This window comes from Pseudorca crassidens, chromosome 4, assembly GCF_039906515.1.
Source record: "Pseudorca crassidens isolate mPseCra1 chromosome 4, mPseCra1.hap1, whole genome shotgun sequence".
Classification (NCBI taxonomy): Eukaryota; Metazoa; Chordata; class Mammalia; order Artiodactyla; family Delphinidae; genus Pseudorca; species Pseudorca crassidens.
Genome location: NC_090299.1, coordinates 31056145 through 31128233, shown reverse-complemented (window position 1 = coordinate 31128233; position 72089 = coordinate 31056145). Strand labels below are relative to the sequence as shown.

At 39.2% G+C, this 72089-nt stretch overlaps 1 protein-coding gene across 1 annotated transcript; it reads left to right on the top strand.

Annotated features, from left to right (window-relative positions):
- The first annotated feature begins 47332 nt into the window (after positions 1-47332).
- On the top strand, positions 47333-51862 carry RPL34 (ribosomal protein L34). The gene is made up of 5 exons (XM_067735367.1): positions 47333-47563; positions 49215-49288; positions 49370-49469; positions 49782-49885; positions 51735-51862. Exons 2-5 carry the CDS (start codon positions 49224-49226, stop codon positions 51817-51819), a joined length of 354 nt encoding a protein of 117 aa, XP_067591468.1. The 5' UTR covers positions 47333-47563; positions 49215-49223; the 3' UTR covers positions 51820-51862.
- The last annotated feature ends 20227 nt before the right edge of the window (positions 51863-72089 follow it).

Genomic DNA, 72089 nt, shown 5'->3' with positions numbered 1-72089 from the left:
AAATACAAGGTGCCTATTATATATACAGAGTATCACTGAAAGGCTATAAATGTATAATAAAATTTTAATATACATGACATTTTTCATGAGGAAATGTTTGGCAAAAGTTTCTGTATTCTGGATTTAGTTTCCTTCAAGAAAAAAAATAAATCGAGATATTCACAGGTATCATGCCCAGTCAGACCACGGCCTATGTGAAGGCTGATTCAGACCAGCCAAAGTGCAAGAGCAGACTTAAAATTGGATTTTCTTAAAGTTCTTCAATAAAAAAGGGATATTAGGACAACTTTACATCCTATAGTGCTTCTTTTTTTTTTTTTCTGAATTTCCTGGTTTTTTTTGTTTGGAAACTATTTTAATGTTAATATAGTGAAATTACCTAATCCCATAGGCTTTGGAGTCTTAAAGACCCAGGGTCAAATACAACTGAACTTTGGCACGTGATTCAACATCTCGAAGCCCCAGTTTCCTTATTTGTGGAATAGAATGCCTATCTTACAGAGTCGTGAGAATTCAGTGAGATCACATACAGCTATCACTTAACACATTTCCTATTAGATGAGAAGCACTCAATAATTGTCAGGTAGGAATATAATCATAGCTGTTCTATTCCAGCTGCTTCCACTCCAGCCCATGTTCCTAGGACTGTCTTCTAACTCCTGACGTGTGCGTTGTATGGGCAGCAGACTGAAGGGTCAGGGCATGGACTCTGAAGTCCCACTGCCCGGGCTCCATTCCTGTCTCCTCTATTTACCGGCCCTTTGACTTAGGGCAAGTGACATCATCTCCCTGTGCTTTGGTCTCCTCACCTTTAAAATAGGGATAATGGTACCTAATTCCTGAACGTATTGTGAAATAACTCAAATCCTTCCTAACTGGCAACCCAGCCAGCTCTTTCCCAATCTTGTCCTACCTGTCTGTTCCATCTGATCTCCCACTGTTTCCCTAAACATAATCTCCAGCAAACACTGCTGATTTCCTCTACCAGCCATGAATTACAGGGAGGTGGCCTCAACGCCAGCCACAGGGTGTAAGTCATTGCTCCTTTAGCCCAGTCATGGTGTACTCGTTCCTCTTGTCATTGACTGAGGTGTGGACATACAATCGAAGTTTGACCAAATAGATGTGAGAGCAAGCCTTTAGGGAGGAGAGAAGTAACTGAGAAAGATTTTCTTCAATGATAACAATAGACAGGAAGAAACAGTCTCTCTGCTCCCTCGGGATATTGTGGCATTTGCACGTGAGGTGTGGAGTTGCTGCAGCCATCTTACATCCATGAGGGGAAGTAAGCCAAAGCTCTGAGGATGACTGAGATGTGCTAACGTACTGGATTAACCAACCTGTACCATGCTAGCTATAGAATCCTTGTTATATAAGAGAATACATATGCTTGGGCTGTTCTGTTACTTGCAGCCATAAGTAGCCTAACACAGCAGTCCCCAACCTTTTTGGCACCAGGGACCAGTTTCGTGGAAGACAATATTTCCAAGGATGGGGGTGGGGGTGGTGTTCAGGTGGTATTGCAAGTGACGGGAAGCCATGGGGAGCGGCAGATGAAGCTTTGCTCGCTCGCCCGCCGCTCACCTCCTGCTGTGCGGCCTGGTGCCTAACAGGCCACGGACCGGTACCGGTCCATGGCCCAGGGGTTGGGGACCCTGGCCTAACAGATACACAAGAAATCCTCCACCACAAAACAGGCCAAGATATAATACTTAACCCCCAAAAGTGCACATATCATAAATATACTGCTCATTGAATTTTCACAAACTATGTAACCAGCATTGAAATAAAAATTCAACTTCATTAATATTTTAATGAAGAAATAAAATTAAAACTTTTTTACCTAACAAATTGGCAAAGATGAACGATTGATATTCTTTCTCTTGATTTGCATGTAGAGAAGTGTAGTCTCATTTCACCGTTGGCGAGTGTATAATTTGGCAACATGTATCAAAATTTTAAACATTTACTTTTTGACCCAGCAATTTAACTTCTAGGAATTTATCCTAAGGAAATAATCAAACAAATGTGCAAAGGGACATAAAAATCTTCATTGCTGGTGTTTCACAGAAAATATTTGCAAAGAATCCAGGTAGCCATCAATAGAGAATTGGTTGAATAAATTTTTGTCTATCTTTAAAAAGATGAGATCTTTATGAAGTGATGCAGAAAGCTCCCATGATACACTGTTTAATAAAGTCAGCATGTTGTCAAATACTAAGTGCACTAGGAGCCCATTTACAGTATGTAAGGAAAACAGTGGTTATCTCTGCGGGATGAAAGCACTGACAACATCTACTTGGTACACCGTTGTACTATTCCACTTTTTGAATCAATAAGCACACGTTACCATTTTCATCAGAAGTCACGCTGGAATTGCTGAGAACAAACACTCTGCAGGGCACTGGAAGGACCACCCCAATATACCAGTCCTCTCCTTCTGAATACTGCCTGCCTGTAAGGCAGTGGTTCTCACTGGGTTGTCCCTGTACCACTGACTAGATACAGATGTGGTTTAGGCAAGATGTTGGGTTTTCACAGCAACCACAAAGAATTTACTGTAATGGGAGCTTCTATATTCTTATAACTGTGAGAGGAATAATTTTTAAATTTCTATAAGAATTCCAAATATGTGACATCTGGAAAAGGCAAAACTATGGAGATCATTGGTTGCTGGGGGGTTAGGGTCGGGGGTGGGGAATTAATAGGTGGAGCACAGAAGTTTTTTTTTTTTTGCACTAATCCCATTCATTTTATTTTATTTATTTTTGGCTGCATTGGGTCTTCGTTGTTGGGTCTTCGTTGCTACACGTGGGCTTTCTCTAGTCGCGGCGAGCGGGGGCTACTCTTCATTGTGGTGCGCAGGCTTCTCATTGTCGTGGCTTCTCTTGTTGCAGGGCTCGGGCTCTAGGCATGTGGGTTTCAGTAGTTGTGGCACACGGGCTCAATAGTTGTGGCTCGTGGGCTCTAGAGCTCAGGCTCAGTAGTTGTGGCACACGGGCTTAGTTGCTCCGTGGCATGTGGGATCTTCCCGGACCAGGGTTCAAACCCATGTCCCCTGCATTGGCAGGCAGATTCTCAACCACTGTGCCATGAGGGAAGTCCCCAGCACAGAAGATTTTTAGGGCAGTGAAAATACTCTGGATAATGCTATGATGATGCAAACATGTCGTTATACATTTGTCCAAACCTATAGAGTGCACAACACCAAGAGCAAACCCTAATGTAAAGCGTAGACTTTGGGTGATAATGATGGTTCACTGTAGGTTCGTTGATAGTAACAAATAGACCATTCTGGTGGGGGATGTGTGGGAGCAGGAGGTTTATAGGAACTCTGCTTTACACTCAATTTTTCTGTGAACCTAAAACTGCTCTAAAATTTAAGTCTATTTTTTAAAATTCCATATATGTATATATTTCAAAATGATCACAATAAGTCGAATTAACATCCATCACCAGACAGTGACAGTTTGTTTCCTTGTGATGAGGATATCTCTCTTGGCCACTTTCAAATATGCAATACAGTATGATTAACTGTAGTCACCATGCTGTACGTTACATCCCCATGACTTATTTATTTTATAACTGAAGTTGTACCTTTTGACCCCCTTCACTCACTGCCCACCCTACCCCCACCCCCACCCCCACCTCTGGCAACCACCAATCTGTTCTCTGTCACTGAATTTGTTTTGTTTTGTTTAGATTCCACATATAAATGAGATCATATGGTATCTGTCTTTGTCTGACTTATTTCATTCAGCATAATGTCTTCAAGGTCCATCCATGCTGTCCCAAATGGCAGGAGTTCCTTCTTTCATGGCTGAATAATATTCCACACATACCACATTTTCTTCATCCATTCATCCATCAGTGGACACTAAGGTCTTTTCCATGTCTTGGCTATTGTAAATAATGCTGCAGTGAACATGGGGGTGCAGATGTCTTTTTGAGTTAGTGTCTTCCTTTCCTTTGGATATATTCCCAGAAGTAGAATTGCTGGATTATATGTTAGTTCTATTTTTAATTTTTTGAGCAACCTCCATACTGTTTTCCACAGTGGCTGCACCAATTTATATTCCCACCAACAGTGCACAAGGGTTCTCTTTTCCCCACAGCTTCACCAGTACTTGTTATTTGTTGTCATTTTGATAATAGCCTTTCTAACAGATATCTCACTGTGGGCTTGATTTGCATTTTCCTGATGATTAGTGACGATGAGTACCTCTTCATGTACCTGTTGGCCATCTGTATGTCTTCTTTAGAACAATGTCTATTCAGATCCTCTGGTTAATTTTTAATCGAATTTTTTTTTTTTTTTTTTTGCTAAAGCCTAAAGCCTATTTTTTTTAAAAATCCTATAAGCATAAAAATATTCTTGGGAAATGGGGTCATTTATTTCTCTCATTGTGAGAAAAATTGACTGGTGTGAGCTAAAATTGGAAAGGTTCAAAACGGCTGGCTTATTAGAGCCTGTTTCTGAATGCCCACTGACCAAGGCAGCCTAAGCAACGCCTTGTTCTTCTCACACTTAGAACATTTATCTGCCCAGGGGTGTTTCATATTTAGAGGTAAGTTTTCACCCAAAGCATTGCAGGCATAGATGAAATCCAATAGAGATGGTTTCAATCACTTGCAGTGCTTAAAATATTTATAATCCTTTCTATAGCCAGAGGCAGCAGGCTAATTATTTACCAAGCAAGTGGAAATGATGTCCCCAGGGACATGTCAGAACTGATACATCAATTGGGAGAAAGATCGGTAGTTGGAATTCAGGGAGTCTCAAAAGCATCTTGGAGTGACTCTATTTTAGCCTCACATAAGAACTGGACCAATCGCGCTACAAATGACACATTTGCTACTGAAAAGATCAAACGGTGATGAGAGGGCTTCTGTAGCTAGTCCTCACGTTGATTTTCTGAGCATCTCTAATGAGGTACAGTGAGAAAAATCTATGCTCTCTGGGGCTAGAAGGTCCCAAAATGGAAAGGCTCTCTAGATTCCAGCAGAGAGATTTAGTGGAGGTGGGAGATTCCTGGGGCTCCACAGAAGGCTTTCAATTTCCCAGCCGAAAAGCTTTTTATTGCTAACGATGGTGATTTCATGGGTTCTGCTAATTAGAAGACCAATTAAAGCTTACTTTAAAATTTTTCAGACAACCCAATAACATCTAGACTTGAAAATGAAGCTCCCTCTCATCTCACCCCTCCAAAAATAACAACAGTAACAACATGTTTATATTCTTCCAGAATCTTTTCTATGCATGTCATGAGCATATATTAGTATTGGCTATGTATTTAGATATCACATTACAATGTTGTTGTTCATTCCCAGCTCTTCTTGAAATGTTCACTTAATGTCAGAGAGGTTTGGAGACGTGATGCAAAGACCAACAGCCTGGACTGAGACTGCCCAGTGCTGGAAGTTCTAATTTCCACCTCACGTCAGTAATGATAACACTTCCTCAACACTGCCATCTGTGCTTTCTAAGTTTGTGAAATCTAACCTGTGAGCATTCTTCAAGCCTGAAACCTAGAAGTTATCCTTAACAATATCCTCTCCCTCACCACCATGTTCCACCCTCGACTACATCCAGCCAATTTGCTCTCCTTCCCTGCTCACGTCTCTCCATTTTCAACATCAGTACTTTGGTCCAAGTCATCAAAATCTCCCATCTGAACTGCTGCAGTAGCCTCCTTGTGACCTTGCCCTCTTTGAATCCATTTTCCACAAAACAGCTAGAGTGATCTTTTTAAAAACATAAATCTAATCCACTTAAACATCCATTTATCAAGGGCTTTGCATCGCACATGCAACAAAATTCTTGCACAATGTTGCCATCAGTCGTTGCACGACGGAACTCTGCCTCCCTGCCCAGCCTCGGCCACTCTCCTCTCACCTCCCAGGCTCCAGCCACTCTGATTTTCAGTTCCGGGAGTGTCTGTGCCCTCCTGGCTCAGATACACAGACGCTGCTGTTCTCTCTGCCTGGAATCTTCTTCCTCAAACCTCCCTACTTCACCTAGTTAACTCCTATTCAGTCTTAAGATCCCTGCTCTAACACCACTTTGTCAAGATAAGTTTTTACTGTATGTCTGTGTGATTGTTTGGTTAATGTCTCTGTTGCCCACTAGACTGTAAGCTGCGTGCAGGCAGGTCTGTTTTAGTACCTCTTTTCCCCAAAAACTAACAAAGTGCCCGCAGCATGGCAGGAGCTGAAATATTTGCCGAGTCAATTTACTTCCCTGTGAAAGATCTTAATTTGCTAACAATTAAAGAACCAGTGCAAGTGAAGCTGCTGGACAGAGTCCCAGATGGGGAGACGTTGACCATGTCCTCCGGTAAAAGAGCCAGAAAGTGGGATTTTCTCTCCACTTCCAACACTACCCGGGCGCCAAACCCCGGCTTCAGGGTGCTCTATTCAGCTTGGCCATGCCTGGATCTGCAGACATGAGATTACACATATGGACAACAGTACTGATTCCTCCTTTTTCAAGATTACTTTTCAAAGGTTTTTTAAATTAATTAATTAATTTTTAATAACTAATGGACCTGGGGAAATAAAACAAATCCACCGACAATTACTTTTCCATCCTTTGGCGCCCTCTATTGACGGTAAACTCAATTGCAGAGAAATTATACCAAGTTCTTTCCTAGGTGGGAGAGTTAGGAGGAGGGTATTTGCAGGTCTTTCTACAAATACAGATTCTGGGTGAATTTACAGTCTTTGGGAAAATCCGACTACTCTTTCATCAAAAGTGGTGTTTCTGGGTTCATGCATCTGAACATCTTTGGGCATCTGCCTCCAGTTAACATTAGAACTCTGAGCAAAGTTGTGATAGAATTTCTAAGTCTCAAACAGCAGTAAGAAAGAAAGAAGCATCTTTACTTGTGCAGAAAATATGATCTACACAGAGATGGAAGATTATCTTTTTGTTTTTTCTGCCTGGGCAAAAATCAGACTTATACTGGAAACAAGGACAAAGCAAATATTAAAATATGACATTTATTTTAAAATTTATTTTAATTATTTTAGGTTTTAAATTAAATAGTTATTTAACTTTAATTTTGATAAACTTTAATTTTCTCCAGGTAATGTTAGCTCCAAACTCATGTTAGTTCTTTTCCAAACATATGACCCACTTCTCATAGAAAAGTGGATGAATCAGTAAAAAAAAAAAAGATACATCAATTTCATATATGATTTTAATCAGAAGCATAACTGTTGAGTTAGGAACTTATTTTTCTTTAAGTATTAAAATAGAAGCAAACAAAACTATAAGAAAACACCCTAAGATGAATTAATTATATGTGCTTATTTGTTTTCACAGTTTTTAGAAGGAGACCCATGTGGAGCAGAACCCAAGAACCTGAAGGTCAGTCACTTAAAATGTTTCAACGGTCAGCCAAGAGAACTGTCCTATTTTTTTCCTATGAAGCGGTCAGTGAAAATAAACAAAAGAATGATGAATCTCTATATTAGAATCTACAGTTCAGTTTTGTATATCTGAAGTACATTTGGATACTGAGGCAGTACCTGGAAAGCTGGGGCCAAAACAGTCCCTAAAAAGAGTATAGGCTGCCAGGTCAGCCAGACCTGGTATCATCTTGTCTTCCATTTCCTTGTGACTTGACTTTCTGCAAATACTTTAACTCCTCTCATTCTTAGTTTCTTCATCTATCAACTGGAGAGAGTAACATGGAGATAGCTGTTGTGAGGATTAAATAAAATAATGTATGTCAAGTGTCTAGCACAAAGCGATCCAATAGAAATATAATGCAAGCTACATGTGTCACTTAAAATTTTCCAGAGCTATGCTAAAGACAGTAAAAAGAAACAAATGAGTGTCATTTTAATTTTATTTAACCCAATGTAACCCAGTTGAAATATTATCATTTGGGGTCTTCCCTGGCAGTCCAGTGGTTAAGACTCCATGCTTCCACTTCAGGGGGCACGTGTTCCACTCCCAGTAGGGGAACTAAGATCCCACATGCCCCACGGCATGGCCAAAAAATAAATTTAAAAATAAAGAAAGAAATATTATCCTTTCAACATGTAAGCAACATAAAAAATTATTAGCAATTTATTTTGCACGCTTAAAAGAAGAAACCAACAATTTATTTTACACTCTTTTTATCATGATAGGTCTTCAAAATCCAGTGTTTATCTTATACTGACAGCACATCTCAATTCAGACACAAAATTTTCAATGATTATTGTGACGTGGTTCTACCAAAGCAGTGACGTTGTCTTTAATGGAAGGATACTTTACACTGTTTCCGTTTTCAAATTAAATAAAATTAAGAAAACTCTGAAATTCAGTATCTCTATGTCTCTTGCCACATTTCTGGCTCCCACTACCCCTGTGAGGCGAGTAGCTAACTGTGATAGATGATTTCATGTGTCAACTTGGCTGGCCAGTGGGTGGCCCAGATTAAACACTATTTCTGGGTGTGTCTGTGGGAGTGATTCTGGATGACATTAGCATCTGAATCAGCGCACTGGCTAAAGTAGATTGCTCTCACCAGTGTGGGTGGACTCCTCCAATCTGTTGAGGGCCTGAAGAGAACAAAAAGGCAGAGGAAGGAGAAATCCACCTCTTTTTTTTCCTGCCTTACTGCTGAGCTGGGACATCTGATATCTTTTCTTGCCCTTAGACTGGGATTTATACCATTGCCTTCCCTGGTTCTCAGGCCTTTGGACTTGGACTGAATTATGCCACGAGCTTTCCTGGGTCTCCAGCTTGCAGATGACGGATCGTAGGACTTCTTAGTCTCCGTAATGGTGTGAGCCAATTCCTCATAATTTCATAATTAATAGATGAATGAATGAATAAATAACGCAGGCTCTGTTTCTCTAGAGATCCCTGGCTAACACACTACAATAATGGACCACACACATCTAGCACATTCCCAGCCTATAGCAGCTTCTGGTAAATACTAAGTCATCTTTATCCTGGCTCTGCCACCAAGTGACCTTGATCAAATCGCTGACCTCTCTGGACCTCACTTTCCTTATCTGTAAAATAAGGGTGTTGAACTCCATGATCTTTGAGACCCTGTCTAATCTATAATTTTATATTTGTAAATCCTCCCCCGCATGCCCCTTGGGCTCATCCAGTTTCTAGAAAGGAAAGCAGAAACTTCCTGCTTTTCCCTACACTATCAGTTCTGTTCTACAGTCTTTTACGGAGCGTCAACTGTGTGTGAAGAACTGAAGACACACAGACAAGTATGGTACTGGCTCTGACAGTTGAATGATGTAATCCACTGTAACACATCTAGGACAAGCTCTGTTCAAGCTATAAACAACTGCTGTGGTAACACATTGGACAGTGCAATAATCCCACAGAGCTCACAAAATGATTGTTTTAATTTAGCAAACTAAGTGAAAAATCAGTTAAGCCATGTGTTTGGCATCACCCAACAAAATAACTAATATATTGGATTTTCTTCTCTTTTTGAACCTACGCTCTAGGTTTCACTTGGCCGTAGCCTAAATATCTGAGGAGAACACAAATGGTGCTAAAACACATATGTCCTGTTCTGAAATGTGCTTTATTAGGTCTATCTGGTCTAGGAGATGTGTCCTGATCTGCTGCTCCCTGTGGACTCTCCTGTGAACAGCAAGTCTCTTGCCAACATTTGCCAAGCAGATACCAACCTGCAAATTGAAAGTCTGCATAAAGCAATTTCAGGCTGTGGCAAAGCATTCAGGGCCCCCTCCACCGGCTTAGCTGGTAGTATCTCTTTCAACTCACCTGGTCTAAATGCTGTCCATAAAATAATAGTCCATTTCAACCTCAGCAACTGAGACCTACGACTCACCTTTTCTACTTTGAATTTTTGCAAATTAGAACCTGTGCTGGTTCCATTTGCTAATGGTGGCTACAGCCTTGTCCCTCCAAATTCCTGCACTGATGGACAAAGACGTCGCTATAAGTTTCACTGAACCCTGAGATATAAAGTTATTTAGTATTTCTTAGGACTCTGAAGCATTTATTTCTGCCCCACATAGAAGCTATTCTCTGCAATGAAACGGGAAGACCTCAAAAGAAAGCATTTGATGATCTAGCTGGTAAAAACATAGAAATGATTAAAACAGAGGCAAAGAATCCACATGTTGCTATTACCTTAATGACTAAAACATGCAACTCATTAATTTAATCTGACAGTGAGCCCTTTTGTGGGTAGACAACTCATATGTAATGTCTTACTCCAGCTGAAGAGACTTGTCCCATGCCAAGCCTGGCTCCCCATTTCTTTTATTACTGAGAAGCCATCGGTACAATCCAAAATGATTAAAGCCATAGAGATTGAATTGCAGACAAAGAACTTCAGATTGGATCGGGGATGGGAAAATAAAACTCCAACCAAGTACAGGGCTCGAGGGACATATGATCAAAACATTCAAGTTTTTTTTACAAGCTGGAAAATTCAACTTCCTAGTTTATAACATGTGAGAAAAAAATAACTGACATAGTCTATTAATACATTAATACTTTTTTCTGTGAGAGGAGTGCCTCCAGGTTCCCTAAAAAAGGACCCTTAAAATCATAAAAGTATTATACACAAAATGTCAGAAGTCTAAGAAAACTCATGAAACAAAGATTCCTGGGTCCAGTTCTCCTTGTCCAGAGATACTTATGGTATGAACCTGGAGAAATTTTTGAACTTGATTATTGGGATAATGATTAGTAAAATAGCACCTAAAACATTTAACCACAAAACAAAACAGACCAGAAAAATTAACATCCCACAAAAATTACAGAAAAATAAATGAAAAAAAAATCTTCAAATCACCTCCATATAACTAATCCATAAAAAAGAAAATTTTCTCATTATAACTATTCTTTTGCACAAAAATAATTCAAACCTCTGCTATCACTCAAAAAAAGCAAAGAAAGTCTTTTTCTATTGCTAACATTCTGAACCACATTTTTAACATCCATCGTAAACCACTTCTCAGTCACCAGACCTAAGTCTCGTTCTTTTTCTTAAGTTATGACTAACGTATTAAAGCAAAGTGTACCCTTAGGTGATCTTAGGTTCCCTACAAAGGAGATTCCTGTTCCCTCTGATATACATCTTCTTTCACACTCCATCCATTTCCGTGGGCCCTCTTGATCTAGCTCATGAAACAGATCAGCTGAGTGAGGGACACAAGTCTTAGGATACTGTTTGGTGCTTCTTAAAAACAAAAATGTTTCATGTTGAGGTAGATCCTATTTTAACCAAATGGGAACTTTCATTCTGATATTCTGCTGTTAGACAGCCAGTACTTTCAATGCAAAGACAATCATGACAAATGCTATGTGAATTTTCCCACTTGACTGTAGACAGGTTCTTCTTAAATCAAAATAAGTTTATCTTCGGTAATAAAAATACTCAAAGAAAAACTCTTAAATGGACTGTGTCTAAAGCAACCCACTCTGGCTGTATTGCCTATGAAGACAAGGAGAGTGACTAAATGGTGATGCCACAATAATTCATTTTTTATTTGTATACATGGGGTCTATTTCCGGTTGATATTTCCTCTGGCTTGGCAGAATTGGTATTGATGCCTACGAGTAATGTTTAAGGCAAAATCTTGATATATTAGATAAACACTTTCGTTTAAATTCCTCTTTGTGACCTGCTGTTTAACCGGTTTACAATGCATTATATCATGCTCCAATATTAGGACTCTTAGTTTGGGGCTAGCAGAAATAGTTCAGCTAATGGAAATAATAATTTTTTCATGCTGTACTACATAGTAATTTAAAGTATTTCAATTAAACAAACTGTCTCATTAGAGCTCCTTGATGATGCTTTGATATGGTCAGAAATCCCAAGGTTGCTATTGGGATGCACTCTATCATATGCACATGCTAAAGAAGGTTACCATATGCCAAACATTTTAGAGCACTCAAATGACCTACTTTAAAAGCGTTTGAAGCCATTTTCTGGTGTAGACCCAGAACAAATTACCCTTGTCTAATAAGTAGCTTCCAATTTGTGTTCCAAAAGGCATCCAAGTTCTCCCACCGAGATTTATTTTTTAAATTCCATTTCTTTCTCCTATCACAGGTTAGGATTATTTGAAAGCACATTTGTTCATAAAGTATCAATACTTGTCCTGTTACTACTTTGCTTTTCACAGGATAGTCTAATAATGAATGTTATAATAAATAATTGACTGTTTTATATCATATTCACTATCATTTTTCCCTCAGAGATTCTAAACTCCCTTGGACAGTTCTCTAGGAAACAAAAGATTAAGTACAAAAATAAACTAAATTGGTTAAAGTATCCTTGAGATACTCAAGATAAATTAAATGTTGCTACTTTAAGTTGAATATTCAAATGCCTTCAGATAAGCTTAAGGTTTAAACAAATTTTTAAATTCTGTTAATTTTACTGTTGAAAACAGATGAAAAAAATAAAATCATGATGTTCTTAACAGAAGCAAGAAGCTCACTTGTAAACTTTTTATGTCACGTAAACTACTCGCTTCCTGAGTTTAAATACCTGTTAATTTTAATTTAAATATCAGACAGGGCTTCCCTGGTGGTGCAGTGGTTGAGAGTCCGCCTGCCGATGCAGGAGACACAGGTTTGACCCCTGGTCCGGGAAGATCCCACATGCCACGGTGCAACTAAGCCCGCGCGCCGCAGCTACTGAGCCTGCGCTCTAGAGCCCGCGAGCCACAACTACTGAAGCCCGCGTGCCTGGAGCCCATGCTCTGCAACAAGAGAAGCCAACCGCAATTGGAGGCTGGCGCACCGCAACAAAGAGTAGCCCCGCTCGCCGCAGCTAGAGAGGGCCTGCTCACAGCAGCAGAGACCCAGAAAAGACCCAACGCAGCCAAAAATCAATCAATAAATATATTAAATAAATAAATAAATAACAGACAAACCAGTTGTTGGACATGATAACAAATAACATAATGATCAATGTACTGAATTTTCAATTAGTTCTTTTGGTACTGTATGCTAGAGCAACAGGAAAAGTATCGATTTTGAGATCGCAATTCAAATCCAAATTAACTTGTAAAAGTGATGCAGTTTTATTTACTCAGGCCTGCTAATTATAACACTATTTTTAAAATCTAGTTTGCATAAACCATTTCTTTATTAGTTAGGGTAAGTACCGCTAGCTGCCATAACAGACACCAAGGTCTCAGTGGCTTAACAGAATAAAAGTTTCTCTTTCATACACGATGTCCAATGTGGTTGTTTCATCTGTGGCTTCAAAATAACCAGGGTCTCAGAGTCCTCTCTTGGATCATAAAGTCAGAGGACAGACGTCAGAGAAAGTAGGAGTATTGCAGGAGTTTTGGGGGAGGAGAGCCTAGGCCTAGACGTAATGTACCTCATTTCCACCCACATTTCATTGGTCAGAACTCAGTTACATGGTCACAACTAAGTACTAGGGAGGCTGGCAAATGTAGGCTGGCTGTCTGCACAGTAGGTAAGAAGTGGGTTTTGGTGAACACACAGAAATCTTGTAAAAGTCTCTATAGCCTCGGCAAGAACTTGCTAAAAGGAATATAATCACATCATCGTTCTTATAACAAGAGAGATCATCATTTGGTCTTTAAATTGAATAGCAGCTATAAAGCCTATGTAGTAACACTTAAAGTACTATTCTAACTAGAAGGTATTAAGTGACCAGTAACCATTTACAGAACATGATGTTTAATCATCATCGTCTCAGGTGCCTCTTCAAAGCACACGGATTCAGTCTTTCCTTGAAGTTCTCTGAATCTCTGAAGTATTTTTCTTCTCACCAGGCTGGAAAAAATGGCAGACATGGTAACTTTCACTTAACTTTAATCCTGAGAGCTGGAGTAAATCCAAATAATATCACCCGAATATTTTTTCCTGGCCTGCGTGACCCAAATCAATACACCACACGAACCAGTTTGAAGCTGAAGCTGGTGTGGGTTAAGCTATGTATTTCTGAGAGCCTGAACCTAGACAAAGCCTCAACAGAACATCCAGATAGTCTCTCAACTGATATTTCATGCGGTTTAAGCTCCTGCCAGAGGTCGGATTTCACGAGTCCTTGTTAATTACCAAGCTTTCCAAACGTTCTGCACTGACCTCTGATGCAAAAGGAAACCCACCCCTTTGTATAACTGGTCTCTGAAGCAAAAGTTAAGCAGAAAATTGAGGCAAGGACCCAGGAAATTCAGGCAAATCCTCACAGCTTGATATGTGCCTTTTAAATATCACAACCCCAGAGCAAGACAGCAAATAATTGATAGGCAATGCAGGGAAGAGTAACTGACAGGATTGAAACCCTGCAGGGACTGACCTAGAAAGAGAGATAAAAGGCACTGAGAGAGACTGGTTGTTCCATCTTAACACAGTCCTGAGAGGTAGATGTTGCTGAGATCTGGCCCTGGCTAATCCCTTGATGGCTTCAAACATATCGCTCAACATTTTTATTTTAGTAACTCTTACTTTTTCAAATGGGGATAGTAAGAAGTGGGTTCAATTTCATCTCTGGGCTGAGGTGCACTCAGAAGGCATCCATCTGATTTGTTTTTTCTCTAGGAGGCAATCCTCCACCAAAGCCTTCAGGGGAGATTCCTATGGGACTGAATGAAAGTTACTTAACCTCATTGGCCTCAATTTTCTCTTCTGCAAAATGGGAGTTTAAAATACCTTCCTTGTGGGTTTGGATGAGGATAAAATAAATGTATAAAGTCACTGAACAAAGGGCCTCACAAATAAAAAGAACCCAATAAATGATAGCTATTTAGGCTACGTTTTAGAGAATTACACAATGTAGTCTATGTGGCTTAATGAAGTTTCAAGTTTTTTGAAAACTCTGGGGATTCAGGAAAATGGTAAGGTTGAAACAGAAGGTACCACCCAGACCCAAGTTCATCCACACAGAAGCTCAGTAGGAATTTATGGCAAAACAGTTCTTGACTCAGGCCAGCAGGCAAGGCAAATGGGTGGCAGTTGTAAGACCCACAGCTCATCTCCAGAATCTACATCCACATCTACTAATGAACATCTAGATCACGGAACTCTTCTAAAAGAGCCCAGATTATTCCCTAAACTTTTCAAAAATACTTCAGACAGTCCCTGTTGATCTATCAGCCACTGCTAATCTATTTCCATTCATGGGCTATCACAGCGAGTGGAGTATGTTTTAAGTGGGAAGGAAGCCTTGAAGAACAAACTGATTTTGACTTCTTATTTTGGTTTTCTGTGTCTTGAAACCAAACCAAAACAAAGCAAAGCAAAACATGATTAAAGCCAATTCTTGATCATCTGTGATAATAGAGAGTATGGCATAGCATGAACAAATCAGATTAACAAATCTCAAAAGCCTACATTAGAAATGAAGACTTAAAAGAAAATTATGTCTGAATATAAGACATCATAGGAACACAAGAAGCTTAAGTTTCACTTAAAAACAAATAGAAAAAAAGAACATCCATGGTAGGCAGCCATGGGTCAAGAGCTACTGACAAGTAACTAAGTCTGCAGATTTTATTTGCACCTCCTCTGCCCTTCACTGTAAGTAGACTAGTAGGTGGGGTAAGGTATCTGAATAGGGCAAGAGGCAAAAAGGAACAGAGACAACTGAGCTGGGAGACCAGACGTATTGATCGGTTCTTGAATAATCCATATCTGCAAGGCTATGACATTTTTGGTGATTAACATAAAAACAGTCTCAGTGCTAAGAGGGGAGAAAAGGTTAAGTAATAGTATGGAAAGCCTTCAGGAAAAAGCTAAAAATATGTCAAAGAAAAAACAAAATCTATGTACTAGAAAACAACGTATCTCCACAGCAATTTTGTTAAGCTCTTGGGTAAAAGACAAGATCCTCTGTGTTGACCCTGGGTAAAGATGCCATCTGTTGGGCCACTACCATTGAGAGAAGCAGAATAGCACAGCCATGGACTGGCTCAAGTCTGGGTTCAATCCCAGTTCTGCAACTTTCCAGCTTTGTAACCTTGGCCAAGTTAGTTGCATGACTTCTCTGTGCTGCCTCAGTTCTCTCCTCTATAAAGTGGGGGTGATAATAGAACCACCTCACAATGTTCTGAAAAGGTTTGAATGAGTAAATATATCTAATATCTAGAACAGTTTTTGACATGTAATAGGTACTATATTTGAGTATTTGCTGCTGTTCTTAACTGTTACAACCTGTTAAAGATCAAACCTCAAAGGAATAATACTTTTTTAAAGGAGTGGGATGTACTATTGAATTTTGTTATTATGTGTTTATTTTTAGAAACTTTAGAGAGTGTATTAGATTTCTATTGCTGCTGTAACCGATTTACACAAATTTAGTTGTTTAAACAACATAAATTTATTATCTTACAGTGTTGGACGTCAGAAGTCCAAAATGAGTCTCACTAGGCTAAAATCAGGTTGTTGGCAGGGCACTGCCTTTCTGAGGGCTTTAGGGAAAAATCTGTTTTCTTGCCGTTTCAGTTTCTAGAGGCTGCCCACATACCTTGGCTGGGGACCCCCTTCTGTTGTCAAAGCCGGCAATGTCCAATCAAGTCTTTCTCGCATTAGATCACCCTGACACTGACTCTTCTACCTCCTTATTCAACATTTCAAGACCTTTGTTATTACATTGAACTCACCTGATAATCCTGGATAATCTCCCTATTTTAAACTCAGCTGATCAGCAACCTTAATTCCATCTGCAACCCTAATTCTCTTTGCCATATAACAAAACACATTCCTAGGTTCTAAGGTTTAGTGTGTAGACATTTGGTGGCGGGGGGGCATTGTTCCACCTATGACAGTGAGGAATAACAATCTATCTGAAACACTGGAATGCCTTATATAGTCAGCATGGTAACGTAAAAAGATAAGAGATCTGCGTTCAAGCCTGTGTTCGATTATTAACTAGTTTTATGACCTCCATTAATTTTAAGTCACCTGAACTCTGGGCATGTGTGGTAAGAGTGGTGTTGCACTGCCAAAGTCTGCACCCCTACCTAGGTATTCACTTCAAAAACTGTAATTTGGTAGCAAGGAGCACAGAGCAGAGAAGTATGAGATCATTATCTCTAGTGGGAAAACAACTCAAAAATGCTTGAGTGACAGAGGATGGCCATAAACTGTCTCTTTTGCTTGTGAAAAGTAGCATATCTTTAAGCTTTAGTTGACTGTTAACCTTGAGACAGCCTCTAGCTGCAACTGGGAAACAACAAAGATCTTGCTGGCTTTCTGATCCAGTCTGTTTTGAGTTCTCATGTACTTACCGAGATGGTTTTAGCCAGTGGTATGCTGTTGTCTTCAGAAGTTCATCATGTACAGAACCTTGGAAGGCAATTCAAGTGTTCCCTGTTCCTCTTCCCAGGCAAGAACAGCTGTGTTATAGCAAATCCATCAGGCTTTGGATGGACCTCCAGGGTTGGCCTCTCTTTCCAAGCAAATTTGAGCCTTCTTTCTCCTCTTTGGCTATCTATGACTAAGGGGTGGGTTCAGAGCTGTGTGGTCCAGTAGGGATATTTCGAGCTAATAATATCCATTGTGCTTGGAAACTTACATTTGTATGCACCACAAGAAAGTTCCTGGGTAGAATTTGCTTGTCTGTGTTAAAAACATCAGCAGAGAGAGAGGTTGTGTCTAAAACACAGTGTGGAGCAGCGAGGCAACTAAGAGCCTGAGATGCGTGACTTACCTTTATTGTTTAAGGTCTGACCTTAAAAATATCATGAAGACAGAAACCAAGAAACAAATGTCACATAGTTAATCTTCATTCCCAAGCAAATTAAATCTTCTCCTTTACCTTTCCTTTATCAGAGTGGTTCATGAACAAAAACTCAGCAATTAAAGAAAAATTAATGCTTTCTCTAAGTTTGTCGTGTGAGATCACTTATTATATCATTTAGATTTGATTTCCTAGGGTGGAAATATTTGGCTGTGCAAGCATATACACACCAGGGCCAGTGGTAGGTCTCTGTGTTTAAATGATTTTAGTAGACGTGGCTTTTGGCCTCCAGAAGCATGAAATCTGTTTTCGTTTGGTTTGTATGCTAATAGCCAGCAAATCCTTCTCTTCTCTCCTTGCATTTAGAAACTGTTGATGAAATTTGATGTGATGACTGGGTCTCTTTCAATGTTGTATATATTTTTACTTAATGATGCAAAAAGCTGATTGATTAATCAGACTGCTTGAATGTTAGACTGAATAACTATTACCATTTTTAATCATTAAGGTTCACTTGTCCAGAAAATCCTTTTTGCTTCAACCCTTATAAATAGAATCATTTAAAAAATATATTGGTTGATCTTGGTTTGTTTTCTTAAAATGGGAGGTATAATTTTTGTTTACTGTGTTACTGCCATATTAAGGATATTGCAGGGTATGGGAACCAGATTCTAAACATGTTTGGACATTGTACAGCATGGATTGAAGATTGGGATGGATAGGTACTAACGTTAGAACTTGCCACTGTAGCTATTACTTTTTATTAAGTGACTGATACTGCATCCTTTTTCCTGAAAGCCAAATGAAGAAGCTAATTCCAGTTAATTTATGGTTTCATTTCACTGAGTTCCACTTAAATGAGATATTACTATAACATGGTCAATTATTATAAATAATGAGATTTGGGGCAAAGTTAACACTTGCAAGCAGGAAGAAAATTAATGTCTTCAAAACTTGAAAGATAAGGTTTCTTAGAACTTATTTTTCTGCATGCCACACAGGTCTACCTTTTTCCAGTGAAACCTAATTCCAAGCACCTCTTTTCATCTCTAAGAACTCTGGCTCTGATTGTGTCTTTGCTTTGGTGACACGTTGGCGGCTTCTTTCTTTTGCTCAGAACTTGTCCCAAAAAATGCGGACCATCCTGATGAGCTCAGTCTCTCTCATCCATCTGTAGGTCAAGTCTCCCTCTCTGAAGAGTTCTTTTGATCCTTATGCCTCCTGCCCAAGGTGGTGGGCTTGACTTTGAAGCAGGACTTAATTTTGCTTCATTTTGAATTTAAAATTTTTCTCAGGTAGTGAAAAGCCACCAAAGAATAGTTTAATGCATAAGGAAAAACAAATTTAGAGGGGCGGGGGTTGGGGGAGGGATGGAGTGGGAGGCCGGGGTGAGCAGATGTGAGCTATTATATATGGAATGCATAAACAACAAGGTCCTACTGTATAGCACAGGGACTATATTCAATATCCTATGATAAACCATACTGGAAAAGAATATTTTTAAAAAGTACATATATGTATAACTGAATTCCTTTGCTGTACAGCAGAAATTAACACAACATTGTAAATCAACTATACTTCAATTTTTAAAAAAAGAAAAAAAACAAATTAAGGGAAATGATCCGCTTGCTTGTAAATAACAGGTTCTCGTAAATGAGGTAGCTAATTCTACACAATTTCAGGCACTCCTTTAGTAAAAGCAAGAGAAATGAAAACATCCTAGGATTTCTTTGTCATGCTTAAAAGTCTCCCCCGCTCCGATCGCCTAGTTTTTTAGAAGGGGTATTTGTTCTCTTTTATAATCTGGAAATGCATGTGCCTAATTGAAGTAAGATGTACTCCTTAAATGATGAAAATAAAAAGTGATCAAAATAGATTTTTGTTATCCTTTGGGCATTGGGAGTTTAAATGCAAACTGCATGGCTTGCAGTGTAGGGAATTAATTATTGGTAATTGAAGTTGTAAGCTTAATTCCCTGCTTGCTTCAATGAAAATGAATCCTTTTATTTAATACTGAAATAAGCACCACTAACCTCATGATCTCGGACAGCACACACACTCAGCTATTGAGCAATAGTGAATGCTAAAAAAAGCATTATCTTTTATTTATTTTTTAAAAAAGCTTTATCCTTTAAACACTGAATTGTGATTAAAACAAAACAAAACAAAAACAGTGGGAGGTAGACACATTAGCAGAAAACATAATAGATGGTGCTGGGTATTCTTAATAGATCCTGTTCGTGTTCACCCATTAGAAAACCCATTCTGTAGTCTAATAAAAGTCTAAACAATTCGAAATACATATACACATATACTTTTTGAAAACTTGTCCTCAGTAAAATTTTTTCATTGAAATGTATTGTCATATTGAAGCTGGATGACCATTTAAACTGTTGAGCAAGTAAACTCCCTGCCTGATGTTTCTGCTGTAAGGGATTATTTTTATTTTTATTTTTTTTAGATGTTGAGGGTAGGAGTTTATTAATTAATTTATTTATTTTTGCTGTGTTGGGTCTTCGTTTCTGTGCGAGGGCTTTCTCTAGTTGCGGCGAGCGGGGGCCACTCTTCATCGTGGTGCGCGGGCCTCTCACTATCACGGCCTCTCTTCTTGAGGAACACAGGCTCCAGACGTGCAGGCTCAGTAGTTGTGGCTCACGGGCCTAGTTGCTCCGTGGCATGTGGGATCCTCCCAGACCAGGGCTCGAACCCGTGTCCCCTGCATTAGCAGGCAGACTCCCAACCACTGCGCCACCAGGGAAGCCCAGGGGTTATTTTTTTTCTGAGGGAATATTGCAGCCAAACATGATGTGGACTTGGCTTTCTGCCCAGCCTCATCTCTGATCTCTCTCTGTCTCTGTCACCCTCTGTCACTAGGTTCTGGCCATGCAGGAGTGCCTCTGGGAATTTATTTATACTTACTGTTACTTAGGTCTGGTACTGCTTTCCCGGGCTCCCTACATGTGCTCTTTGCCTAAGCAAGCATCTTTTACTCCTTTCAGATATCAGCTCAAATACTACACCTGAGCTTGGCGGGAGTCCTCCTCTTTTATATTCTTATCGCAGTAAGTCATGTTGTAGTCACTTGTTTCACACTTGTCCCTTCTGCCAGCGCATAGTTTCAAGAAGGCAGGGACAGTGTCTGCCTTGTTCATAGCTAGAGCTCCAGAAACAAGTTCAGAGCCCTGCACACACTGAGGATCAAGAAACACGTTTGAGGGAAGGAAGGAGAGGATAAAGGAAAAAAGGGAGACAGCTAAATGTTATTTAAGGTCAGCCCGAGAGGTCGTTGTCAAATTTCCCATTTTACAGTGCTGAAGTATCCATAACAGTTATAATACAATTAATGATTTGTTTTTCTCATTTCTATGGGAAACGAATGGAAGCAATATTTTCCAACTTTTTATTTATTATTGTACTACATACTAAGCCCCGAGTGCCCCTTCCCAGAAGACAATTTATCCATATTTCAATAATTAACACGTAATTGTGTGATAAGTAACACAAGAAAAGCTTCTTGTTCAGAAATTACACTTGCATGCTATTTAATGTGTTTATATTAGAGGAAAATTGGACACTGTATTTCCTTCAAATGAGACAGAATAGTTTGAATTTGCTCTCAGAGGAACCAACCATTTCTGACCTAGGAGAGGTAATACGATGAATGCCTCTGTTCCTTAAGTAACCAGCTACTGTGAGCACAAAGTTTAGTCACGGGTTGTGGAAAAAGCCCTATGAGTCGGCTTCAAAGACCAAAATGTGGTTGCTCAGACTGTTCAAACTTTCAAAACTAGTTTTCTTAACAGCAGAGAGCTTAAATGAATATGTACTTGTTCGATCTAAATATTGTTTCACCCTGTCACGGAAAGAGAATAAAGGAGACGGAAGAACCCCTTGATCGGTCTTTATCTCAATAACCTGCAACTTCTGCCTCATCGCTTATTTTAAAAGAAGCACAAGTGACGTAAATGGTTTTCTGGGTGAAGATGGTAGAGTAAACCACACCCCTAATTTCACTTCTCTGCAAAATTCCACTAAAACTAAAGAGTTTCTTTAAAAGGCCTAAACCCACATGAACATGAAGACAAGAGAATACAAGAGCAGTGAAACTTTGGAATCTAGAAAGCAGATTGACAACTGGCAGCGCTCTGTACCTCTGCTTGGTTTCGAAGGTGTAAAGGGGAGGCTGAAATAACTAGGTGGCTAAACAAGGGAGGACTCGGAGGAAGCTGTTCCCAGGCTAGTTCTCTATCTCTGCTCGCATTGCACACTGCTATAATATATACGGCATTTATATTAAATTATACACATATAAACCCTATAGTATATAGTTTACTCTCAGAAGTAGGTACAGAAGGCCTCTGGATTATGAGACATTACACATAATTGAAGGTATGTTATTATTATCATACCAAACACAGAGAGATGTCATGACTGAATGCTGAGCACCAACAATATCTATCTCTTCCCTGACTTGGCTCCCAGAATGCCAGCAGCATGACCATGTCCCTCTAGGCGAGACAGTGGAAGATTCATTTCTGCTAAACATAACCAACCGAAGAGGAAAGATTTGAAAATACTGACATCAGGAGTTCACCAACAAACAGCCCATTCACATCACCTGACAGTGTCATTCAAAGGAAACCAGCTGCACAAAAGTACTCAGAGAAACTAATTATATTTCAGCCCTTCATTATTTATTTATTTTTTTTCAATCCCAATCTCCCAATTCATCCCACCACCACAACCGTCCCCACTCCGCCACCTTCCTGCCTTGGTGGCCATACGTTTATTCTCTACATCTGTGTCTCTATTTCTGCCCTGCAAACCAGTTCATCTGTATCGATTTTCTAGGTTCCACATACATGCATTAATATACGATTTTTGTTTTTCTCTTTCTGACTTACTTCACTCTGTATGACAGTCTCTAGATCCATCCATGTCTCAACAAACGACCCAATTTCATTCCTTTTTATGGCTGAGTAATATTCCATTGTATATATGTACCACATATTCTTTATCCATTCGTCTCTCGATGGGCATTTAGGTTACTTCCATGACCTGGCTATTGTAAATAGTGCTGCAATGAACATCGGGGGTGCATGTATCTTTTTGAATGATGGTTTTCTCTGGGTATACGCCCAGTAGGGGAATTGCTGGGTCATACGGTAATTCTATTTTTAGTTTTTTAAGGAACCTCCATACTGTTCTCCATAGTGGCTGTATCAATTTACATTCCCATCAACAGTGTAAGAGGGTTCTGTTTTCTCCACACCCTCTCCAGCATTTCTTGTTTGTAGATTTTATGATGATGCCCATTCTAACCGGTGTGAGGTGATACCTAATTAGAGTTTTGATTTGCATTTCTCTAATAATTAGTGATGTTGAGCAGCTTTTCATGTGCTTCTTGGCCATCTGTATGTCTTCTTTGGATAAATGTCTATTAAGGTCTTCTGCCCATTTTGGATTGGGTTGTTTGTTTTTGTAATATTGAGCTGCATAACCTGTTTATATATTTTGGAGATTAATCCTTTGTCACTTGATTCATTTGCAAATATTTTCTCCCATTCTGAGGGCTGTCTTTTCATCTTGTTTATAGTTTCCTTTGCTGTGCAAAGCTTTGAAGTTTCCTAAGGTCCCATTTGTTTATTTTTGTTTTTATTTCCATTACTCTAGGAGATGGATGAAAAAATATCTTGCTGTGATTTATGTCAAAGATGGTTCTTCCTATGTTTTCCTCTAAGACTTTTATAGTGCCCGGTCTTACATTTAGGTCTCTAATCCATTTTGAGTTTATTCTAGTGTATGGTGGTAGGGAGTGTTCTACTTTAATTCTTTTACATGTAGATGTCCAGTTTTCCCAGCACCACTTATTGAAGAGACTGTCTTTTCTCCATTGTATATCCTTGCTTCCTTTGCCATAGATTAGTTGACCATAGGTGCATGGGTTTATCTCTGGGCTTTCTATCTTGTTCTATTGATCTATGTTTTTGTTTTTGTGCCAGTACCATATTGTCTTGATTACTGTAGGTTTGTAGTATATTCTGAAGTCAGGGCGTCTGATTCCTCCAGCTCCATTTATTTCCCTCAAGACTACTTTGGCTATTCAGGGTCTTTTGTGTCTCCATAAAAATTTTAAGATTTTTTTGTTCTAGTTCTGTAAAAAGTGCCACTGGTAATTTGATAGGGATTGCACTGAATCTGTGGATTGCTTTGGGTAGTATAGTCATTTTCACAATATTGACTCTTCCAATCCAAGAACATGGTATATCTCTCCATCTGTTGGTATCATCTTTAATTTCTTTCATCAGTGTCTTATAGTTTTCTGCATACAAGTCTTTTGTCTCCCTAGGTAGGTTTATTCCTAGATATTTTAATCTTTTTGTTGCAATAGTAAATGGGAGTGTTTCCTTAATTTTTCTTTCAGATTTTCATCAGTAGTGTATAGGAATGCAAGAGATTTCTGTGCATTAATTTTGTATCCTTCAACTTTACCAAATTCATTGATTAGCTCTAGTAGTTTTCAGGTGGCATCTTTAAGATTCTCTATGTATAGTATCATGTCATCTGCAAACAGTGACAGTTTTACTTCTTCTTTTCCAATTTGTATTACTTTTATTTCTTTTTCTTCTCTGATTGCCGTGGCTAGGACTTCCAAAACTATGTTGAATAACAGTGGTGAGAGTGGACATCCTTGTCTTCTTCCTGATCTTAGAGGAAATGCTTTCAGTTTTTCACCATTGAGAATGATGTTTGCTGTGGGTTTGTCGTATATGGCTTTATTATGTTGAAGTAGGTTCCCTCTATGCCCACTTTCTGGAGAGTTTTTATCATAAATGGGTGTTTGAATTTTGTCAAAAGGTTTTTCTGCATCTATTGAGATGATCACATGGTTTTTATTCTTCATTTTGTTAATATGGTATATCACATTGATTGATTTGCATATACTGAAGTATCCTTGCATCTCTGGGATAAATCCCACTTGATCATGGTGTATGATCCTTTTAATGTGTTGTTGGATTCTGTTTGCGAGTATTTTGTTGAGGATTTTTGCATCTATATTCATCAGTGATATTGGTCTGTAATTTTCCTTTTTTGTAGTATCTTTGTCTGGTTTTGATATCAGGGTGATGGTGGCCTCATACAATGAGTTTTGGAGTTTTCCTTCCTCTGCAATGTTTTGGAAGAGTTTGAGAAGGATGGGTATTAGCTCTTCTCTAAATGTTTGATACAATTCACCTGTGAAGCCATCTGGTCCTGGACTTTTGTTTGTTGCAAGATTTTAAATCATAGTTTCAATTTCATTACTTGTGATTGGTCTGTTCATATTTTCTATATCTTCCTGGTCCAGTCTTAGAAGGTTATACCTTTCTAAGAATTTGTCAGTTTCTTCCAGGTTGTCCATTTTATTGGCATAGAGTTGCTTGTAGTAGTCTCTTAGGATGCTTTGTATTTCTGCGGTGTCTGTTGTAATTTCTCCTTTTTCATTTCTAATTTTACTGATTTGAGTCCTCTCCCACTTTTTCTTGATCAGTCTGGTTAATGGTTTATCAATTTTGCTTAGCTTCTCAAAGCACCAGCTTTTAGTTTTATTGATCTTTGCCATTGTTTTCTTTGTTTCTGTTTCATTTATTTCTGCTCTGATCTTGATGTATTCTTTCTTCTGCTAACTTTGGGCTTTGTTTGTTTTTCTTTCTGTAGTTCCTTTAGGTGTAACGTTAGATTATTTGAGATTTTTCTTGTTTCTTGAGGTAGGCTTCTATAGCTATAAACTTCTTTCTTAGAACTGCTTTTGCTGCATCCCATAGGTTTTAGATTGTCGTGTTTTCATTGTCATTTGTCCCTAGGTAATTTTTGATTTTCACTTTGATTTATTCAGTGATCTCTTGGTTATTTAGTAATGTATTGTTTAGCCTCCATGTGTTTGTATTTCTTAAGTTTTTTTCCCTATAATTGATTTCTAATCTCATAGCATTGTGGTCAGAAAAGATGCTTGATTTGATTTCAATTTTCTTAAATTTACTGAGGCTTGATTTGTGACCCAAGATATGATCTATCCTGGAAAATGTTCCATGCGCACTTGAGAAGAAAGTGTAATCTGCTGTTTTTTGATGGAATGTCCTATAAATATCAATTAAATCTATCTGGTCTGTTGTGTCCTTTAAAGCTTCTGTTTCCTTATTTATTTTCATTTTGGATGACCTGTCCATTGGTGTAAGTGAGGTGTTAACATCCCCCACTATTATTGTGTTACTGTCAATTTCCTCTTTTATAGCTGTTAGCAGTTACCTTATGTGTTGAGGTGCTCCTATGTTGGGTGTATATATATTTATAATTGTTATATCTTCTTGGATTGATCCCTTGATCATTATATAGTGTCCTTCCTTGTCTCTTGTAACATTCTTTATTTTAAAGTCTATTTTATCTGATAGGAGTATTGCTACTCCAGCTTTCTTTTGATTTCCATTTGCATGTAATATCTTTTTCCAACCCTTCACTTTCAGTCTGTATGTGTCCCTAGGTCTGAAGTTGGTCTCTCGTAGACAGCATATAGATGGGTCTTCCTTTTTTATCCATTCAGCAAGCCTGTGTCTTTTGGTTTGAGCATTTAATCCATTCACATTTAAGGTAATTATTGATTTGTATGTTCATATTATCATTTTCTTAATTATTTTGGGTTTGTTTTTGTAGGTCCTTTTCTTCTCTTGTGTTTCCTACTTAGAGAAGCTCCTTTAGCATTTGTTTTAGAGCTGGTTTGGTGGTGCTGAATTCTCTTAGCTTTTGGTTGTCTGTAAAGCTTTTGATTTCTCCATCAAATCTGAATGAGATCCTTGCCGGGTAGAGTAATCTTGGTTGTAGGTTCTTCCCTTTCATCACTTTAGGTATATCATGCCACTCCCTTCTGGTTTGTAGAGTTTCTGCTGAGAAATCAGCTGTTAACCTTATGGGAGTTACCTTGTATATTGTTTGTCATTTCTCCCTTGCTGCTTTCAATAATTTTTCTTTGTCTTTAATTTTTGCCAATGTGATTACTATGTGTCTCGGCATGTTTCTCCTTGGATTTATCCTGTATGGGACTCTCTGCGCTTCCTGGACTTAGGTGGCTATATCCTTTCCCATGTTAGGGTTTTCGACTATAATCTCTTCAAATATTTTCTCGGGTCCTTTCTCTGTCTCTTCTCCTTCTGGGACCCCTATAATGTGAATGTTGTTGCATTTAATGTTGTCCCAGAGGTCTCTTAGGCTGTTTTCGTTTCTTTTCATTATTTTTTCTTTATTCTGTTCCACAGCATTGAATTCCAACATTCTGTCTTCCAGGTCACTTATCCGTTCTTCTGCCTCAGTTATTCTGCTATTGATTCCTTCTAGTGTAGTTTTCATTTCAGTTATTGTGTTGTTCAGCTCTGTTTGTTTGTTCTTTAATTCTTCTATATCTTCGTTATACATTTCTTGCATCTTCTCGATCTTTGCCTCCATTCTTTTGCTGAGGTCCTGGATCATCTTCACTATCATTATTCTGAATTCTTTTTCTGGAAGGTTGCCAACCTCCACTTCATTTAGTTGTTTTTCTGGAGTTTTATCTTGTTCCTTCAGCTGATACATAGCCCTCTGCCTTTTCATCTTGTCTATCTTTCTGTGAATGTGGTTTTTGTTCCACCGGCTACAGGATTGTACTTCTTTTTGCTTCTGCTGTCTGCCCTCTGGTCGATGAGGCTATCTAAGATGCTTGTGGAAGTTTCCTGATGGGAGGGACTGATGGTGGATAGAGCTGGCTGTTGCTCTGTTGGGCAAAGCTCAGTCAGCCCTTCATTCTTAATCATGAACATATAAGAGAGGACAACCAGATCCTTGTGGAAGACCTCTACCATAGAAGACAGAAGCCAAAACCAATGATCAAAAGAAGATAACTTGGAGAAAACAGAGAGTATATAGAGAGAAGAACACTTCAACGAAACTACTAGTATCTTCTGAGAAATCAGAAGAAAAGATTACCCTTGTGAAAACTTAAAAAAAAAAAAAAGCACTACATAAAAGGAAAATTCAGAGAGTAAAAAGAGCTCTTGAAAATTACAAAATAGCTGAAATTTTTAAAAGTTCAATTGAAGAGTTGGAAGATAAAGTTGAAGAAAGATCTGAGAAAGCAGAGCAATAAGACAAAAGAGAAAAGAAAATAGGAGAAAAGATGTAAGAAAAATAAAAGGGCCCGACCTGAGGGTAACATCTTAATAATGGATATTTTTTTCCTAGAAAAGAGCACAGATAAAACAAAGTGGAAAAATTGTCAATAAAATAAGTCAACAAAAATTTCTCAGAACTAAAGACATCACTTGCCAGGTGAAAAGGGCCCACTGAGTGCCCCCTGCCAAAAAAAGTAGACTGGAGTAGATCTATATCAAGGTACATTATTGTGAAATTTCAGAACACTGGGGACCAAGAGAAGATCCTATAAGCTTTCAGAGAGGAAAACAGGTTACATACAAGGGATCAGGAATCAATATAACTTCAGACATCTCAATTGCAATAAGACAAGGGAGAAAGACCTTCCAAAATCCCGAGGAAAAGTGTTCCTACTGCAATTCTAGGTTCAGCCAAACTATCGAATACATATGAGGGGAACAAAGACGTTTTCAGGTATGCAAGATTTCAAAAACTTAATTTCTATGTACTCTTTCTCAAGAAGATAGTGAGGATATGCTCCCTCCAAAATAAAAAAGTCAAGAAAGGGGAAGACATGGTGTGCTGAAGAGTGTTTCTGCACTCTAACCTGTCAGTGAGGCTGACCTTTATGCCCTATGGCTGTGTTCAGCCAGAAAGTCGCCAGCAAGAAACCTGGAAGATAGGAGGGCAAAGACAGCTTAAGGCCCTGATGGGATTAAGACACCTACAAGGTGACCACAGCACCCATTCTATCACTCATTTCTCATGGGTTGAAAATTAAATTTGTGGTGCAGATATTTTTTACTCTTTTATAGCCATCAAAGAATTTCAACTATATAGAAAAATGTGTTTCTAACATGACACATGGTGGTCCATCTCTATTAGGTAAAAAATCCAGATTTATTGGAACTTTTATAAAAGAGATTTCTGTTTCCCTTAATCCTTTGTTCAAAGTATAGAAATTGAAAGTATTTGTGCTCAGGTTTCTGAAGCAGACTCTATGAAAAGTGCTATGGGTGCAGCTGTTTAAAAGTCATTTGGAATATATGTACAAATGCTGTGAACAACTTCCAACTTATGGAACTTGTTCAGAGAAGTAGAAGACAATGATTTTAGTGATTTTTTTCAGTGCTCATTGCCAATGCCCATTGATAATAGTCATGGAAGGAATTAAGTCCAACTTAAGATTTTCCTGAAATGAAAGGAATGTATGTTAAATATTTGATAATCAAAGACAGAAAATAATGGTGTGGTTTTCATTTTCTTACAGGTATCAAACTAAATATGAAGAAACTAAATTTAAAACTCCAAAAAGAGGTAATTTGGACCTAACTAGACAGGTACAAGAATTTATGTTGCGATTGGAACTCTTTATAATACAAATCAATAATAATGACTTTACACATTTTTCTAACATGAATCAAAGTGCAGGAGATTTTAATTGTAATCAATGACATTATTTGATTGTAAAAAGAAAAAAAACAAGAAAAATTTGAAGACTGTTTTGTTAATATTGGTAAGTTTAGAGTTGCTTTTCAAATACAATACCCTTTTGAACTCAACATTTAATACTAAGTGACACAAGAGTTAGTGGGGGCTTCACTGGTGGTGCAGTGGTTGAGAGTCCACCTGCCGATGCAGGGGACATGGGTTCATGCCCTGGTCCGGGAAGATCCCACATGCTGAGGAGTGGCTAGGCCCGTGAGCCATGGCCACTGCGCCTGCACGTCCGTGCTCCACAACGGGAGAGGCCACAACAGTGAGAGGCCTGTGTACCACAAAAAAAAAAAAGAAAAAAGAATTAGTGAATGTACTTACCTTGAATTAATTTAGTTTTTAAATTGATATGCTTTTGCTTCAAAGTCAAATCAATTCTTCTGAAAAAGATGAACAAGTTTTGTCAACATGGATAAATATTAAAGGAAAATATTTGGGGGGATTTAATATCTTTATTGGAAAATATTTAAGTATGTTGGAACAACTGGGGCATATTAGTCTACTTTTTATGAAATATAATATTTCCAATGAAAATTTATTGTCTAAACTGAAATGTGCTGCTAAGCATAAAACATATACCAGATTACAAGTACTTAGTATAAAATATTTTTAAAACATCTCATTGAGATTAGGAACCAAGATGGTGGAGTAGAAGTACGTGCTCTCACTCTCTCTGGCAAGAACACCAGAATTACAACTAGCTGCTGGACAATCATCGACAGGAAGACACTGGAACTCAGAAAACAAGATACCCTACTTCCAAAGACAAAAGAGAAGCCACAATGAGATGGTAGGAAGGGTGCAATCACAGTAAAATCAAATCCCATAACTGCTGGGTGGGTGACTCATAGACTGGAGAACACTTATATCACAGAAGTCCACCGACTGGAGTGAAGGTTCTAAGCCCCATGTCAGGTTCACAACCTGGGGGTCCAGCAAGGGGAGGAGGAATTCCTAGAGAATCAGACTTTGAAGGCTAGTAGGATTTGATTGCAGGATTTCGACAGGACTGAGGGAAACAGACTCCACTCTTGGAGGGCACAAAGTAGTGTGCACATTGGGACCCAGGGGAAGGAGCAATGACCCCATAGGAGACTGAACCAGACCTACCTGCTAGTATTGGAGGGTCTATTGCACAGGTGGGTGGTGGCTGTGGCTCACCCTGGCAGCAGAACTTCTGGGAAGTACTCCTTGGCGTGAGCCCTCCCAGAGTCTGCCATTGGCCTCACCAAAGAGCCCAGGTAGGCTCCATTGGGTTGCCTCAGGCCAAACAACCAACAGGGAGGGAAGCCAGACCCACCCATCAGCAGTCAAGTGGATTAAAGTTTTACTGAGCTCTGCCCAGCACAGCAACAGTCAGCTCTACCCACCACCAGTCCCTCCCATCAGGAAACTTGCACAAGCCTCTTAGATGGCCTCATCCACCAGAGAGCAGACAGCAGAAGAAAGAAGAACTACAATCCTGCAGCCTCTGGACAAAAACCACACTCACAGAGAGATAGACAAGATGAAAAGGCAGAGGGCTATGTACCAGATGAAGGAACAAGATAAAACCGCAGAAAAACAACTGAATGAAGTGGAGATTGGCAACCTTCCAGAAAAAGAATTCAGAATAATGATAGTGAAGATGATCCAGGCTCTCGGGAAAAGAATGGAGGCAAAGTTCAAGAAGATGCAAGAAATGTTTAACAAAGACCTAGAAGAATTAAAGAACAAACGAACAGAGATGAACAATACAATATTTGAAATGAAAACTACACTAGAAGGAATCAATAGCAGAATAACTGAGACAGAAGAACAGATAAGTGACCTGGAAGACAGAATGGTGGAATTCAATGCTGTGGAACAGAATAAAGAAAAAATAATGAAAAGAAACGAAAACAGCCTAAGAGACCTCTGGGACAACATTAAATGCAACAACATTCACATTATAGGGGTCCCAGAAGGAGAAGAGAGAGAGAAAGGACCCGAGAAAATATTTGAAGAGATTATAGTCGAAAACTTCCCTAACATGGGAAGGGAAATAGCCACCCAAGTCCAGGAAGTGCAGAGAGTCCCATACAGGATAAACCCAAGGAGAAACATGCCGAGACACATAGTAATCACATTGGCAAAAATTAAAGACAAAGAAAAATTATTGAAAGCAGCAAGGGAGAAATGACAAAAAACATACAAGGTAACTCCCATAAGGTTAACAGCTGATTTCTCAGCAGAAACTCTACAAGCCAGAAGGGAGTGGCATGATATACCTAAAGTGATGAAAGGGAAGAACCTACAACCAAGATTACTCTACCTGGCAAGGATCTCATTCAGATTTGATGGAGAAATCAAAAGCTTTACAGACAACCAAAAGCTAAGAGAATTCAGCACCACCAAACCAGCTCTAAAACAAATGCTAAAGGAGCTTCTCTAAGTAGGAAACACAAGAGAAGAAAAGGACCTACAAAAACAAACCAAAAACAATTAAGAAAATGATCATAGGAACATACATATTGATAATCACCTTAAACGTGAACGGATTAAATGCTCAAACCAAAAGACACAGGCCTGCTGAATGGATACAAAAAGAAGACCCATCTATATGCTGTCTACGAGAGACCAACTTCAGACCTAGGGACACATACAGACTGAAAGTGAAGGGTTGGAAAAAGATATTACATGCAAATGGAAATCAAAAGAAAGCTGGAGTAGCAATACTCCTATCAGATAAAATAGACTTTAAAATAAAGAATGTTACAAGAGGCAAGGAAGGACACTATATAATGATCAAGGGATCAATCCAAGAAGAAGATATAACAATTATAAATATATATACACCCAACATAGGAGCACCTCAACACATAAGGTAACTGCTAACAGCTATAAAAGAGGAAATTGACAGTAACACAATAATAGTGGGGGATGTTAACACCTCACTTACATCAATGGACAGGTCATCCAAAATGAAAATAAATAAGGAAACAGAAGCTTTAAAGGACACAACAGACCAGATAGATTTAATTGATATTTATAGGACATTCCATCAAAAAACAGCAGATTACACTTTCTTCTCAAGTGCGCATGGAACATTTTCCAGGATAGATCATATCTTGGATCACAAATCAGGCCACAGTAAATTTAAGAAAATTGAAATCAAATCAAGCATCTTTTCTGACCACAATACTATGAGATTAGAAATCAATTATAGGGAAAAAATGTAAAAAACACAAACACATGGAGGCTAAACAATACGTTACTAAATAACCAAGAGATCACTGAATAAATCAAAGAGAAAATCAAAAAATACCTAGAGACAAATGACAATGAAAACACGATGATCTAAAACCTATGGGATGCAGCAAAAGCAGTTCTAAGAGGGAATTTTTTAGCTATAGAAGCCTACCTTAAGAAACAAGAAAAATCTCAAATAATCTAACGTTACACCTAAAGGAACTACAGAAAGAAAAACAAACAAAGCCCAAAGTTAGCAGAAGAAAGAATACATCAAGATCAGAGCAGAAATAAATGAAATAGAAACAAAGAAAACAATGGCAAAGATCAATAAAACTAAAAGCTGGTGCTTTGAGAAGCTAAGCAAAATTGATAAACCATTAGCCAGACTGATCAAGAAAAAGAGGAAGAGGACTCAAATCAATAAAATTAGAAATGAAAAAGGAGAAATTACAACAGACACCGCAGAAATACAAAGCATCCTAAGAGACTACTATAAGCAACTCTATGCCAATAAAATGGACAACCTGGAAGAAACTGACAAATTCTTAGAAAGGTATAACCTTCTAAGACTGGACCAGGAAGATATAGAAAATATGAACAGACCAATCACAAGTAATGAAATTGAAACTATGATTTAAAATCTTGCAACAAACAAAAGTCCAGGACCAGATGGCTTCACAGGTGAATTGTATCAAACATTTAGAGAAGAGCTAATACCCATCCTTCTCAAACTCTTCCAAAACATTGCAGAGGAAGGAAAACTCCAAAACTCATTGTATGAGGCCACCATCACCCTGATATCAAAACCAGACAAAGATACTACAAAAAAGGAAAATTACAGACCAATATCACTGATGAATATAGATGCAAAAATCCTCAGCAAAATACTCGCAAACAGAATCCAACAACACATTAAAAGGATCATACACCATGATCAAGTGGGATTTATCCCAGAGATGCAAAGATACTTCAGTATATGCAAATCAATCAGTGTGATATACCATATTAAAAAAATGAAGAATAAAAACCATGTGATCATCTCAATAGATGCAGAAAAACCTTTTGACAAAATTCAAACACCCATTTATGATAAAAACTCTCCAGAAAGTGGGCATAGAGGGAACCTACCTCAACATAATAAAGGCCATATATGACAAATCCACAGCAAACATCATTCTCAATGGTGAAAAACTGAAAGTATTTCCTCTAAGATCAGGAAGAAGACAAGGATGTCCACTCTCACCACTATTATTCAACATAGTTTTGGAAGTCCTAGCCATGGCAATCAGAGAAGAAAAAGAAATAAAAGTAATACAAATTGGAAAAGAAGAAGTAAAACTCACTGTTTGCAGATGACATGATACTATACATAGAGGATCCTAAAGATGCCACCTGAAAACTACTAGATCTAATCAATGAATTTGGTAAAGTTGCAGGATACAAAATTAATGCACAGAAATCTCTTGAATTCCTATACACTACTGTTCAAGAATCTGAAAGAGAAATTAAGGAAACATTCCCATTTACCAATGCAACAAAAAGATTAAAATATCTAGGAATAAACCTACCTTGGGAGACAAAAGACTTGTATGCAGAAAACTATAAGACACTGATGAAAGAAATTAAAGATGATACCAACAGATGGAGAGATATACCATGTTCTTGGATTGGAAGAATCAATAATGTGAAAATGACTATACTACCCAAAGCAATCCACAGATTCAATGCAATCCCTATCAAATTACCAGTGGTAATTTTTACAGAGCTAGCACAAAAAATCTTAAAATTTTTATGGAGACATAAAAGACCCTGAAGAGCCAAAGCAGTCTTGAGGGAAAAAAATGGAGCTGGAGGAATCAGACTCCCTGACTTCAGACTATACTACAAAGATACAGTAATCAAGACAATATGGTACTGGCACAAAAACAAAAACATAGATCAATGGAACAAGATAGAAAGCCCAGAGATAAACCCATGCACCTATGGTCAACTAATCTATGGCAAAGGAAGCAAGGATATACAATGGAGAAAAGACAGTCTCTTCAATAAGTGGTGCTGGGAAAACTGGACAATGACATGTAAAAGAATGAAATTAGAACACTCCCTAACACCATACACAAAAATAAACTCAAAATGGATTAGAGACCTAAATGTAAGACCGGGCACTATAAAACTCTTAGAGGAAAACATAGGAAGAACACTGTTTGACATAAATCACAGCAAGATATTTTTGATCTGTCTCCTAGAATAATGGAAATGAAAACAAAAATAAACAAATGGGACTAATGAAACTTCAAAGCTTTTGCACAGCAAAGGAAACTATAAACAAGACCAAAAGACAACCCTCAGAATGGGAGAAAATATTTGCAAATGAATCAACGGACAAAGGATTAATCTCCAAAATATATAAACAGGTCACGCAGCTCAATATTACAAAAACAAACAACCCAATCCAAGAATGGGCAGAAGACCTAAATAGACACTTCTCCAAAGAAGACATACAGATGACCAAGAAGCACATGAAAAGCTGCTCAACATCACTGTTAGAGAAATGCAAATCAAAACTACAATAAGGTATCACCTCACACTGGTTAGAATGGGTATCATCAGAAAATCTACAAACAACAAATTCTGGAGAGGGTGTGGAGAAAAGGGAACCCTCTTGCACTGTTGGTGGGAATATAAATTGATACAGCCACTATGGAGAACAGTATGGAGGTTCCTTAAAAAACTAAAAATAGAATTACCGTATGACCCAGCAATCCCCCTACTGGGCATATACCCAGAGAAAACCATAATTCAAAAAGACACATGCACCCCCGATGTTCATTGCAGCACTATTTACAGTAGCCAGGTCTCAGAAGCAACCTAAATGCCCATCGACAGTTGAATGAATAAAGATGTGGCACATATATACAATGGAATATTACTCAGCCATAAAAAGGAACGAAATTGGGTCATTTGTAGAGATGTGGATGGATCTAGAGACTGTCATACAGAGTGAAGTAAGTCAGAAAGAGAAAAACAAAAATTGTATATTAATGCATATATGTGGAACCTAGAAAAGTGGTATAGATTAACTGGTTTGCAGGGCAGAAATTGAGACACAGATGTAGAGAACAAACGTATGGACACCAAGGTGGGGAAAGCGGCGGGGGTGGTGGGGAGGTGGTGGTAGTGGTGGGATGAATTGGGCGAATGGGATTGACATGTATACACTGATGTGTATAAAATTGATGACTAATAAGGACCTGCTATGTAAAAAAAATAAATTAAATAAATTAAAAAATTTTTTTTAAAATCTCAATAATTTTCTTTTTGGAATTCATGTTAAAATGCTAATATTTTGGGGAAATTGGGTAAAATATATTATTAAAACTAATTTCACTTTTTTATTTTTTAATGTGATTACTAGAATATTTTAAGTAATTTATGGGGTTCGCATTATATTTTTAGTGGACAGCATTTATCTAGGTATTAATCCTTTGTTAGTTTTCAATGCTGCAACTATTCTATCCGTTAACTTTGTTTTTCGTATCCTTCACTGAACAAAAAGCCTTAATTCTGATGCAGTTAAATCATCAATTTTTCATTCATGATTTGTGCTTTCATGGTTTAATAAACTTCACAAAGATATTCTTCTTTTTCGTCTACTGGCTCTGTATTTTTACCTTTCTCACTTAGGGTTTTAATCCACTTAGAGTTCATCTTTGTATAGTGTTAAGTCAGAAGTTTAGCTTTTCTCCCGGTGAAGAGCCAGTTTTCTTAATATCATATACCACAACAAGGCATCCTTGTCCATCTTTTATGGTACACTTATATCAAATTCCCATAAACACAGATTTATTTCTGAACTCTCCATTCTGTTCCATTGGTCTGCTTCTACCCCAGAACCATACTGTAATATTTCTTAATAACTAATAATTTGAATCACTTCTCATTCCTATGCTGATATCGGTTAGAAACATCCCACCAAATGAGGTTCTATATTCTCCCTTTGCTTTCTCTAGTCAGCTATAGGTTTTGACCATTTAAATATTATTAATACATACCGCCATTGGAACTCCCTTTGACTGCCTTTTCTTTTTTGTTTTTTTTTTAACATCTTTATTAGCGTATAATTGCTTTACAATGGTGTATTATTTTCTGCTTTATAACAAAGTGTGACTGCCTTTTCTTTAAGGAGGTTGTTCTCAGTGAGTGTTTTAGAACTGTTAATGAGTAAAAATCTGCCTATCCATTCTAGACAGAGTTATCTGGTCTCATGAGCTGAACACATTGGATAATACTTGAACAACATAACTCAGAACCCAGTAAAATAACCCTCTCAGTATAAGACTTGTATAGGGGCTTGACCAATATGAATGACTGGATCTTTAGGAATACCCTCCAGACTTCACTATTTCAAGTGGTGCAGCTCCCAGCTATTTGAAACTGTGGTTCCAAAGGTCAGTGAAAACAATCTATGACCAATGAGTAAATTCAAAATTATTTCATTCACTGATAGACCATTCTGAGGCATGGAGCAGCTAGGGCTCATAATTCCTTATAAAGAATCTTTCATATGCTGGACATTGGAATTTCAAATATAAATGAAATGCATTTTATTTATATATTTATATCTTGCTTCTTTCCCCAGAGAGAACTTAAAGAAAATAAAGTTAATAAAATAACAACCATCCCTTTAAGGAGTTCACCATCTAGCAAGGAAAACATGTCAACACTATTACCTTAATACAGAGTAGAAGTATTACAATACACATATATCACTAACAAAGTAAGGGATATTTAATACATAAGGGGAAGAGATTGAAGTATCACATTTGATTGGAAGATTAAAAAAATAGTCAGTGGGGTCCCGGTGGCGCAGTGGTTGAGAGTCCGCCTGCCGATTCAGGGGACGCGGGTTCGTGCCCCGGTCCGGGAAGATCCCACATGCCGCGGAGCGGCTGGGCCCGTGAGCTATGGCCGCTGAGCCTGCGCGTCTGGAGACTGTGCTCCGCAACGGGAGAGGCCACAACAGTGAGAGGCCCGCGTACCACACACACACACAAAAAAAAAAAGGTAGTGCACTATTCTATATGAAAAGTGACTAAAGAAACCCAGCAACCAAATACGAGTGAACAACTTTATTCGATCTTGTTTTTTAAAAATGATATAAAAGACATTCTTGAAACAATTGGATTAATTCAGTACGGAATTACTATTAATTTTCTGAGGCATAATAATGGAATTGTGTTATACAGGAGTATATCTTTATTCTTAGGAGTTGCATGATGAGTGTTTAGCAGGGAATTTCATGATGTCAAATTTACTCTGAAAAAATATAATGCAAATACAGCAAAATGTTAACAGTTATTGACTCCAAGCAGAGGAGGTGTTTCATTTTATAGTTCTTTTAACTTTGATGTATGTGGAATTTTTTTCATAATAAAACTTAGAATAACTTGATTCTCTCCTTTGGGTGATATTAATGTTAAAAAAAATTTAAAAAAGAGTAGGCATTAAGCAAGCAGAGAAGGGGAGCAGGGAGGATGACATCCTAGGCGTATGGGAAAGCTTGCATGAAGGCACAAAGGTAATATGCTTGTGTATTAAGAGACTAAGGACTTGTCCCTGAGAATGTGTAAAATTCAGATCTGAATCACCATGTGGATGATGAGCAAACCTCTACTGAACACCTACTACTGTAACAGTCTTTCACATCACTTAGAGTTCTTTGGCTGCCAGTGATAAAAATCAGTTGAAGTAAAAGCTGAACAGCCAGGACTTAAGAAGAGCTAGAACGAACACAGCTCTGGGATATAGGATCAATAACCAGTCTTCCCAAGGAGAATGGACCGGCTCTAATCCTCTTCCCTTTTTGCGTTTCTCTACTTATGAGCCAATCCTTAGGAGAGAGAGTAAGATCTAGACCCAAGCAAGTCCTCTTAACATGGGCACTAAGGAATCAGTCTCTTACTGGGTGGCATTCTTGCTCACCTAAATTCAATTCTATTGAATTCTATCTTCTATTTTCTGGGCAACCCTTGAAGCCTTCTCTTTTTGCTTGCTAGCCAGAGTTGGCTTGCCGCCAAAGAACCACAATACAATTTTGACTCTTTTTTATTCGTAGTTAGACTCCTGAACATTTCCCCATCATACACTCTGTGACACAATTTCTTGTGGTTTATTTTTGTCTGAATCTTTACGGTAGATATGAAATTAGGAGGTTTAAGTTAAAAAAATATTTTCCCCTCTACATTTGGGAAGGTATAGGGGTTAAGGATGGAGAGTACTGCCTAGGGGAAAATAAGTACATTAACGGCAATAATGTAAGATTGAAGATACCACATGGCAAGAAAGAGGTAAAACTAAACTGTGAGAGAAGCATCTGAAGGAGAATGCAGGTCTTGTTGAGTGAGAGAGGGTTAATGCGTGTCTTGTTGAGTGAGAGAAGGTTAGAATAGCCAGCACTGGGGATGTGATATTCGAAATACAACTTGAGGCGCTGGTAGAATTCTCAAAGGCATTTCAGGAAGAAGAAATAGCATAAACAAAAGCATGGAGCTGGGGAATGTAGGCTATGCCCAGGAGGCAGGTTCTGATCATATTAGGAAGAACTTGGACGCCCGGCTAAGGAATCTGCATTTAATTGTAGGTATAGGAAATCACTTAAGGTGTCTGAATGAGAGAGTTACATGGTTAAAAGCAACGTTTTTAAAGAAAATGAGTTTGTCAGAGTTTTGTAGGACCTTGCTGCTCAAAGTCTGGTCAAGGACCAGCAGCATGATTTCACCTGGGAACCTATGCAGAAACTCAGCCTCCCTTTCCCAGAGCCAGCGAATCTAAACCTGTAGAGTATCAAGAAACCCTCAAGTGATCTACTGGCACATTGAACTTTGGGAAGCACTGATGTCAAATACAGTGGAAGAGGAAGATTTGACTTGAGGCCAGTCGGACGACTAGGCCAGGGAGAGATGAGCAAAGGTGAGAGCAGCAGACACACCAAGACTAATGAGATTGGCCAAAAAGGGAGAAGGCATGATGACACAGAGCTTTTAGGCTGCTTCACTCATTTTCCTAATAGATTAATCCTCTTACCTTATTCATTAAAGTCATTGTTTCCTTTTAATACATTTTTCTTCTATTTGTTCTTTCTATTCATTAGCAAGCACTGCTTCTTTCTAATTGTTTCATAGGCCATAAAACCAATGAGAAATTTTCTTGAGCCTAGTTTTTAAGGGATGCAGGTTGCAACTACTGCTGTGCCACATGCTGGAATAAAAAAAAAAAATCGCATAAAGAGATTAGAAAGGAGAAATAAGAAGAGTGAAAACATCTCCTTTTGTATTTCAGGGTTTTCTTCCCTTCTGTGTTTAATATGAATCAAACAGGTGTGCATTCAAAGCGTGCAAGTGTGTCTTCATCAGCTTTTAATCATCAGCTTCAAGAAAATTCAGATCTCTCCGAAAGAGGGAAAAATAAACAGCTGCGCAGTGTGCCTCATTTACACTTCAAATATACTTTGAATTGATTTTTCCTCAATTAATCAAATAGCTGGTGTATCCCTAAAGTAGTGTAAAGTGACACGCTGTGTGAAATCAATTTTTCTTTCCAAAATCATTAAATCCAGTAGCCTGTGACTACGTCCCTACTAATCCTGGTACCAATCCTTTCATCCTCCATTAACTTTGGCACGCCTAACAGGCTGTCAAGAATAATTTCCCAGGACGTAAATAATTCAGAAATTAAAAATTAATAAATAATAACAGAGAACTACTGGGAGACAGGCTGGGTCAATTAGTGCTTTCTGCATTCTGTTTCTTCGCAGCAGGGGGGGGGCAGCCACATTCGTTACTTGAATCTTTCCTTCAATTCTGAGGTCTGATTTACAGCTCTTCATTACTGGATCCAGTCAGACACAATTACCTCCATCACTATCTCAGTTCCTAACTTCAAAGAAACGAACGTTTTCTTGTCTGCTTTTTTTCTCCTTGCAGCAGGCTCAGCTTGACATCCCTGGAATTTCTTCCACGCAGACTAATTAATAAGTCTTCGACTTATCGTATTCACTTCTCTTCTTTGATGTGCTACCTTAGTCAATCATCCCATTTAATTAGAATTTCAGTGATAACTTTACTTATCTTGTGGCGAGATGTAAATTAAAATAATAGGATTTTAATTCTCTTTTTTATGGGGTTATGACATTTTGGAAGAAAAAGTTTCAACACAAACATGATATTATGTATTCTCTATGCAGGGGTAGAGGAGCATTCTGCAAAACTATTTTCCTCTTGCTACAAAATAGTATTGCTGTTAAGCAAGCAATCATGGAAACGCACTGTATTTTTCTATAGCATCGTTTCATCAAGTCCTTCACAGAGAAAAAAATTACCTTGATTTGCATAAATAATTGGAACAAGGTACAGGTCATGTTGCCAGTAAAGGCACTGGCTATGTTTTGAAGAAAAAAGTATCTCCAGAAAGTCAAGGCTTTGATATACCAACCCTGTTAACTCTTTTTGCCCTTGCCTGTCAATCCATGCTAATTTCCATTTTAGTAAATTCTCTACTAGTTTCTTTAGATTTCTTCCCTAATATATCACAAGGAAATAAAAAGGTTCTCCCAAGAACACAACAGACATTAGCAAAGCACAAGATATAACACTGATGTGCAAAATTGGTTAATAAGGGAATGCAGAAAGCAGCATTTCATTCTAGAAAACAATACTAAGACCAATATTTATTAAGCTTCCACTGTGTACCAGCCTCAGTCTCATGTGTTACGTCTGTTAATTCTTCCAGCATACCCATAATAAAGGATTATTATTCCCATATTACAGATGAGACAGTGTCAGTGAGGTTAACCTGGACTTCCTAAGGTCACAAAGGTAGCATATGAGGATGAAGAAATACAGAAGGCCTAAGAAGAATAACGTTTAAGTCTCTGAGCATAGCATTTAAAGCCCTCCATGATCTGACTTCATACTGCCTGCCAAACTCATGTTCTTTCTATTCTATTACATAAACTCATCCAAAATACATCTCCAGGCATCAACCCAGTGCCAGATTCTAGCATTATACCTTATTAATACATCATCAATGGTTACCTTAATGCTTATAGACATTGGCTGAAATTCAGTCATTGTAGTTATAAATAGTAATCTCAATCATCATAAATATATTATTTTAAAATAGCGAGCACAAACAGAAAAGCACATATATATATATGCAAGTTTTAGAATAAGAAAATAATCTTTTCTCACATTTTCTTGTACTGTTTTTCCCCAGGAGTGAAATGATTAGCTTTTTTGTTTGTGGCTTAAAAAAAAAAGTTACTAACAATAGAAACATCAATGGGAATTAGTCTATCCTTGATCTCTCAATCTTTCCCCTCCACTACGCTCAATAACAATGTCCAGTAAGACAACAAACAGAGGTTACGGTGACCAATAGAAATTTATTTCATTAGTTAGATCTGAAACCACTGCATTAATGCCATTTTGAAGCTAACCTTTCAGGGATTTAATACAGTTGTTCTTTAACAATAGAACTTGGTTCATTTACTGCTTAAGACATGATTATTTAAATTAAAGTTAATTGGTTTCCTTACTCTCCTTTAGGGCTTTAGGCTTAGAACATTTCTATTAGAAAAGTCTAATTTATCTCAAGTTCTTATTTCTAAATTTTAGAGTGGTTAAAATGCTCTCATATTTTAACTCTTTGTAGCAAAAATTATGTCTAAATTACAGCTCAGACTGGCAAAGCAATTAAAGATGCAGGTGACGCAATTAACAAAGGGCTCAATCGTAGTTCAGAAGACTTGGAGCTACAGTGTAAGTTGAGCAGTCGTCTCTGCCAGGGCCTCTCATAGGTTGAGAAAAGCTTGAGGCTACTTTTCCTGAGCTTCCCAAGTATCAGTTTAAAAATGAAGACATGCCAAAGCAAGATTACCAAAACCATCACCTATTTTAAGTGTTTACGTTGGACCAATTAATGTTTTAATACACAAAATATGGTGTAACAGAATTAGGCTATTCATAAATAATCACAGTACCAATAAAACGCATAAATTCATGGAGCACTGTAGGCTGTGACACCCAGTAATGGGACAAAGTACACAAGTTCTACAGTGAAAGTCTTTCAGCCCCTTTCCTGTATCTCAATGCCTGTAAATATAACCTCATCTCGAAAGAAATGTTCAACTCTTAACTTCATGCTCTCTGGGACAGGAGGCTCGGGCTCAGACGCGCCCTCTCACCATTCCTTGACAAGCTCCAATCTCATACACTCACTCGAAAATTATTCTGAGTGCTTACTACATGTCAGGCATTAAAAATATATCCGTTCAAAACAAATTCTTTTTAAAAGGACGAAACTCCCTACCTCATGGAGCATATTTCTAATGGAGACGGATAACATATAATAAACACAATAAATAAATATATAGTATGTAGAAAATAAATGCAGGAAAAAATACAGAACAGCGTTCAGGGGATCTATAAGTGCCAATGAACGATAGAAATGTACGATTTAGCAATATATAGGATAGTTAGGATAGGCCTCGCCAAAAAGTAACCTTAAGCAAACAAGTGAAGGAAGTAAGTAAGAGTAAGCCATGCAGACATCTGGGGGAAGAGCATTCCAGGCAAAGGAATGGCCAGTGAAACAGAAACACCATGGTGCCTTTGTGCAAACTAGAAAAGGTGTTGCTTCCCCCATTGATCTGAGGAGAAAATTTTAATTAGCATCTTAAAGGATACTGAGAAGAAAATTAACAAATTCAACATCCCTTCCTGACATGGCAAAAAAATTAAATAGATTAAGAAATAATAATCAATGGCTATCTCCTTAACACAAATTAGCAGAGAAACATTGGATGCTTTCCTGCTAAAGTCAGGAATATGCAAAAAAAGTCCATTACCTACACTACTGTTAAATGTTGTGTTTGAAGTATCAGCCAATAGAATTGGACAAGAGGTATAAGAATTAGAAAGGAAGAGGTGATATACCTGGATAATATACCTGGACACCCCTCCAAAATAAATTAAAAACTTAAATACCAATAACAAGTAAGGTAGTAGAATATAAATCAATAAACAAAAATTCATAGACTTCCATAAAAAGAAAACAGTTAAATGGACTAATGGAAAAGAGAATGCCATTTATATTAGCAGCAAAACAGATAAAATACCTAGAAATAGACTTAACTAAAAGAATGCAGAAAAACTATATCAATAAAGCTTTAAAAATAGAGATGAATAAATAGAAAGACATTCCATGTTCTTGGATAGGATGACTCAACATCATAAAGAGGTCAATTCTCCCCAAGTTAAAAGATATATTCAATGTAATAAAAATGTCAACAAGTTTTTGTCTGGAGCTAAACAAGTTGATTCTAAAATGTGTATGTGAGTAGATATGCAAGGCCTAAAATTATTTTAATTTTTCATATAAAATATCCTGAAATCAATAAAAAGCAATCAGCCACATGAGATGACAAGGCAACAAAAACCAAGAGAAATATCACACAATAGAAAGCCATGCTTGGGGCATTCAGAGAATGGAGTTATCAGTCACAAAACATTAAAATAATTCTGCTAAATATACTCAGGTACTCAAGGAAAGAAAAATCAAGGTTAAAAATTTCGCATAGAATGAGAAATATAAAAAGAGAAATAAATGGAAAGCTTAGAACTGAAATGAAAAGCCCACTGGAGTTATACTGAAAAGAGAATTAATGAACTGGAAGACAGGTGAAAACAAAACAGAACAAAGCATGGAAAAACAAAAGGATAGTAAATATTAAAGAGTGTAGGAAACTGTGGTATCTTTAAAATATAATCCTAAAATCATTGACACTCTATCCATCAAGAGGTGAGGATATATGTCCACTGCCTTTGAACCTGGGGGGCTCGTAACAGCTTTGACCAATAGAATATGGTGGAAATAATGCTATGTAACTTCCAAGGCTAGATCACAAAAGGCCATGCAGCTTCTGCTGGTTCTCTTAGACTGCTTGCTTTATAGATGCTCCCTCTCAAGATACGCCCTCTCAGCTGCCATGTGTGAGAAGTCCAAGCCCCATGGAGAGGCCATGGAGAGGTGCTCTGATGGACAGTCTCAGGCTGAGACTGGCCTTGGAGGTATCCCAACCCAGGAATTAACTAAAAAAGTGTTCAGATGGTTCCAGCCTCCAGCTGGTCAACTCACCCCCAGGTGAAGCACCCCCAGTTATCCCGTAGCAAGGACAAACCATTCCCACGACGCCATGAAGAAACTCCTGACCATGTAATCCATAAGCATAATAAAATGGTGTTACTTTATGCCACTAAGTTTGAGGTGGTTTGTTACAACAGCAACTGATAACCAGAAGAGGGCCTAGAAATACAGCGATAAGAATACAGTATATAACTGGATATATTTAGTAAGTGTACCCCAAATTAAAAAAGAGCTAAAAGGAGAAAGATTAATAAAAACAAGGGAGGTTCTTTGAAATGTTTACTAAGATTGCCACATCTCTGGCAAGTCTGATCAAGAAAAAATGCAAACACAGGTTGAAAGAGAAGAAAAGTCATGTTATAGAACTGGGTTATGTAGAACAAGGGAAAACTGTGACAGTGAGACTATTGTTTTTATCTACTGGGGTGGAGGTGGGCACAGAAACGTAGGTAAAGTACACTAAGTACACTACAGTGTACTAAGGGCTCCCATCTTCTGTTATACTCAACTGCCCAGCAACAGTCTCTCCAGAAATAGTGAGACTATATTCCAAGTAAATGCATTCTTTTGTTCATTCATTCAAAAACCACATTTGGCTCTCAACCCCAGCCTCCATCTCAATACCTGGTGCAGAGACAAAAGGAATTCCAGGGGACAGAAAGTGAAGAACTGGGAAGGAGAGAAGGAACTATGTCAAGGGCAGGGGAGAAGCAGCTATGTGAGAGTCAGCAAAGGGAGGGATATAACCAGAGCCTTCCCTCTGGTGTGGTGACAAAGATGGCAGTGATGTGAGGCAAGACGGAATTAAAGGCCTCACAGTCTGAGGCAGATCTCTGTATGGACAGGGCATTTGCCCTCAGTCACTTGCCTGCTTTCTCACCTCTATAATTGGACTGGAAAACCTGAAAGGGAACTTGAGTGGACACTGGGATACTCTACTCAAATCCTCTCTTCTGGGCCAAGGATATTAGCTGGGTCACTGGACGTTGCTCTCAGCTTCAGGAAACGGCGTCACCCTTGGTCAGGGAGCAGCCAGACCAAAGACTGGCTGATGTGGGTTGCAAAGGCCCAGCTTCCTTGCCAGTTTGGGACAGCTATGAAGAGCCATCCCAATTCCAGAGCTCCCCGTTGGAACAGCTGAGGCCTCAGTTGTAACAACACTGTGGGTCTCCTGATCCTATCTTCCTCACTCCCTTACAGGTGTATTTTTTAAGACCACTCCCCAGTACACCAGCATATAACTCTCTCAGTATGTTTCCAGGGAACTTAATCTAAGATTAAAAATGTAAAGACCGTTTTTAGCGGTCTTCCTTAGAGCCCAGGGAAAGTGTTTAGTTTTTTGCAAGTCATGAACCGCTTTGACCATATAGTGAAAACTAAGGACCCTCTTCTCAGAAAAATACACAGAAGCACTTAATGTAAACTTTCACATGCTATTTTAGAGAGGTCATTTTTTTTTTCTTCCTCATCTTTAAGGCCCTGTTAAAACTTTACCAGCTATGTGAAGCCTCAAGAAATGAGCACTCACTCTCTACAAGAGGGGTCCGCAACCGGCCGTGGACCGGTACCGCTCAGCGGCCTGCTAGGAACCGGGCACACAGCAGGAGGTGAAGAGCGGGCAAGCAAGCAAAGCTTCATCTGCGGCTTCCCAACACTCGCATTACCGCCTGAACCATCCCCCATATCCCCTCCCAACCGCCCCCCCCCAAAAAAAAACCGTCTTCCACGAAACCGGTCCTTGGTGCCAAAAGGGTTGGGGACCACTGCTCTACAAGATACCGTGCTGAGTGCTTTAACTTCATGATGATTTTGATCACGACATAACTCTGCAAGGTTACTAACAGCTTCCTGTTCGAGATGTAAGGACTCACCCAACATAACACAGCTAATAATTAGCAGATTTTGGATTAAAATTCTAATGTGTAAAACTTGTGCTCTGAATGAAGGACAAGAAAAAGGAAGGGCCGGTTAAGGACAGTAACTCCTCAAAGGTCACCTAGTGATAAGTGTCAGCATTGGGCTTCAAACTCAGGCCTAACCCCAAAGGTGGCGCTCTTTAAGTCAAATATGTCTTAGCGCCCTTGAGAACGGTAAAAGCCTGGTTTTGTCCCACCTCCGCCCTTCGTAGGTCCTTCGTCATTTGTATTTGTTTCTACAGCGATTCCCGAAAGACCTTCGTGTGGCGCTGTTACGGAAGCCTGGGAGCATCCCGACCCACAGAGGGGCGGCACGTCGCCAGGCGTACAACGCGGCGGTGCTATGAATCCCCGCCCACCGAGGGGAGCTGCGTGGCTTCCGTACAACATGGCTGCGTTCTTGCCGCCACGCCTCTTCCTGTGACGTACTTCCTATCATGCGCAGTCATATTTGACCCTTGAACTCGCTGGTGCTTTCTGCTTCCTCTTCCGGGGACGGTATCTAGAGGTATGGTTGCTTTTTCCTTGTCTTTATTGCTACTGCCTTTACAATCGGCCGCCATCCGGGGAGTTGCAGGAGACGGGGTCTCTCAGGCACAGTCTTTTGAGCTGGCGTGGGGGTAAGGGCTTAGGAGGAAGGTTAGTAGTGAGCAGTTCCCCGGACTTTAGCTTCAGACACCTCTCGATCACGACCTCCGCTCCGCAGCAGTGAGTGGCAGGAGCTCACCACCTCTGGCTTTGCCGCCTTTGCAGTCCGGCGTTCGGAGACAAATGAGTTGTGAGTTCCGGCTGATGGAGACTGCGAAGTCGCCGGACGTTCTCATATCTTAGGCCATGCTTTAACCCCGCGCCTGTAGCTGTTCTCCAGGCTCTGGGAGGGTCGACGACCGGCACGTTCAGGTCATTTCAAAATGTGTTCTAAGACCAATAGCAAGTAAGATAAAAATTTTTAATAGGGAGTTTTCTGTCTTGGTTTTGGAGAGGCAAACGGCTGATTGGGTCACTCGCATCGGCCTTCCGTGTGGGTTTTGATGTCTGACAGTTCCAGTGTAATGATAGTAAGGAGCTTGCAACACCAGATGCAGGCTGTTGCCTTTTAAGTAACATGCTGTGACGAAATGGTTACACAATTTGGGGGAAATTAGGTTGATTCAAGTTTGCCTATGTTTTATGGTATTTTGGGTAGTTCACTGAAAAAAGAAGAAAAACCAGTTGGATGCCATAATCCAGAAACACTTGATCCAGTACCAAAATTAGTATTAAATGGCACCTAACTTATCCCGGATGCTGCTTTGGGGGCAGAACACTGAGCCCTGGGCAGCCACTAGGTGGGGGCAGAATGCCTGCTGTCGTTTAATCCTAATGACAGTTGTGTGAAATAGTCAAAAATTACATTTTACAGATAAGCAAGCTGGCCTATGGAGCTTTATAGTCTCAGTAAATGGTATAGCTAAGGATTCAACTTACACATAGGTGTGCTTGTGTGCTCTTCCTTTAAGACCAGCGTTTCTCAAACTTGCCTGTTGGTAGCACTTTTCTGGATACTACTCCAAACAGAATCAGACTCTTTGAGAGAAAAGCCTGGTAATCAAAATTTTAACCAAGTGCCACGTTTGGTTACCGTCAGGAAAACAAACATCGCCCCTTAGCATTCTTCCCAATCACCCTTAAATATAAGTATAGCTGTCCCTCAGTATCCTGGGGGATTGTTGCAGGATCCCCGAGGATACCAAAGTCGCTGATGCTCAAGTCACTTGTGTAAAATCCTCCCATATACTTTAAATCATCTCTGGATTTCTTATAACACGTAATGCAATGTAAATGACTGTAAATAGTTGTGGGCACGCAGCAAATAAGAGTTTTGCTTTTTGGAACTTTGTGAAGTTTATTTTCCCTGGGTATTTTTGATCCGCGGTTTGTTGAATCTGCGGATGCAGAACCTGCGGGTACAAAGGGTCAGCAGTAGTTTATTTATTTATTTTGGTATACAAATGTGTTTATTTTAGGGGGATGTAATCGCCACTGCACAGTAGAACCTCAGGGAAAAGAGGAGCTCCAAGTTCCCCTTTGTTTTGCAGGGTCGGGGAGAAATGGTCAATAATCTTAAATAACCATCATATTCAGGATGTATCAGTCTGCACTAGGTCCAGCCCTAGGTCCCAGAGACCAAGAGGATGCTAAGGGGCTTCCGGTGGGGGCATAAAGGATCAATGTTCCCTGTTCCTTCACCTGCTTAAATCACTGGCTTTGGCTGCCTTCCTCCAGGAAGCCCTCTGATTAAGCCAACCCGGGCAGCTAAAGCATCTTCTTTCTCCTTCCACCTCTAAGCTCTGGGCTGAGAGATTCTGCTCTTTGTGGTTTGATTCAGTCTCCCCAGTTCATCCTCATGTAAATCGTCAGCTGTAGTTTTAAAACATGGAATCCTTTTCATAAGATACCTTAAGATAAGGATATTATATGTAAGAACGTACATGGGTAATGTGTAAACTCTGTGATGCTGTTTCAAGGTTTGAATTTTTCTACAATGCAGTTTTATTTCATCTTGATTTAGGCATTCAGGATGGTTCAGCGTTTGACATACCGTCGTAGGCTGTCCTACAATACAGCCTCTAACAAAACCAGGCTGTAAGTATTTCCAAAATTAATATACGTATTGTCATTTATTCTGCAAAATGTTGAGCTGTTGTCTATTCTCTCACTTTCTAGGTCCCGAACCCCTGGTAATAGAATTGTTTACCTTTATACCAAGAAAGTTGGGAAAGCACCAAAATCCGCATGTGGCGTGTGCCCAGGCCGACTTCGAGGAGTAAGTGATCCTTTTGCTGTGAATAACATAAGAAGGGTCGAGCATTAATTCCTTTAGTGAGTGAGTGAAGGAGAGGTCGCCACTAGGGGGGTTGAGAATTACTAAGCCTTCATGATCCATATCTGTGAAGAACGCAGACTTTCTTTTAAAACCTATGTGGCAAATGCAGTGAAATGCCTTTCAGGTAGATCAGTGTACCATTTCCCTTTGTAACCTAGATTAATGTTTATACTTAATACTCATCAGAAATCTAGGACAATTTCTGTTTCTGTTAAAGCATCACAAAATAATCTCAGCGTTTTCTTTATGCAGGTTCGTGCTGTGAGACCTAAAGTTCTTATGAGGTTGTCTAAAACGAAAAAACATGTTAGCCGGGCCTACGGTGGTTCCATGTGTGCTAAATGTGTCCGTGACAGGTAAATAACTATGAAATCACATGGGCTATCTTAAGTGTGTCTGTGTCTGTTGCACTGCATGCTAATCATTATTAGAAGACTGGTGAAAAAATACCAAAAGTTGCATATTGTATCAGTAGAATCCTCCTTGACTAGGGATAATCGATGCTGAACAAACTAATAAATGATATTAGCTCCTATTCAGTTATGATGTTGGGACATCTTTATGCTAGATGTAGAAATTAAATGGTTGAGTGGGGCAGGCAGGTAAGAAGGTCTCAGGTTGATGGAGAGTGGAAGGTCCTAAAAGTGTAGGAACAGAATCGCCATACGTAGTTCTAGTGTGGCTGGAGCAGAATGTTTTGGGAGATGATACACAGGAAAGGTAGAAACATCACAGGTAATGAAGGGCCTCATAGGACAGATTTTTTGGCTTGATTCTTTAAAATGTGGTAATTGATGGGGTGTGAGCAGGGCAGGGAAACCTTCGGTGTGCCAGAGACTAAGTGTGCAGCGGGATGGATAGTGAAGTCATTCTTTCAGCAAAGGGTGAGTGCTTGGAATGGTTTCTCTGCTTTGTCAAGGCACCTACATGAAGACTGAAGGCTGGATCGCGGGTGAATGGGGTTATTGGGAGATGACTGGGTCTTGTGGATGTGCAAAAGGATTGGTAGTGGCATAGGTAGGAATAGAAGCAGTGGGGTTTATGGTGATAATATTTGCTCAGCATTTTTATGATAAGCTCTGCCAAAAGTCCATCTGGGAGGTATTTTTTATTTATTTTTTGGTGGAGAAACCAAGGCTTGTTGCTTAAAGTTACATAGCTGGTAAGAGGATTCCTTCCAGGTTTTATTGAGGCTCTTGCTCTTAATTCACCCTACTGGCTACATTAAGTTTTCTCCAGAGACCTAAGTGGGAAGATTTGAGAGGTGATTGGTCTTTATAAGAGAAGAAGTTGCTTCGGAGGAGTCGTTTGCCTTCAGTTTATTCAGCTTTTGTTCTATAAAGTGCTCTGGCTAAGTCTCTACACCAAATCTGACATCAAACTTTGCAAGTTCATTCTACCTTTCAGGAGTTAATTTGTAAGGGGAGGTTAGGCATGTTACATTAATACAAATACAAGCTAAATATTACTTCCATGAAATATAGGAGAACTTAACTATGGTTGAAGTTTGGAGGAGAAATGACTTTAAGGTAGCCGAGAATCTGGGAGTGGTATTCGAGGTGGAACCTGAGTGACGGGTAAATTTTAGACGAGGTCGAGCGGGCATTGCAGGCAGGGAATGAACATAGTTTGCTCTGGCACATTGAGGGTATAAAAGGAATGAGAAATGAGATTGGAAAGGTAACGTTGGAGATGAATGAGTCATGAGTTGCAAGCTAGAGGAGTTTGGCTGTTTACCAGTCTTTGGTTCCCAGACTTTGCTAAACATAACCACATGAGCACATTTGTTAAAAAGTATTCTCAGGCCCTAGCTTCTGGAGATTTGGGTGTGGATCTGTAGGGTAGCCTAAAGAATAGCATTTGCTGTGGCACTGAGGGAGTCTGTGTAGTCTTTGCTCTGGGTAAGAGTGACATCAGCTCTATTTCTGTAATGTGGTTATGTCCAGGACATTTGAAGGAGTCAGAAATCCCAGGCTTTTGAGGGTAGATTATTAGATAACCAGGGGTACCAGAAGGACACCTTAAGCTGAAAGGGTCTGTCCATAGAATTTTTTCAGCTCTTAAGTTTTAAATCTGTACTTGTGTAGGTTTTGTTTACTTTTCTGGGTATCTTACCCGATTGCTTTACTCGGTTCTTTTATGACACTTTTCTTTCTTGTGTTAAATTGATTTTTTTAAAACTGTATTTAACATTTTCTTTTCTAGGATCAAGCGCGCTTTCCTCATTGAGGAGCAGAAAATCGTTGTGAAAGTGTTGAAAGCACAAGCACAGAGTCAGAAAGCTAAATAGAAAAATAAAGCGTCTTTGAGTAATAAAAAAATCAAAAAGCCTTGTTCTGTTATTTCTGTTGTGGTTTGTAAGTGTACACGTTTGGTTTCTGTAGTAACGAGAGGGCCCCCCAGCACACACACACAATTTTTAGTTGATTACTTTTTCTAAAAGTAAGTGGAGGTCAGTGATGGCTAAAATTTTTTGATGGTGGCTCTAGATAACATTAAAATATGGACTGTAATATATTTTCTCTTAGGAACTATGTTATGTGTTCCTGTTAACTCTTAATAATGCAAAAGTATCTAAAGATTTTAATAATAGCTCCTTACAGTGCTTAGACTGTATCAAGCAGCCCTCCCCAGTATTCTACATAAGGTCTTCTGAATTGTCTTCCAGGATGATTTCTTCAGGCCATGTCAAGCTTATTTCCCATCTCAAGGGAAAGTAGAGAGCAGGTGCTGTTTTCACAAGCCAAGAATCTAGAAGCTGAAAGAGTATCTGAATTCTGTAAAATTCGATCCTCCTCCATTTAGGCATTTACTATTGCTGGCACGATGACACTTGAATGTCATATGCAGAGGAGTGTTTCCTTGATTAGAATAAAAGTACCCTTTTCTTCCAAAGGAAAAAGGCAGAAATCTTTCTGGCCTCTTAAAACCTTCATTGCACCACAGCCAGCTAACTTGTTCTTGGTAGACAAAATTTTTAATTAACATTTTCGCAGAAGAGGAAAGGCAGCGTAACTAAGTGGCTGGGTGGCACTTGAACTCAGGGCACTTAAAAATTTATAAATGGTGGTACTTAATGGCATCTCCATAGCACTTAACATAGTCCTCCGGACAAACCTTTCATACCTATTTCTGTTTTACAAGTGAGGGCATTGAGGTGCTCAGGTTGTATGTTACCCAGAGCCATTTGTGTTGGTAGGATTTTTGCGAGTGGTGTATTTAGTGATTTGAGACAATGACTGGGCACCCCCGATAAACACTTTGGCACAAGAAATGATAACTGAAGCCCTTTATTGTCAAAGTTCAGTCTCAAGACATCCATCAGGCTTCCCTGAACACCTGCAAATCCCAAGAATTGTTAGCAACCAGGATAACACGATTATCTTATGTTTAATCACTTAAAATTTTTAATGGGGATGCAATTGAAAAGCATTGGATTCGGAGGTAGATTAAATATTTCTGTGACCTAGGTTGATGTATACTGCATGGACATGTTTTGTGATCCTGTAGTATTGTGTTTTGTATAAGGACTTAAAAGTTGGTACTTTTAAAATAACACAAAAACAATATGCTTTATTTAAATTCAATTACTTGATTGACTTGTAACCTAAGTCTACATTTTGAAAGTCTTGAGTTGAATATTTTAATAACAGCTGTGGAGGGGAAAGCCTCCACTTGCCAGCCCAGCATGAGCTCTTGCCTGTCAGGACTCTTCTCTCCCTACTACGTGAAGTTCCGTGGAACAACTTGACTGAACACAGATGAACTGAGGACTGTCAAGTTTCTGGAAAATAAGTGGGTTAACTGAGAAATTTGAGAAAGCTAAAGCATTAAAGTTTCGTACTTTTAAAAGGATTCTTCATAATGTTAGATGGTTTAACCTTTTCTAAATTTGAAATGTCACTTGTCTTAAAAAAACTACAATTTGGAAAGTAGGGGAAAATAGAATGAAATCACCTTCAGTTTCAGTATGCAGACAATCATTTTTAGCAGTTTGATGTCTTTCCTCCCATTTTGTTTTCTAGGCATAAGGAAGACATTTTATTTCTTATTTTTTTAATTTATTTATTCTTTTTTTTGGCAGTGCCGTGCAGCTTATGGGAGTTTAGTTCCCTGACCAGGGATAGAACCCGGGGCCCCAGCAGAGAGAGTGCCGAGTCCTAACCACTGGACCGCCAGGGAATTGCCAAGATAGACATTTTAAATAAAAATTGTAAGCATACTATATGTGTAAAAATTCAACCCTTTCCCCCCCTTAACCCCTGTGAGCGTATTTTGAAAAATTAGTGGCTACATATGTCATCAAATCTATGAGCCATAATTTAAATAGTCCCTTTCTTTTGAATATTTGGGCTATATCCAATTTTTCTCTATTTTAACACTTGTGAGCATTTTTATACAGCTGATTATTTCATTTATGCTGATTGTTTTTTTTACATTCATAAGCTGGTACTGAAGTACAGTACAATAGTCAAGTTTAATTATCGGGGTTACAATGATGTTTCCTAAGAGTTTTAGCTCAGGTTGCTGTAACAAATTACCATACACTGGGTGATTTAAACATCAGATGTTTATTTCTCACATTTCTGGAGACTGGGAAGTCCAAAATCAAGGTGTTGGCAGAATGTTCTTGGTGAGGGTCCCCCACCCTTCCTGGTTTGCAGATGGCTGCCTTCTGCAAGCTCCCTTTTGTCTTTTTCTTTTGTAAAAAATAAATTTATTTATTTATTTGTTGGTTTGCTTTTGGCTGCATTGGGTCTTCGTTGCTCTGCGCGGGCTTTCTCTAGTGGCGAGCGAGGGCTACTCTTCGTTGCGGTGCGTGGGCTTCTCATTGCAGTGGCTTCTCTTGTTGCGGGAGCACGGGCTCTAGGCACGTGGGCTTCAGTAGCTGTGGCACGCGGGCTCAGTAGTTGTGGCTCTCGGGCTCTAGAGCGCAGGCTCAGTAATTGTGGCGCACGGGCTGAGTTGCTCCACAGCATGTGGGGTCTTCCTGGACCAGGGCTCAAACCTGTGTCCCCTGCACTGGCAGATGGATACTTAACCACTGCGCCACCAGGAAAGTCCCTCTTTTTTCTCTTCTTACAAGGGCATTAATGCCATGATGAGGGCTCCTTCCTCCTAATTACCTCCCAAAAGCCCCCACCTCCTAGTATCATCACACTGAGGACTCAAGTGTCAACTTACAAACTTGTGGGGAGCACAGACATGCAGTCCATAAGACAGGATATGAAATGTGACTGATTGGTGACCATTTCTTCATCTATCTTAGTTTAGCCACTAAGTTTTTGACCACAGACCACACTTCTTCATGCTCCCTTTGCTAAGGCCTCTCCTCTTCACCTTACCCTCTCACACTGCCCGGTCCAGTTCTTCCTCCCACTCCACCACTCCCAGGAGTGCAGACTTCGTCTTGTGATGTGTAGACACAGAAGAGCAAAGATTGGTGGGAACATAGTACCAACTCGACCAAAATGGATTCTGCACTGTTCTGGGTTTTGATTTTATAAAAAAAATAAAAATAAAGCTTTTATTGAATCCAGTTCTGTGTGTGTGACTTAAAGTATTCTTGACAGGTTCCTAAAAAGACATGTGAATGTAGTCAGTGGTTTCTTTTTAAAGTCTAGTATTTCTCCTTCCATTGAATTGCTTATAAATTCTATTAGAAGGACTGGGGGGGGGGAGGGGAGTTCTTTCACCCTTAAAAGCAGAAAATCTCCATATGTTTAAATAAGTAAATCAAGTTTATTTTCAGCAGTGTAATAGTATACCTACAGTTTTTACCCTAATGACTTGGAGTTTGGGCTCCCAGAATTTTGATAGTCAGGGCTATGTCTAGCTTTAACTGTAAACTATCTTATCACACCAACTAAAACCAAAACCATATACAATTCTTGTGGAGTAAGATTGTGAAGCACGGCTGAAGATTATGATCTTTTTCTCTGAGTTAGATTACTTATCGCTGGTAAGAGTCCTATAATTATTATATATAACCAATAGAATCCGTGGTGTGTGGATCCAGCTCATCCCGGCTGTGAGAGTCAACTGTGCTCCGTGATGTCAGTTTGGTACCTTGAAATTGGCATGGTAGGAGTATTTATTCCTGGGAAATCAGCGAATGCTACAAAATCCTTTGCCTGCCTGCCCACCCACCCAGGGAGCTTGACGTTTAATATTACCAGCAAGTCACTGGATATTATTCAAATTACAGTCTATTATCACAATTTAGGCATGATGCTGTTGGTACCAGGAGCTCTCTCTCTATATATCTGGTGCATGTTTGATTACGATTTGCACTGAAAAATTTGTTGTAATAAATTCTTATTAATACTTTGAATCTATGAATATCCTGGAATTTGATTTTATAAAAGACAAAACAAAGATATTATTGAATCCAGTTCTGTGAATGTAGAGGAAAACAGAATTTAAAATCTTGCAAAAGTGAAAGTTTCATCTCTTTGAACAATGATAAGCATTGTATTCTAAACCAGGAATAGAAAAGTTAAGACTATCTCCATGAGTTTCCTTTCTAAAGGATAAGATCCACAATAATTCTGGATCAGGGACTTCCCTGGTGGTCCAGGGGATAAGACTCTGCGCTCCAAATTCAGGGGGCCTGGGTTCCATCCCTGGTCCGGGAACTAGATCCCGCCTGCATGCCGCAACTAAGAGTTTGCATGCCACAACTAAGAAGTCCGCATGCCGCACCTAAGATCCTACGTGCCACAACTAAGACCCAGCGCAGCCTAAATAAATAAATAACTATTTTAAAAAATAATAATTCTGGATGAAAAGATACTTTCTGATTTCAAAAATATTAGCTAGTCAATACTTTTGAGTAAGTCTTAAATGTTTCTGGTTAATTTGAAGGATTATATAAATATTTTTGCCGTACATTTACATTACTTTATAACTCGCTTTAGATTTCATTCATTCACTCAACAAATAGTTTTGATAAACTACTATGTTCCAGATAAATATTAATATGACAGTTAACAAAGCAGACTCTTCTCCTGTTCTCGTGGTATATGGGGGACCCTGTTAAATGAGGATACAAATATGTTTTTAATTGCACACGTTGGGGTAGGAATCACAAGGGAGGAGTACGCAGTGCTGTGAAACCGTGTAAGAAAGAAACCTCACTGGGAGTGAAGGCAGGCTTTTCTGAGGAAGTCCCATTTAAGCTCCAAGCAAGGAGATGTTAGCTGGATGCCAAGTAGGGAGAACATTCCAGACATAAGAACCAACATGTACAAATCACCTAAGAAACAACTTGTATTAAAAAAATAAAAGCAATACATGCAACTCAATTCACTCTCAGTATTTAGAGTCCAGTAAATCTAATGTGTGTGAGCAAATTATTAATCACTGAGAGGGAGCATCCCTGTTAGCACATAGATTTTAGTCCACCTGTGCGGCCCCAGAGCCAAAAGATCTGTGCCACCTTTTCCTTCCTAAGGGAGACCAGTGAAAGAAAAGCTTTCCTAAACTGTTTAGTTAGGAGCAAAGACACCCTTCTGCATCAGAGGATATTTAAATTATGCAATCCCTTAGATAATTTAGGCATCAACCTATTATTGAGGAGGAACAGGATCAAAATTATTGACTCAATTCCCCTGATATTCATTCAGCTTCTATATTCCTTGGCCTGTGCAAATAGCCTCAGGACTATGCCCTCTTCTCTCCCTCTCTCTCTCTCTCTCTCTCTCTCTCTCTCTCTCTCTCTCTGGTTGGAAATAAGCTTACAAATTGACATGCCTACAAAACAAATGGTCTTAAAGGAAATTCAAATGTTTATTGCATCTTACCATAAGTTATATAGACTTTGTAAACCATATGGTCTCTGTTGCAACTACTCAGCTTTCCTGATAGAGTGTGGAAGCAGAAATAGACAATACCTATAGCTGATTCACTTTGTTATAAAGCAGAAACTAACACACCACTGTAAAGCAATTATACTCCAATAAAGATGATTAAAAAAAAAAGAAATAGACAATGCCTAAATGAATGGTCATGGCTGTGTTCCAATAGAGCTTTATTTACAAAACTGACGTTGGGTCACATTTGGCCTGCAAGTTGTAGTTTGTGGACCTCCCTGCTCTAGATGACTCCTGCTTCCAGCTACAGCTTCCGGCTGACCAACTGCATGAGAAACCTCAAGCAAGACCAGCAGCAAACTGCCTTGTTGAATCTAACCAGCCCAAAGGACAGTGAGAAAAAATAAAATGGTTGTTTTATCCCACTGAATTTTGAGGAGGTTGGTTACATAGCAATATACCACTGAAACAGTGGTATAGTGCAATAGTCTTGAAAAAATTTTTTTTGCTTGCATATTCCTTAAAGAATTTTGAAAAGCTGTGTAGACCCTTGCAAATTTTTAGATTATCATCCAAAAATTTTCATTATAAGTTTAAATCATTGCAAAGGATATAATTTCCAGCATAGTAAAGATATGAATAATTTTTTTAAAAAACAGTTGTATCACTTTTTAAATATATCAAATAGAAGCTACATAGCAACCATTTAAAAAAAAATTTAAAAAAAAGAAGGTCTCTTGACAGTTGGAAGTTTTATAGTCTTCCTTTTTTTTGACTCATGTTACCATTCCATTTCCTCTGTGGAATTTTAAACTATGTTTTTATGTTGGAAGTGTTTTCCTGACTGGTAATTCCCACGGTTCTATTTCTAAGAAAGAAAAACCAAACGAGAGAGGCCTGGAGTCTTGCCACCCATTTGTCCTCTGGATAAAATAAGGCATCGCTGCTTTTTCAACCCTGTTCTCTTTGCTCCACTTTTAAGGGACGCTTGCTCAAGAATGATTCATTTGACAATTTGGGGGAGATAAAAGAGGTGAGGACGTTAAATGAAAATGGTCATCATCTACATTCTACATTACATCTGAGTTCAGGTCATCCCAATGTGGGCCAGGATATCCTGCTCCAACGTCTACCATTTCCCTCATGTGTAAGATAGTGAAAGACACAAAGGCTTACCACCGCTGTGCTTCAGCCACTGGATGGGGCTCTGAGGGTGAATATGATAACACTGGTGCTTTCCAGGAGCTTATAGTTTAGCTGTTTAGTTCAACCACTTATGACTCTTGGTAATTAGTTTAAATCAGTTGTTCAAGCTGGAATGACACCCAGGAGGCATTTTGTTGAGGCACTGATGCTGCATATTCTGTAATGTACAGGACAGTCCGGCTCAGCAAGTCATCCTGAGTCCTGCATGACATTCCATACCCAACCAGATTTTCATGTAGATGGGAAACCTGTTTACTATTATCTCAGCCTTGGTAAACACCATTTGAATATAAACAGAAGAGTATTTTTGCATGACTTCAATAAATACTAAAATTTCTAAGAATGTGCTATGTAAAACCAGGGAGATTATATTTTTCTTCTGAACATTATCTGGAGAAATTCCACATTTTGGAAAAAAGAAATAGCAAACCATAAAGTTTTAAAGTTCTGCAAGGTAATCTAAGATTCCCAATTTTTAGAATAAAGTATAAATGTATAGGTGAATGTATTGATATATATATACTTTTAAAATTTATTTATTTTTGGCTGCATTGGGTCTTCGTTGCTGCACTCAGGCTTTCTCCAGTTGTGGCGAGCAGGGCCACTCTTTGCTGCAGTGCACGGGAGTCTCATTGCGGTGGCTTCCCTTGTTGTGGAGCACGGGCTCCAGGTGCGCAGGCTTCAGTAGTTGCAGCACACAGGCCCAAGCAGTTGTGGCTCGCGGGGCTCTAGAGCACAGGCTCAGTAGTTGTGGCACACGGGCCTAGCTGCTCCGCAACATGTGAGATGTTCTTGGACCAGGGCTCGAACCCGTGTCCCCCGCATTGGCAGGCAGACTCCCAACCACTGAGCCAACAGGGAAGTCCCTGATATATATATTTTTCTTAAATCTTTAGTGCTAGATATTGTTTTGACAAAAAATCTGATTAACAATAAATTAATATGAGGCTTAATATATAAATCTATCATGTCCCGAAAAGAGCACCATGATTTCTAAGTGCTTTGATTTCTGAACAAGTTACAGAACTCCTACTATGGGCAATCAGGAGACACCAAAGGGTTTTTTTGCGGAGCAAAATGCGGAGCACAGGCTCCGAACGCGCAGGCTCAGCGGCCATGGCTCACGGGCCCAGCCGCTCTGCGGCATGTGGGATCCTCCCGGACCGGAGCACGAACCCTTGTCCCCTGCATCGGCAGGTGGATTCTCAACCACTGCGCCACCAGGGAAGCCCCTGTTTTGTTTTGTTTTTTTAAATTTTATTTATTTATTTATTATACAGCAGGTTCTTATTAGTTATCTATTTTATACATATTAGTGTATATATGCCAATCCCAATCTCCCAATTCATCCCACCACCACCCCCACCACCCACTGTCCCCCCTCGTTGTCCATACGTTTGTTCTCTGCATATGTGTCTCTACTTCTGCCTTGCAAACTGGTTCATCTGTACCATTTCTCTAGATTCCACATATATGCATTAATATACGGCATTTATTTTTCTCTTTCTGACTTACTTCACTCTGTATGACAGTCTCTAGGTCCATCCACGTCTCCACAAATGACCCAATTTCGTACCTCTTTACGGCTGAGTAATATTCCATTGTATATATATATACATATATATATACCACATCTTCTTTATACATTTGTCTGTCGATGGGCATTTAGGTTGCTTCCATGACCTGGCTATTGTAAATCGTGCTGCAATGAACATTGGGGTGCAGGTGTCTTTTTGAATTATGGTTTTCTCTGGGTATATGCCCAGTAGCAAAGGGTTTTAAGTACATTGGCATTTAGAAAGTTCTCTTTGATGGCATGAAGAATTAACATCAATTCATTCAACAAACATTAACTGTGCACTGGGTGTATGCCAAGCACTATGCTGGCACTTACCCTGTGGAGAATTTATGGAGTCTCCCATCTCCCTTCTTTGCCCCCTCTTTCCACACATGTGGCTTGGTGTAGTGGACAAAGCATAGGCTCCACTACTGTTGTTATGTGGCCTTGAGAAGTTGCTTAAATTCTCTGATTCTCTGCTTTATGAACCCCCCAAAATACTTATTTTAAAGTAAAATACTTACTTATTTTAAGATTTATAAATATTAAGTGTGCCTGGCCCCTAGCAGGTACTTAACAAATGTTAGTTCTGGGTCCCTTTCCATCTCTCTCCAAAACGTAATCTCAGACCACGTCTGCCAACAGCCATTGTGTGAACAAGAGTAAGTGTTTTCCCTCTAGAACTATTTACATTTTAGCTTTATGATTTCTGACAGTGGGTTGAAAGACTGACTTCTGCTAAAGGAATTTCAAGCAGGTGAAGCTGGTAGTTTCAACCTGTTGGGAGTCAAGGACCGTGCACACTATTAAATATAAATACAAAGCTAGCAGGTAATTCCAAGGACACGGTCAACGGTGAAGAGCGAGTTAGGATTGCTACCTCTTTACAGATAGACGTCAGGGGCTTGAAGGAGGATTTTCATATGAAACTTCCCTTTCTGTTTTAAAAATCTGAGCATTGCCATGTAGACAATGGTTCTCACACTCTAGAGTCACATAAGAATCTGCTGGGGAGATTTTTTTTTTTGGCTTAAATAAATAACAAAAATGTATTATCTCACAGTTATGAAGCTAGAAAACTGAAATCAAGGTATTGGCAGGGTCCTGCTCCCTCTGAGACTGCACTGAACACGTCCTTGCCTCTTCCTCATTCCCAGTTGTTGCTGGCATTCCATGACATTCCTTGACTTGCAGCTGTGTCAGTCTAATCTCTGCCTCTGTCATCCAATGGCTGTCTTCACATAGTTCCTGTAAGAATCTGCTGGAGAGATTTTTTAAATGCAGATATCTGGGCCCCACATAAGACTTCCTCAGTCAGAATCTCTAAAGGTCTGGCCAAGAACCTGCATTTTAACAAGATCACAGAGATGGATCTTAGCCTGCCCTTTCACAAGGGATGGTAGAAAGTATATCTGACCCTGAACAGCACAGGCTTGAAATGTGCAGGTCCACTTATTCATGGATTTTTTTTTTCAATAGTAAAAACTACAGTACTACAGGATCCGCAGTTGGTTGTATTTTCGGGTGCAGGACTGCAGATACTGAGAGCTGACTATAAGTTGTTCTCAGACTTTTTACTGCAGGGAGGGCTGCCACCCCTACCCGCTGTGTTGTTCAGGACTCAACTGTCTATACAATGTAGTGTTAGACGAATACGGGTTTAAATCTTAGAGTCCATCATTAACCACTTAGGTGACTTTGAGCAAGTTTCTTACGCCCTCTAGGTCTTAGTCACCTCACCTATAAAATGAAGGTAATATAACTTCAGAGGGTCTAACGGTTCAGTGAAATATCCTGTGTTATCCACACCACAGAATGCATGACCAATGCATGACCTTTTCCTGCTTCTGGTACAGAAACTGCCTTCTCATATACTTAAGGAGAAACAAACACAGTGCTTCAAGATGGTCATGATGGAGACTTCTCATTTTGAATGATTAAAGACAAGTGATAATGTTGGAAATAAACCGAAAAGTCAAGTGATATCTTATCCTCCTCTATCATGTTTTACCAAGAATGATTTTTTTTCTCTTTGTAAGGAATTGCATACACACACACACACACACACACACACACACACACACACACACACACACCCACACCCCCCGCCTGAAAGTGCCAAGCTGTATTTGATTAGTTCTGGGCAGAAGCATGTTAGGGCATCTGAAAACCACAACTGGAGACATCTATTCTGATGGGCCTAATGCTCTGGGTATTTCCTTTCAACCGAACTTGGCAGGGAAAGTACTTTGATATAATGTACATATGGAAATATTTTACAACATTCTTAAAAAGTTAGATATTTTATTCGGTATATATATAAAACATACTTTTCTCTTCCATGTGTGCAAACATGGATAAATCAATATCTTAAAGAGTCCCTTGTCATTCCCAAGCCAGAATTGTTTTGTTTTGTTTTGTTAAATCGACTTCAGTGTGTCTGAAAGGGCCAGATTGACAGCCCTGGAGACAGTGGTCTTTTCTCCAGGCTTCTGGCATACAGCAGGAGCAGCTGCTGTTCAAATGTCCCCCAAATACCGTTCCTCTGGAAAGAGCATTTCTGGAGGTGAGAAGGCACTTTGATTTCTCACTCACTCTGAAAGGTGCTGGTGGGGCTCACGGTGGTGTGGTGAGTCACTTAGTCAGGCCTTTGGTTCTGAGGCCATTGCCGCATTTCCCATGTGCAACCAAACTGCAGTCTGGGTTCTGGTTCAAATTCTTTTGAAAAGATTAAAGTCTGTTGTTTTAAATGCCATTCCTAATCGTGGGATAAAACATTCCTAGGAAAATATTCTTCATCACAAGAATTTACTAATAGTGGTTACTTACGGGGAAAACAACTAGGGAAGGGAAGGAGATGATAAGGGGGAGTTGCCATTTGATTTTCATATTTTTATCCTTTGTACTCTGGAATTTTATAACTCTGGACAGGTGATCTTATTTTTTAAGAAACGGGAATCCTCTATATGAGGGTGCTGTAGGCCACTGTTGTTATTTATTCTTTAAAAATTTCTGTATTGAAAAATAAACTTTTTAAAGTTTATTTTAAAAAGCTTCACTACAAATTCTTCTTTTTAAGATTTAATAATGAAAACTTGCCAGACAAATGCACATTTCTTTTTCTGCTTTCATATGTCTATATGATTTGCAAAGCAACTAGATAGAAAAGAAAATGTCCTGGGTTTGATATTTTATTCATCTGAAAATACTGCTTTCCACAAGATTTTTCTTTCATCATTAAACGAGTAAACGATCTGCATTTTAAAGATAGCCTTGACTGCGTGAGATCAGCCTTTTCCATTTGTGTAATGTTTCATTGCACTTATTGGATCACAACATCGAGGCAAGTTTCTTTTAAATAAGTTTGCCTTTTCATTATGCTGGCAAATACAGTTTATAAATCTCAAGGTATGGAAAATACGTTTGGGCAAAGTTAAAATTATAGAGGACTGTGATTTTTATAAAAGAGAACTCCTGCCCTGCTGTGGCCACAGAAAGGAACTACATGTGGACAACTGTCAGAAAGACAAAGTTATTGAGTTGAATTGCAACAGCTCTGTAGGAAAGCTGAAAAATGCGCAGACTTACAGTTATTTTCCTTTAATAAATTTAGTGTAAAATGAGTCTATATATATATTACTTATATTAATGAAGATTATGCATATATAATTAATTATATATATTAATTATTTTTTAATAGTTTCTTTTTTTAATTTAATTTATTTTTTTATACAGCAGGTTCTCATTAGTCATCCATTTCATACACATCAGTGTATACATGTCAATCCCCATCTCCCAATTCATCACACCACCCGCCCCACCACCACCACTTCCCCCCTCCCCCCACTTGGTGTCTATATGTTTTTTCTCTACTTCTGGGTCTCAATCTCTCTCTGCAAACTGGTTCATCTGTACCATTTACTAGGTCCCACATATATGCATTAATATACGATATTTGTTTTTCTCTTTCTGACTTACTTCACTCTGTATGACAGTCTCTAGATCCATCCACGTCTCTACAAATGACCCAATTTCGTTCCCTTTTATGGTTGAGTAATATTCCATTGTATATATGTGCCACATCTTCTTTATCCATTCGTCTGTCGATGGGCATTTAGGTTGCTCCCATGACCTGGCTATTGTAAATAGTGCTGCAATGAACATTGGGGTGCATGTGTCTTTTTGAATTATGGTTTTTTCTGGGTATGTGTCAGTAGTGGGATTGCTGGGTCATATGGTGGCTCTTTTTTTAGTTTTTTAAGGAACCTCCATACTGTTCTCCATAGTGGCTGTATCAATTTACATTCCCACCAACGGTGCAAGAGGGTTCCATTTTCTCCACACCCTCGCCAGCATTTGTTGCTTGTAGATTTTCTGACGATGCCCATTCTAATTGGTGTGAGGTGGTACCTCATTGTAGTTTTGATTTGCATTTCTCTAATAATTAGTGATGTTGAGCAGCTTTACATGTGTCTCTTGGCCATCTGTATGTCTTCTTTGGAGAAATGTCTATTTAGGTCTTCTGTCCATTTTTGGATTGGGTTGTTTGTTTTTTTAATATTGAGCTACATGAGCTGTTTATATATTTTGGAGATTAATCCTTTGTCCATTGATTTGTTTGCAAATATTTTCTCCCATTCTGAGGGTTGTCTTTTCATCTTGTTTACGGTTTCCTTTGCTGTGCAAAAGCTTTGAAGTTTCATTAGGTCCCATTTGTTTATTTTTGTTTTTATTTCCATTACTCTAGGAGATGGATGAAAAAATATCTTGCTGTGATTTATGTCAAAGAGTGTTCTTCCTATGCTTTCCTCTAAGAGTTTGATAGTGCCTGGTCTTACATTTAGGTCTCTAATCCATTTTGAGTTTATTTTTGTGTTTGTTGTTAGGGAGTGTTCTAATTTCATTGTTTTATATGTAGCTGTCCAGTTTTCCCAGCACCACTTATTGAAGAGACTGTCTTTTCTCCATTGTATATCCTTGCCTCCTTTGCCATAGATTAGTTGACCATAGGTGCATGCGTTTATCTCTGGGCTTTCTATCTTGTTCCATTGATCTATATTTCTGTTTTTGTGCCAGTACCATATTGTCTTGATTACTGTATCTTTGTAGTATAGTCTGAAGTCAAGGAGCCTGATTCCTCCAGCTCCCTTTTTATCCCTCAAGACTGCTTTGGCTATTCGGGGTCTTTTGTGTCTCCATCCAAATTTTAAGAGTTTTTGTTCTACTTCTGTAAAAAATGCCACTGGTAATTTGATAGGGATTGCATTGAATCTGTAGATTGCTTTGGGTAGTATATTCATTTTCACAATATTGACTCTTCCATTCCAAGAACATGATATATCTCTCCATCTGTTTGTATCATTTTTAATTTCTTTCATCAGTGTCTTATAGTTTTCTGCATACAAGTCTTTTGTCTCCCTAGGTAGGTTTATTCCTAGGTATTTTATTCTTTTTGTTGCAATGGTAAATGGGAGTGTTTCCTTAATTTCTCTTTCAGATTTTTCATCATTAGTGTACAGGAATGCAAGAGATTTCTGTGCATTAATTTTGTATCCTGGTACTCTACCAAATTCACTGATTAGCTCTAGTAGTTTTCTGGTGGCATCTTTAGGATCCTCTATGTATAGTATCATGTCATCTGCAAACAGTGACAGTTTTACTTCTTTTCAAATTTGTATTACTTTTATTTCTTTTTCTTCTCTGCTTGCCGTGGCTAGGACTTCCAAAACTATGTTGAATAATAGTGGTGAGAGTGGACATCCTTGTCTTGTTCTCGATCTTAGAGGAAGTGCTTTCAGTTTTTCACCATTGAGAATGATGTTTGCTGTGGGTTTGTCATATATGGTCTTTATTATGATGAGGTAGGTTTCCTCTGTGTCCACTTTCTGGAGAGTTTTTATCATAAATGGGTGTTGAATTTTGTCAAAAGCTTTTTCTGCATCTATTGAGATGATCATATGCTTTTTATCCTTCAGTTTGTTAATATGATGTATCTCATTGATTGATTTGCATATATTGAAGAATCCTTGCATCCCTGGGATAAATCCCACTTGATCATGGTGTATGATCCTTTTAGTGTGTTCTTGGATTCTGTTTGCTAGTATTTTGTTGAGGATTTTTGCATCAATATTCATCAGTGATATTGGTCTGTAATTTTTTTTTTGTAGTATCTTTGTCTGGTTTTGGTATCAGGGTGATGGTGGCCTCATACAATGAGTTTGGGGGTGTTCCTTCCTCTGCAATATTTTGGAAGAGTTTGAGAAGGATGGGTGTCAGCTCTCCTCAAAATGCTTGATAGAATTCACCTGTGAAGCCATCTGGTCCTGGACTTTTGTTTGTTGCAAGATTTTAAATCACAGATTCAATGTCATTATTTGTGATTGGTCTGTTCATATTTTCTATTTCTTCCTGGTTCAGTCTTGGAAGGTTATACCTTTCTAAGAATTTGTCAGTTTCTTCCAGGTTGTCCATTTTATTGGCATAGAGTTGCTTGTAGTAGTCTCTTAGGATGCTTTGTATTTCTGCGGTGTCTGTTGTAACTTTGCCTTTTTCATTTTTAATTTTATTGATTTGAGTCCTCTCCCACTTTTTCTTGATCAGTCTGGCTAATGGTTTATCAATTTTGTTTATCTTCTCAAAGAGCCGGCTTTTAGTTTTATTGATCTTTGCTATTGTTTTCTTTGTTTCTATTTCATTTATTTCTGCTCTGATCTTGATGATTTCTTTCCTTCTGCTAAGTTTGGGTTTTGTTTGTTCTTCTTTCTCTAGCTCCTTTAAGTGTAAGTGTAGATTGTTTACTTGAGATTTTTCTTGTTTCTTGTGGTAGGCTTGTATAGCTATAAACTTCCCTCTTAGAACTGCTTTTGCTGCATCCCATAGGTTTTGTTTTTGTTTTTGCGGTACGTGGGCCTCTCACTGTTATGGCCTCTCCCGTTGCAGACCACAGGCTCCGTACATGCAGGCTCAGTGGCCATGGCTCACGGGCCCAGCTGCTCTGTGGCATGTGGGATCTTCCCGGACCGGGGAACGAACCCGTGTCCCCTGCATTGTCAGGCAGACTCTCAACCACTGCGCCACCAGGGAAGCCCTGCATCCCATAGGTTTTGGATCGTTGTGTTTTCATTGTCATTTGTCTCTAGGTATTTTTTGATTTCCTCTTTGATTTCTTCAGTGATCTCTTAGTTATTTAGTAATGTATTGTTTAGCCTCCATGTGTTTCTGTTTTTTACATTTTTTTACCTGTAATTCATTTCTAATCTCATAGCATTGTGGTCAGAAAAGATGCTTGATATGATTTCAATTTTCTTAAATTTACTGAGCCTTGATTTGTGACTCATGATATGGTCTATCCTGGAGAATGTTCCGTGCACACTTGAGAAGAAAATATAATCTGCTGTTTTTGGATGGAATGTCCTATATATATCAATTAAGTCTATCTGGTCTATTGTGTCATTTAAAGCTTCTGTTTCCTTATTAATTTTCTGTTTGGATGATCTGTCCATTGGTGTAAGTGAGTTTTTAAAGTGTCCCACTATTGTGCTACAGTCGATTTCATCTTTTAGAGCTGTTAGCAGTTACCTTATGTATTGAGGTGCTCCTGTGTTGGGTGCATATATATTTATAATTGTTATATCTTCTTCTTGGATTGATCCCTTGATCATTACGTAGTGTCTTTCCTTGTCTCTTGTAACATTCTTTATTTTAAAGTCTATTTTATCTGATATGAGTGTTACTACTCCAGGTTTCTTTTTTAAAAAAATAAATTTATTTATTTATTTTTGGCTGTGTTGGGTCTTCGTTTCTGTGCGAGGGCTTTCTCTAGGTGCGGCAAGCAGGGGCCACTCTTCATCGCGGTGTGTGGGCCTCTCACTGTCGTGGCCGTCTTGTTGCGGAGAACAGGCTCCAGACTCACAGGCTCAGTAGCTGTGGCTCACGGGCATAGTTGCTCTGCAGCATGTGGGATCTTCCCAGACCAGGGCTCAAACCCATGTCCCCTGCATTGGCAGGCAGATTCTCAAGAACTGCACCACCAGGGAAGCCCATTTCCAGCTTTCTTTTGATTTCCATTAGCATGGAATATCTTTTTCCATCCCCTCACTTTCAGTCTGTGTGTGTCCCTAGGTCTGAAGTGGGTCTCTTGTAGACAGCATATAGTTGGGTCTTGTTTTTGTATCCATTCAGCAAGACTGTGTCTTTTGGTTGGAGCATTTAATCCATTCATGTTGAAGGTAATTATCGATATGTATGTTCCTATTACCATTTTCTTAATTGTTTTTGGTTTGTTTTTGTAGGTCCTTTTCTTCTCTTGTGTTTCCCACTTAGAGAAGTTCCTTTAGCATTTGTTGTAGAGCTGGTTTGGTGGTGCTGAATTCTCTTAGCTTTTGCTTGTCTGTAAAGCTTTTGATTTCTCCATCAAATCTGAATGAGATCCTTGCCAGGTAGCGTAATCTTGGTTGTAGGTTCTTCCCTTTCATCACTTTAAGTATATCATGCCACTCCCTTCTGGCTTGTAGAGTTTCTGCTGAGAAATCAGCTGTTAACCTTATGGCCGTTCCCTGGTATATTATTTGTCATTTTTCCCTTTCTGCTTTCAATAATTTTTCTTTGTCTTTAATTTTTGCCAATTTGATTACTATGTGTCTCGGCGTGTTTCTCCTTGGGTTTATCGTGTATGTGACTTGCTGCACTTCCTGGACTTGGGTGGCTATTTCCCTTCCCATGTTAGGGAAGTTTTTGACTATAATCTCTTCTAATATTTTCTCAGGTCCTTTCTCTGTCTCTTCTCCTTCTGGGATCCCTATAATGCAAATGTTGTTGTGTTTAATGTTGTCCCAGAGATCTCTGAGGCTGTCTTCATTTCTTTGCATTCTTTTCCCTTTATTCTGTTCCGCAGCAGTAAATTCCAGCATTCTGTCTTCCAGGTCACTTATCCATTCTTCTGCCTCAGTTATTCTGCTATTGATTCCTTCTAGTGCAGTTTTCATTTCAGGTATTGTATTGTTCATCTCTGTGTGTTTGTTCTTTAATTCTTCTAGATCTTTGTTAAACATTTCTTGCATCTTCTTGATCTTTGCCTCCATTCTTTTTCCAAAGTCCTGGATCATCTTCACTCTCATTATTCTGAATTCTTTTTCTGGAAGTTTGCCTGTCTACCTTTCATTTAGTTGTTTTTCTGCAGTTTTATCTTGTTCCTTCATCTGGTACCTAGCCCTCTGCCTTTTCATCTTGTCTATCTTTCTGTGAATGTGGTTTTTGTTCCACAGGCTGCAGGATTGTCATTCTTCTTGCTTCTGCTGTTTGCCCTCTGGTGGATGAGGTTATCTTATGTTAATTAATTTTTTAAAAAATCTGGATACCTATGCCACAATGTAATCCACTCTTCACAGTGGCTGTCTCAAAGTCTTTGCCTCTCTCCTCGACCCAACACTCACTCCAAGTGGTCTAATAATATCTGAAAGTATGGAAACCATGAGGCATGAACTTCTGCAGCTCCCTTTCCCTCTTTGGCACCTCCAAACTTTAATGTATATAAAATTGTGGGCTTTGTAATCAGCAGAACAGGGCTCTGCCACTTTCGGATTATGTCAAGTTGAACATGTTGTCAGTGTCTGTAAACCTAAGTTTCCTCATTTGAAAAAAATGGAATTAATAAACCAATTGGGTGGTTTAAAGAAGACAGCTTAATAGGACACTAAGTGTTGGTTTCTTTATGCCTTTAATCTTCTTTCTGCTCTCTTTCTTTAGAAGATGGCTCAAGGGGGACTTCCCTGGTGACACAGTGGTTAAGAATCCGCCTGCCAATGCAGGGGACACGGGTTCAATCCCTGGTCCAGGAAGATCCCACATTCCGCGGAGCAACTAAGCCCATGAGCCACAACTACTGACCCTGTGTTCTGCAATTACTGAAGCCCACACACCTAGAGCCCATGCTCTGCAACAAGAGAAGCCACCGCAATGAGAAGGCCATGCACCACAATGAAGAGTAGCCCCAGCTCACTGCAACTAGAGAAAGCCCACGCGCAACAACAAAGACCCAACACAGCCAAAAATAAAAAATTTTTTTTAAAAAAGAAGATGGTTCCAGGGACTTCCCTGGCAGTCCAGTGTTTAAGACTCTCTGCTCCCAATGCAGTGGGCATGGGTTCGATCCCTGGTTGGGGGACTAAGATCCCACATGCTGCACATGGCCAAAAAAAAAAAAAAAAAGACTCAAATCTTTTCCAAGGTAAACTTCACCCTGGTGGGCTCCATCCACACACTCTGACTGTGGCCCTAATTTTGCTGTTACTTACCCCCCTCTCCTCCTTCTGCCACCTTCAGTCCCTCTGTCTCCACAATTTTCTTCCTTTATCTTATACAAATGTGCCAAAGTCCCAGCATCTTTAAAAACCCCTCTCAGCTACCACCTCAGCCCTCTTCTTCCTTTCATACCCAGCTATGTTGGGAGGGATAAATCCTATACTAATTCTCTACTATTATTTTTTTAATTCCCGTTCACTCCTCCCTCTGCAATCTGGCTTCTCCTGCCACCACGGTACTGAAATTAATGAATTAATTCACCAAATATATATGGGCGTTGATCATGATACCATGTTCTAGGATGGTGTCTGGTAGTAGAGTCAGATCCGCACTCAAGTCACCATAATATTGTGCACTTAATAAAATATTTACTGGACAAATGTTACCAATGACCAATTGTCAAATCCAGTGGCTTCTGTTCAGTTTCACTCCACGTGACTTGCTGGAAGCTCCCCCTCCTGAGCTTTCTCTGCTCCTGCTCTCCCATGGCCCTTTGACCTTGCTATATCTCCTTTATAGTATCCTCTTAAGTATGTGGGTGATACCCTAGGCATCGTCTTCAACTCTCTTCACTCTCACCCTTTTAACTTTACTCTATGAACTTCCTATAATTATAGCCACATTCAGTGGGTGTGTGTGGGCACTTTTCTGGGAAGAGAGCTCATAGCTTTTATCAGCTCCATAAGGAGATCCATGATTCCTCCAAACAAAAGCCCTGCCTGCTCCATCTCTTATTTTGGCAGTTCATCCACCGATATGACTCCCACTATCACCCAGATGCTGCTGACTCCTGGATCTCTAACCCTGGCCTCTTTCCCAATCCTACCAAGGTCCACTCCTGGAGGGTCCTTCTAGAACAATAGTTCTCACCAGGCAGATGGCATGACCTCAGCATGCTGTTCCTTGTATCTCCCTCCGAGAGGCCTTGTGTGGGTTGGAGGTGATGGGCCGGGTGTGTACCCATAATCAAAGTCCCTGGGGGCACATGCTCCGACCTGGCTCTTGTATCCACCGAAGCCCTGAGTGACACTGGCCATTTCCCCAGGCTCCTCCTCCGGCTCCAGGAAAGACCTTCTTCTTTGGTCCAGCTCTTGGACAAAGCTGCAGAGTTGCCTGGGGCCATAATTCACTGTTCACTTTCACCAGAGCCTTCTCTCTCCAGAGTAACCAGGCCTCATATCTATTTGTTGATCAAATTCAACTGCTTCCACCAGTGAAAGATCTTTTGTAATCTTTCCATCACCATCAACCTCCCTGCTCTCCTCATTCCCCCTGTCTATCGCAGACACTCATCATCTCCCATATAGACTCCCATATGAGGGTCCTAAAAGTTCTCTCTGCCTCACATCTTCCTGCTATTCATCCATCTTCCAAACACACAATTGACTATTTCATTTAAAAAATAATCCTTCAATAGTTTTTTATTGCCTGCATAATAAAATCTAAATGCATCATGAAAGACCCTCTACAATCAGGTTCCTCTTTCCTTTTTGAGTCATATCTCCAGCTATTCTTCCTTTACTCTCTGTTGTACACAACCACTCAGCTTCTTTTGGACTCTCCCACCTCTCTGCCTTTGCATAGGCTGGTCCTCATTCTTGAAAAGATATTTTCTGACTCTTAAGGAATCCAGCTCTTCTTCGGTGCTCAGCGCAAAAGCGAGCTCCTTTGTAAACCTGCCTT

Excerpts from the sequence above, each read along its gene's own strand:
- RPL34 (XM_067735367.1), top strand. The coding sequence starts at position 49,224 with ATGGTTCAGCGTTTGACATACCGTCGTAGGCTGTCCTACAATACAGCC. Across the intron at positions 49,470-49,781 it reads GCCCAGGCCGACTTCGAGGA|GTTCGTGCTGTGAGACCTAA; the intron begins GTAAGTGATCCT and ends TTCTTTATGCAG. Across the intron at positions 49,886-51,734 it reads GCTAAATGTGTCCGTGACAG|GATCAAGCGCGCTTTCCTCA; the intron begins GTAAATAACTAT and ends TTTCTTTTCTAG.